Genomic DNA, 72,089 nt, shown 5'->3' with positions numbered 1-72,089 from the left:
ATAAAGGAAACTTACCTTTATAGTGCATTTATCATATGGAAAATATATAGTAATGCGTTCATACAATTTCTTTTAAACTATATTTCGAATGAATATTTTTTTTCTCTTGATTTATCATTGTATTTATGAACTCTGAACGTCTGTCAGTCCTTTTATCTGGGTGTAGTGAGTTACTACAAAAATATTTTCACTGTTGACATAGACTAAGTTCCAGTTCCTGACAAGTGGTGTTGATTTACAGCTCCTGGCCCTTTTGAGACTTAAATTACAAGTAGTAATTATTTATATACTCGGCTACATTAAAAGTTTACTCAAACTCTGCACTATTACTCCTGTATGTACTGAGGTACATGAGGCTGGGGTTGTGGTATACGGGGATATTTTCTATGATCACCTAGCGATCAGAATGCATATATTAACCATATATTCAGTTAGGTATATAGTTAGCACATCCAGTTAACTACATACGCAGCTAATACATCCAGTTAACTACATATGCAGTTAACGTTATGACTATTATCTCGCTATTAAAGGTGTTGTTATTACTGTTATTATTATGAATCACTTTTATTAATGTTATTGCTCTGTCATTCCTTTCTCAGTTGAATATTTCTTTTACACTGTCTCACCTATCATACCACCTATCATACCACCTATCATACCACCTATCATACACCTATCATACCACCTCTTCTTCTTCTTATGACCAGAGCTTTGGTAAGATGGGTAAGGAAGAAGGATGGGTAAGGATAGAAATATTGGAAAAGGGTGGGAGGGGGAAGAGAGGTAGGATATAAAAGGTAAGTGGCCCAACCACTTTGGTGTAATTTAAAAAGTGTATGTGGAATAATAAGATATTCTTGAAGGAGTATAATACTAACCCATCAGAGTCACATAGATATAACAGATATATAAGTACATGACTCTGAACTGGTAGTAATTATACAAGTTGCAATTGCCTTTTTTTTGCGATTGCACAACGGATATTTAAGCGACAATGAAGGTAATTTCCTGGCCAGTTTATAAAGAATTACTTGACAATGGCTTCTTACAGGTTTTGTTCCGCTATAGTAAATTTAGCATAATTTTTACAGTAGATTGTTATATAAGATGTCTCCCTAATTGGGGGCGATGATTTTCTCAGTAAACATAGAAGGGTTCTGGTGTTACCCAATCATCTTCATCTGCAGGGAGGTTGCTCAATATCATTGGTCGATGGTAATCGTCTTTATGGATAAAACGACGGACCCTCTGTGGGAGAGTCATTTTTTGAGTCCTGTGAGGAGGAGTATTGATGATATAATCCGTGGTATTTACAACTTGTTTAGGATGTTCTCTATCTGGCATGTAGAGTTCTTGCATCGTATAGAGTTTTCTTTTTCAGGGTGTCAAGGCGTACATTTAAGGCAGTAATATCTTCTTGTACGTGTAAATCTGCCATTTTAACTCTCTCTCTCCTCCTGGTACCCGTAATAAAGCAGAGAGCTCTATTCTGGACCCGTTGTAACCGTAGCATGTTGGTCTTTGTTGTTAATGTCATTGGGACACATGGGTATTCGATTATAGGTCTTATTATCATTTTATATAGATGTTTTTTGACATGTTGAGGGGCTTGATTGAATCGAAAGAGACTGCTAAGACCGGCTTTGGCTATGTTGATCTTTTTAGTTACATGAGATGTTGAGTGGAGCAGCCTGGCTATTTCATATCCCAAGATCTTGTTAGGGTTTCTAATAGCTACAGGTGTACCTCTGATGGAGATACCCCCTTTATCTTAAATTGTTGATGCAAAACATCCTATCGTGCTAACAAGGACTTTGTCAGGATTAGTCGTAATTCTCCATTTCTTTTCCCAATTAGATGTTTGACTTAGTTCAATATTAATTTTTTCTATGACTCTCTCATACTTGTATTTTCCTGTTACCGGAGTTGATGAGACGACATGAATAACATCTGCAAACTGCGTTATAATGGTATCATTAAACTCTGGTTGAGGAAGGCCATTCACATAAATGTTGAAGAGGATTGGACTAAGACAAGAACCTTGTGGGACACCAGCTGTTGGTATAAAAGGCTCTGTCGACCTGCCATGAAAGGTGGGAATGATTTTTCTTTGAGTTAAGAAATTATATATTAATCTGAGAAAAGTCCAGTTATGGTCTGGTAGGTCAATGAGTTTGTATATAAGACCATCATGCCATAAGCTATCAAAAGCTTTATGAACATCTCTGGTGGCAATTAAGGCAAGATTGCCCTGATGTTTTAGACTTGCTACAGTATCGAAAATAACATTTATTGCATGATGGGTACCTCTATGTGTTCTAAAGCCAAATTGTTTTTCAGTAAAAAGGTGATTAAACTCCATATAGTAGTTCAGTCTGTTGGAAATGATCTTCTCAAGAACTTTTCCAGTGACTTCAAGTAAAGATATAGGTCTATAGTTCCCTGGTTGGTGGATGTCTTTATTGGACTTATCAAGAAAGATCATCCTAGCAGTCTTAAAAACCACTGGAAAATGTCCTGAGGCCAAGATGGCATTAAAGATATTAACCAAAGACTGTTTACAATTTCTGGGTAGGAACTTTGTTTCATTGTTATTCCAGAGAGACCAGGGGCTCTATTTCGCATTCTTCCAATAACCTGACTCATTTCGAGTAATGTAATAGGTCTAGTAAGCGGGTGGGCGTCTTCAAGAGTTGAAGTATCGATGGAAGGTAGTGGTTGTAGATCATCTAAGTTCCCATCTCTCCATTCATTTACCAACTGATAATGATTATTGTTAAATCGACGACTGTTATTGTGGGAGAGAATTTTCTTCCATACATCACCCATCAAATTAGCCTGGTCCTGTGGATCATCAAGTTTAATCTCAACATCTTCATCATCCTCATCAGTGAAGGTCTGAATTAGGTAGTTAGGAGCCTTGTGCTTTGCCCCTAACAGTTGTCGGATCTTACTCCAAAATTTTGCTGGCTCACGTTTATACTGATTAGCTTGAAGAACTAGCAATTTCCATAAGTCACGTTTGTGATAACTAATCATGTTAATTAATTCTTGCCTCAATCTGTGCAATGTAGCTACTGGTGGTTTCGCGTTTGAAGATGCCTTCGACATTCTGCTTGATAATTTCTTAAAGCGTCTCTAATTTCCCTAGTAAGTTTATATTGTTGATAGATCTTTGTGGAAGCTAATTGGCAAGTTGCATTAGTAGCTTTAATTATTCGATTGTGAAGGGACCTGATCGCGTCATCAGTTGTAGTGGAAGGTAGATTTTCCAACGACACGATTTCATCTTCACCCAGAAATGCCCTGAAGGGGTCAAATCCTAGGGTGTTAAGATTGGGTTTAGGAAGAACAGGTATTCTAAATGGAGAAGTTTGTAGTTGTATTATAACAGGGATGTGGTCAGATCCTACATTTCCACCAGGAGAGATACGACAGTGAAAGAGGTCACAGTCTCTCTTTGTCAGGACTATATCTGGTGTTCCTAGGTGAGGTCCTATATACGATTTAAAGAATGGGCCTTGAAATGACTAGTTTCTGGCTGTCATGATATTAAATAGTTATCATACACCTATCATACCACCTATCATACACCTATCATACCACCTATCATACCACCTATCATACCACCTTTCCTTATCATGCACCTCGTATCACTCCTTATCATGCACCTAGCATCACTCCTTATCATGCACCTAGCATCACTCCTTATCATGCACCTAGCATCACTCCTTATCATGCACCTAGCATCACTCCTTATCATGCACCTAGCATCACTCCTTATCATGCACCTAGTATCACTCCTTATCATGCACCTAGCATCACTCCTTATCATGCACCTAGTATCACTCCTTATCATGCACCTAGCATCACTCCTTATCATGCACCTAGTATCACTCCTTATCATGCACCTAGCATCACTCCTTATCATGCACCTAGTATCACTCCTTATCATGCACCTAGCATCACTCCTTATCATGCACCTAGTATCACTCCTTATCATGCACCTAGCATCACTCCTTATCATGCACCTAGCATCACTCCTTATCATGCACCTAGCATCACTCCTTATCATGCACCTAGCATCACTCCTTATCATGCACCTAGCATCACTCCTTATCATGCACCTAGCATCACTCCTTATCATGCACCTAGCATCACTCCTTATCATGCACCTAGCATCACTCCTTATCATGCACCTAGCATCACTCCTTATCATGCACCTAGCATCACTCCTTATCATGCACCTAGCATCACTCCTTATCATGCACCTAGCATCACTCCTTATCATGCACCTAGCATCACTCCTTATCATGCACCTAGCATCACTCCTTATCATGCACCTAGCATCACTCCTTATCATGCACCTAGCATCACTCCTTATCATGCACCTAGCATCACTCCTTATCATGCACCTAGCATCACTCCTTATCATGCACCTAGCATCACTCCTTATCATGCACCTAGCATCACTCCTTATCATGCACCTAGCATCACTCCTTATCATGCACCTAGCATCACTCCTTATCATGCACCTAGCATCACTCCTTATCATGCACCTAGCATCACTCCTTATCATGCACCTAGCATCACTCCTTATCATGCACCTAGCATCACTCCTTATCATGCACCTAGCATCACTCCTTATCATGCACCTAGCATCACTCATCATGCACCTAGCATCACTCCTTATCATGCACCTAGCATCACTCCTTATCATGCACCTAGCATCACTCCTTATCATGCACCTCGTATCACTCCTTATCATGCACCTAGCATCACTCCTTATCATGCACCTAGCATCACTCCTTATCATGCACCTAGCATCACTCCTTATCATGCACCTAGCATCACTCCTTATCATGCACCTAGCATCACTCCTTATCATGCACCTAGCATCACTCCTTATCATGCACCTAGCATCACTCCTTATCATGCACCTAGCATCACTCCTTATCATGCACCTAGCATCACTCCTTATCATGCACCTAGCATCACTCCTTATCATGCACCTAGCATCACTCCTTATCATGCACCTAGCATCACTCCTTATCATGCACCTAGCATCACTCCTTATCATGCACCTAGCATCACTCCTTATCATGCACCTAGCATCACTCCTTATCATGCACCTAGTATCACTCCTTATCATGCACCTAGCATCACTCCTTATCATGCACCTAGCATCACTCCTTATCATGTACCTATCACTCCTTATCATGCATCACACTCCTTATCATGCACCTAGCATCACTCCTTATCATGCACCTCGAATCACTCCTTATCATGCACCTAGCATCACTCCTTATCATGCACCTAGCATCACTCCTTATCATGCACCTAGTATCACTCCTTATCATGCACCTAGCATCACTCCTTATCATGCACCTAGTATCACTCCTTATCATGCACCTAGCATCACTCCTTATCATGCACCTAGTATCACTCCTTATCATGCACCTAGCATCACTCCTTATCATGCACCTAGCATCACTCCTTATCATGCACCTAGCATCACTCCTTATCATGCACCTAGCATCACTCCTTATCATGCACCTAGCATCACTCCTTATCATGCACCTAGCATCACTCCTTATCATGCACCTAGCATCACTCCTTATCATGCACCTAGCATCACTCCTTATCATGCACCTCGTATCACTCCTTATCATGCACCTAGCATCACTCCTTATCATGCACCTAGCATCACTCCTTATCATGCACCTCGTATCACTCCTTATCATGCACCTAGCATCACTCCTTATCATGCACCTAGTATCACTCCTTATCATGCACCTCGTATCACTCCTTATCATGCACCTAGCATCACTCCTTATCATGCACCTAGCATCACTCCTTATCATGCACCTAGCATCACTCCTTATCATGCACCTAGCATCACTCCTTATCATGCACCTAGCATCACTCCTTATCATGCACCTAGTATCACTCCTTATCATGCACCTAGCATCACTCCTTATCATGCACCTAGTATCACTCCTTATCATGCACCTAGCATCACTCCTTATCATGCACCTAGCATCACTCCTTATCATGCACCTAGCATCACTCCTTATCATGCACCTAGCATCACTCCTTATCATGCACCTAGTATCACTCCTTATCATGCACCTAGCATCACTCCTTATCATGCACCTAGCATCACTCCTTATCATGCACCTAGCATCACTCCTTATCATGCACCTAGCATCACTCCTTATCATGCACCTAGTATCACTCCTTATCATGCACCTAGCATCACTCCTTATCATGCACCTAGTATCACTCCTTATCATGCACCTAGTATCACTCCTTATCATGCACCTAGCATCACTCCTTATCATGCACCTAGCATCACTCCTTATCATGCACCTAGCATCACTCCTTATCATGCACCTAGTATCACTCCTTATCATGCACCTAGCATCACTCCTTATCATGCACCTAGCATCACTCCTTATCATGCACCTAGTATCACTCCTTATCATGCACCTAGCATCACTCCTTATCATGCACCTAGCATCACTCCTTATCATGCACCTAGCATCACTCCTTATCATGCACCTAGCATCACTCCTTATCATGCACCTAGCATCACTCCTTATCATGCACCTAGCATCACTCCTTATCATGCACCTAGCATCACTCCTTATCATGCACCTAGTATCACTCCTTATCATGCACCTAGCATCACTCCTTATCATGCACCTAGCATCACTCCTTATCATGCACCTAGCATCACTCCTTATCATGCACCTAGCATCACTCCTTATCATGCACCTAGTATCACTCCTTATCATGCACCTAGCATCACTCACCTAGCATATCATGCACCTAGCATCACTCCTTATCATGCACCTAGCATCACTCCTTATCATGCACCTAGCATCACTCCTTATCATGCACCTAGCATCACTCCTTATCATGCACCTAGCATCACTCCTTATCATGCACCTAGTATCACTCCTTATCATGCACCTAGCATCACTCCTTATCATGCACCTAGTATCACTCCTTATCATGCACCTAGTATCACTCCTTATCATGCACCTAGCATCACTCCTTATCATGCACCTAGCATCACTCCTTATCATGCACCTAGCATCACTCCTTATCATGCACCTAGCATCACTCCTTATCATGCACCTAGCATCACTCCTTATCATGCACCTAGCATCACTCCTTATCATGCACCTAGCATCACTCCTTATCATGCACCTAGCATCACTCCTTATCATGCACCTAGCATCACTCCTTATCATGCACCTAGCATCACTCCTTATCATGCACCTAGCATCACTCCTTATCATGCACCTAGTATCACTCCTTATCATGCACCTAGCATCACTCCTTATCATGCACCTAGCATCACTCCTTATCATGCACCTAGCATCACTCCTTATCATGCACCTAGCATCACTCCTTATCATGCACCTAGCATCACTCCTTATCATGCACCTAGCATCACTCCTTATCATGCACCTAGCATCACTCCTTATCATGCACCTAGTATCACTCCTTATCATGCACCTAGTATCACTCCTTATCATGCACCTAGCATCACTCCTTATCATGCACCTAGTATCACTCCTTATCATGCACCTAGCATCACTCCTTATCATGCACCTAGTATCACTCCTTATCATGCACCTAGCATCACTCCTTATCATGCACCTAGCATCACTCCTTATCATGCACCTAGCATCACTCCTTATCATGCACCTAGCATCACTCCTTATCATGCACCTAGCATCACTCCTTATCATGCACCTAGTATCACTCCTTATCATGCACCTAGCATCACTCCTTATCATGCACCTAGCATCACTCCTTATCATGCACCTAGCATCACTCCTTATCATGCACCTAGCATCACTCCTTATCATGCACCTAGCATCACTCCTTATCATGCACCTAGCATCACTCCTTATCATGCACCTAGCATCACTCCTTATCATGCACCTAGCATCACTCCTTATCATGCACCTAGCATCACTCCTTATCATGCACCTAGCATCACTCCTTATCATGCACCTAGCATCACTCCTTATCATGCACCTAGCATCACTCCTTATCATGCACCTAGCATCACTCCTTATCATGCACCTAGCATCACTCCTTATCATGCACCTAGCATCACTCCTTATCATGCACCTAGCATCACTCCTTATCATGCACCTAGCATCACTCCTTATCATGCACCTAGTATCACTCCTTATCATGCACCTAGTATCACTCCTTATCATGCACCTAGCATCACTCCTTATCATGCACCTAGCATCACTCCTTATCATGCACCTAGCATCACTCCTTATCATGCACCTAGTATCACTCCTTATCATGCACCTAGCATCACTCCTTATCATGCACCTAGCATCACTCCTTATCATGCACCTAGCATCACTCCTTATCATGCACCTAGCATCACTCCTTATCATGCACCTAGCATCACTCCTTATCATGCACCTAGCATCACTCCTTATCATGCACCTAGCATCACTCCTTATCATGCACCTAGCATCACTCCTTATCATGCACCTAGCATCACTCCTTATCATGCACCTAGCATCACTCCTTATCATGCACCTCGTATCACTCCTTATCATGCACCTAGTATCACTCCTTATCATGCACCTAGCATCACTCCTTATCATGCACCTAGCATCACTCCTTATCATGCACCTAGCATCACTCCTTATCATGCACCTAGTATCACTCCTTATCATGCACCTAGCATCACTCCTTATCATGCACCTAGCATCACTCCTTATCATGCACCTAGCATCACTCCTTATCATGCACCTAGCATCACTCCTTATCATGCACCTAGCATCACTCCTTATCATGCACCTAGCATCACTCCTTATCATGCACCTAGTATCACTCCTTATTATGCACCTAGCATCACTCCTTATCATGCACCTAGCATCACTCCTTATCATGCACCTAGCATCACTCCTTATCATGCACCTAGTATCACTCCTTATCATGCACCTAGCATCACTCCTTATCATGCACCTAGCATCACTCCTTATCATGCACCTAGTATCACTCCTTATCATGCACCTAGCATCACTCCTTATCATGCACCTAGTATCACTCCTTATCATGCACCTAGTATCACTCCTTATCATGCACCTAGCATCACTCCTTATCATGCACCTAGTATCACTCCTTATCATGCACCTAGCATCACTCCTTATCATGCACCTAGCATCACTCCTTATCATGCACCTAGCATCACTCCTTATCATGCACCTAGTATCACTCCTTATCATGCACCTAGCATCACTCCTTATCATGCACCTAGCATCACTCCTTATCATGCACCTAGTATCACTCCTTATCATGCACCTAGCATCACTCCTTATCATGCACCTAGTATCACTCCTTATCATGCACCTAGCATCACTCCTTATCATGCACCTAGCATCACTCCTTATCATGCACCTAGCATCACTCCTTATCATGCACCTAGCATCACTCCTTATCATGCACCTAGTATCACTCCTTATCATGCACCTAGCATCACTCCTTATCATGCACCTAGCATCACTCCTTATCATGCACCTAGCATCACTCCTTATGCACCTAGCATCACTCCTTATCATGCACCTAGCATCACTCCTTATCATGCACCTAGCATCACTCCTTATCATGCACCTAGTATCACTCCTTATCATGCACCTAGCATCACTCCTTATCATGCACCTAGCATCACTCATTATCATGCACATCGTATCACTCCTTATCATGCACCTAGCATCACTCCTTATCATGCACCTAGCATCACTCCTTATCATGCACCTAGCATCACTCCTTATCATGCACCTAGCATCACTCCTTATCATGCACCTAGCATCACTCCTTATCATGCACCTAGCATCACTCCTTATCATGCACCTAGCATCACTCCTTATCATGCACCTAGCATCACTCCTTATCATGCACCTAGCATCACTCCTTATCATGCACCTAGCATCACTCCTTATCATGCACCTAGCATCACTCCTTATCATGCACCTAGCATCACTCCTTATCATGCACCTAGCATCACTCCTTATCATGCACCTAGCATCACTCCTTATCATGCACCTAGCATCACTCCTTATCATGCACCTAGTATCACTCCTTATCATGCACCTAGCATCACTCCTTATCATGCACCTAGCATCACTCCTTATCATGCACCTAGCATCACTCCTTATCATGCACCTAGCATCACTCCTTATCATGCACCTAGCATCACTCCTTATCATGCACCTAGCATCACTCCTTATCATGCACCTAGCATCACTCCTTATCATGCACCTAGTATCACAAGTATCATCACATATCACACTTTCGGTTTCCATCTTTCATTGCATAATTTCTGTTTTACTGGTCAGTTGATATTATTGTGAGAAATTACGTGTATGAACTTCACTATTACGTTCATACAAGTAATTTTGGTTAAGATGCAACTTAGGTAAATATTACTTACCAATTTATGTTGTACTTCTGAGATAAATGGGATTTAAGCCACTTTAGGACACAAGGAAAAATTCTCCTTCGATACTCACAACCTCATACCACTTTCACTAACCGGGAACTAAATTTATTTAATACGATTTAATAAAACCAGTAATTCTGGTATAAATTGATTTATTGTGGACGGTATGGGTTTTAAGACTGACAAAAATGTGGTGGGGTCCACAGATTATCATACAATTCATTCAAGGTAAAACTGATTTAACTGGGTTATATTACCACTTACCAGTTATTCCTCTGGAGGCCACTTAATGCAGCTGGATCACCCACAACACCTGCCTTACTATATAGAACCTACACTGGCCAGTTAGATCTACATAAAAAGACGGTTGATACTTCTCTGTGGGATGTGAAGACTACATCCTAATCTTGCCCTATTCCTATGAATTTTTTTAATGTTCTGCCAATTTCTTGTCCCCATTTATTCAGCAGGACCATATCACCATTTTTCTCATTCCAATTTCGGAGGCTTGAATTCAACCCTAATAACGCTTGGAAAACGCCGAGTTTATCAAGTGCCCACACTTATTGAATACAATATGGCATCTCCCCACATTTCACTATTTATTCACTATCTTCCAGTGGTTTCACCAATATTTTCTTTTCAGTTCGCATTATTTTCTGGTCATCTGAAGCCGTTTCACTCCAGTTTATCCTCTATGAAGACCGGTACCATTAGCAGGTTACTGGGAACACCTTTCACCATATTCTCATTATGGCGTCCTCTCTCTCTGCCCTGCCTCTCGTCTCTTGGTTCCCTTTTCACTCGTAAATTAATTTTAAACCAACAACAGCACAATTTACATTTATTCACATCATAGAAAATTTATGCACTATAAATTTAGAAATATATCAAAAATTTTCACAATTATTATTATTATTATTATAAAATTCAGAATTTTTTGTCGTCGATGTAAACATTTTCCCAGTTATAGATATTCCCTTTGATATCTGAGCTTTATTATTTTTATATATCTATTCTTTTCAGAATTTTCAAACGAAAATATTTGAAGAGGGGTACACAATATAACTTTCAAACGTTTTCGTATGTTTACTACGTGGGAATACGAGTCTTTGACACTGATTTACCCATCCAGATATTAAATAAAAAAGTTACCGTAAAACATAAAACAAACAACTCGGGTCTTATTTAGTTTCAAAACACACCTTTAAAAGATTTTCATTTTTTGTTCTTAATTTCCAGCTGAACTACATGATGCTCCACTCCAAGAACTTCAGGTGAGTGACACTGATATATTTTGTACAATGTGTTTACTTAATCTCCAGCTTAAACAGATACCATGGAGTTTCTGACTACTGAAGGGGTGACATTTTAAGTAATTTTGGTATCGGAAGTTCACTATGAATTAATAGGCTAATTTAGTTACCTAGCCTAAACTATAACTTTATTTGCTAAGAATTCTGATTGACCTGAGAGAAGTATTGCACATGAGGTATTGAAGCTGCAGCTCAAGTTCCTTAAGAGAACCAAGAAATGTAATTCAACACTCGAAAGGGTTCAGGAGTTGGACAACAAAACCTTTGAGATGCCCAGCAATATTGCCTAAATATTTTCATGCGTAAAATACTTTAGCTTAATACCATAAAAGACGCATTACCTGGCGATCACTACACTCAGCAGGTGTGAATATAATGGTATACAGTATCATTATTATATTCACACCTGCTGTGCAGTGAAACATGTGCAACAGTTAGGTATCTTAATTCCGAAACTTTTCGCCTACACAGTAGGCTTCTTCAGTCAAATACAGAGGAGAATACCGACAAGTTGATAAGTTAGACACCTGTACAACAGTCAGGTATAGAAACAGAGGAAGCAGCAAAAGCAGTAGAGACGTAGAGACAATGTAATCAATCCATCACCCTCGAAAATGTTACTGTTTACTGGCTGCGATGTGAGATGAGAGGCAGATGGTCTCTGTTTCTCACCTCAAAAGATCTCTTATTATACGTTACTTTTCTCTTGGATTACTGTGGAATAACTCATCTGAGAACTATGTTTTCTATTACATTATTTCACCCACTGCGTGACATTAAATAAAGTTATTTCTTGAAACTCGCGACCAACCTTTTTTTTAAAGCTTTCCAGAATATTTTGGCTCTACGCTATATGCACTATACACTAAGCGCTATATGCTAAACACTGTACAATATTTCTTTACTTTTCTTACAACACTGATATTCATTGCAGTATGTTTACAGAACAGTAGAACACATCATGAGTTCACTTGTGCCCACTATAATGCTCCATGAATTTTGATAACTAACAGTTTATTACGAAGCTCAGCGCGACACGACTAGTGTATACTCTCCTATTTGTGGTTGCAAGGGTCGAGACATGGCTCCTGGTCCCTTCTCTTCACTGATCGCTACTAGGTCCTTTCTCTTCCTGCTCCACAAGCTTTTGATGCTATGTCGTTTTCACACTGGTCGTGGACCGGGCCGCGGGGGCGTTGATCCCCGAAATAACCTCTAGGAATAACCTCCCGGTAGGGCCTCCCTCCTTATCTGTGCATACTCGTTTCTGGATCAACTAATCTCTATTTTCATGGGTCCTTTGTCGTCTGTACTTTTTTGCATTCTCTAGTGCACTTAGTTTTTGCCTCACTACACCTTTGGGTAAACCAAGGACTCGTTCTTGATCGCGAGTTTCAAAAAATAAATTTATTCAATGTCACGCAGTGGGTGAAATAATGTAATAAAGAGAAAACCTCTGAATTATTTTTGTACTCAAAACTTAGCGCTAAACCCACAAGGGTCATACAGCACTGCAGGGTAGGGTTTGCTAAGGGTTTAATCTGCTTGATCTGAGACTAGCGAGGGTGGAGAGTATAACAGAGGTACAGCTAGTTAGGGCAGTGAGAAATGCTAAAGTTTATGTAATAAATCTCTTACTGTCAAAAAATCAAAGAGGGAGTCTGTGTCAAAGGTGGGGCTGTCAGCGATGAGGTAAATTCTGAGTGCTCGCTGGTAAACAGGACGGTCTAATAGAATATGATAAACTGAAATTGTAACCTGACAATTCTCAAAGAGTAGAACCGGGTCCCTCTCCATGAGATATCCATGAGTGAGACTTGTGTGCCCGATGCGAAGACGAAAAAGTGTAGTCCCCTAAACACGACATCAATGATAAGAAGACCAGAATCCTAAACATAGCTTTATAGAATGTCATTTGTTATGAATCAACAAAAAACATTCTTGTTTGAGGCAGTTGTGAAAGTGGCTAGAGATAACAGAAAAATAATCTCGAAATGGAATACCCTTATACGAAACAAGAAGGTCAAATGTACCACTGACCGTGCAAAAGAGTCCGTGGCGCAAAGTTGTATACGAAGAACTAAGGAATAAGACAAATTAAATTTTGATAGCTTGCAAAGCACTAAAGGAGTCTGAGCCTACCACAAATGTTGAGACAGGTCTGGACGCAATACATATAATCGATAAGAGAATTACATACACTTAAGCTGTGAAAATGTTAGCCGTGTCTAATAAATGACCTCGGACAACCCTGTCCAGGAACACTGCTACAAACCCAACACCGTCAGAAGATTTAGAACCATCACTGTAAACTGCAACGACACGAGAATAAGATCAGAGCAAGATGCAAGGGTAGGTATTTCAGCTTTTGCACACATCATTGGGGAAGACCAGACTCAAACTGTCGAAACCTCCCAAGGGAAAAAAGTTAGATGCTTGATGAAGATATTTGGGGGCAATTGAAGAGAAAGCAAGAGTGAGTGAAGACGAAGAGGAAAGGGACGGAGTAAACAGGGGCAGATAACAAATCATGGAAAACTGCTAACATACGTTACCATCCTGTATGTAGAAGGATCGTGAAGGTCATGAGAGTGGACAAAATATCGGAGGCAAAGGGCATCATGCCGATCGTTCAAAGATGAAATATTCGCTCTCAAAATGGGAGGGCATAAATTTAGTCCCTGATAAATGAGATCAAGTTATGAAATAGCTGAGGGAGGGGCCACAGAATATTTCAAGTCTCCATGATCTAGTTTCGATCAAATTAGAGCTGAATGAAGTCAAAGTAGAGTTCGATAATCCTCCCGCCAAGAAAGATGAGCAAGGGTTTTTGAGAGGGTTCAGCCGGTTATGGAGGTAATGTAAGGCTTCCAGGACAGCTGGCGATCAAATAGAAGACAGAAATCTATCTAAATCATGTTCAGGGATCTGGAAACCATACAAATATAGCAGAGTATTAGAGAGAACAGATCATTTAGTAATCTGGTGTGTTTTAATTGCCAGAAAATTTAAATGCATGAGTAGTGGCCCAGTGGGAAACACGGTTGACAGCATTCTGGAAAGAGGCTGCTACTAGGCGACAGATAGCGTTTGTGGAGAAACTTTCTCCAGGAGGTGGGGTATCAGCCCCCTTTAGCCCCTTCAGTCCTGAGGGCCCAGCCTTCTCAGAAGGGGCAAGCATCTTGTTTACTGCTACATCAAGTAATTGATCCCAGATGCAGTATGAGCATGTAACAGGGTCATACGACTTCTTTGCAAGAGACCAGTGTTGCAAGTGTATAGTTTAAATAAGAGACAATCAATCTCTTACCTTAGCAGGACAATTAAATAAATCCTGCACCCACTTTATTACCATGGTAAAGATAGTGTACATTGTTGTCTATGCTTAGACAGCAAGAATCATCAAGCATTCTGCTTTGCTTCCTGGTGGAAGTTTGGCAAGGAGGGGAAATATGTTATGTCAGCTTTTTCCTTTGTGGTTAGGGGCAAATGTTGTGACGTAGGACTCTGTGAGGTTAGATTGCTTTTGACCCTGCTGGGGGACACATTGATGCCGGGATAAACAACAAAGAACACTGATCTGCGAGTTTTTGTGCATAAAAGTATGTCAAAGACCATATCAAGAAACAGAGAACTGTGATCAGCTTCTTTAATGACATTATGGTAAACAAATCTTGAAGAACAGTGTAACGAGTGTTGCGATCCTAACAGTGTAGTGCGACATTCTTCAAAGGACACTTCAGCTTCTATCAAGTCACCGATACCTGTCGAGGGTGTAAACAACACAATAGCTCACGCTACAAGAGCAAGGTAGGTTTCGAACTATCTTGTCATACATGGGACTGTGCAGTTCTTGTGTCACAAGGGGTTTGAAATCATCCTATAGTCGGCAATGAGGTGCGGACTTTCGAGTCCACACACGAGTATTGGATCCACTCAGCAATCAGTTTGAGATATGCTGACATAACACCCCCTAGGGGTAATTCTACTCATCCATAATATTTTTAATTCCAGCCCATGAGGTAGTGCATACGACAGCTTCTCAAGATAACGCCTGCAGGGATGAGTGTGTAGGCGAAAGCTCTCTTTCAAGCTAAGTACCCCTACAGTCCACTATTTAATCTTTGACTTAGCTTGTAGCATTATCCTCAACAGCGCTTACACAAGCAATAGCAAAGTCGTCAACATAGTGATGACTAAGTATTAGATGGAAGAACAGAGGCCAGATCATTAATAGCTAGTAGAAAATGAGTGGTGCTAAGGACACATTCCTTGTCTCTCAGACAAGAAGTTTTTAAGGAAAAGTGGCAGATTGCCCCGGAGGCGTAAGGAATGATCTTGGGTTAGGATGTTAAATCTCCAAGTAGTGTCATATGTTATTTCAAGATCAAAAAAGATAGATATCTAACCGGACTAAGGGGTTTATTCATCGATTTTGCTTACAAAAGCCAAATTGATGAGCAGAAAGAATATTATTATACATTCCATCAACTTGCAAACTGCACTATTATGAGCAATGGGTTGATAGTGAGAGGCATCATGTCCTGAAGTACCTGGTTTAAGAAAAAGCAGAACCACGGTAGTTTTCTATGGACAGGGAAGAACCTCCTGTTACCAAACCAGGTCCGGCTGCCGTAAAAGGCACGTTATAAGACTTCTCTGGTAGAAAGTCTGAAGGTGTTAACACTCTGGCAGAATTGGAGGAATGAAGGGTATAGATGAAGCCGGTAAAAGATGTAGACAAGATTATTTCCAATTGCTTTGGCAACTCCAATAAGGTTTACAATGCTGACACCGGTAACCTTAAAAAAAATGCAGGGGCTGGAGAATACCTACCACTCAATTTCCGTATTTTTTTTTCCAACTGCATTCATAGAGGAAGCAAAAGAGACGGTAGAAACATAATCCCGCCAACAATTGCGTTTTGCTTCATGGATTACACGTTGGACAACAGCCCTCGCACGTTTAATATCACGGAGCCGCTCAGTGGTCCTGGACACCAGGGCACGTATTTTTGAGAGTGCCTACTTGAGGATTGAGGGACTGAATGTGATGCCGCAGTTAAAAATGAGGTCAAAAGTAGTTTTAAAAGCTAATTAGGGATGCGAGTAAAGGTTCCAATTCTCCAGTTCAAACTGCCAATGTGAACTTTGAGGAGGGCGAGATTACGAATGGGAAGTAAGGAGGATAGGAAAATGGTCAGTCATGTAAATCTGGGAGCAGTGACCTGGCAAAATCGAGTGCAGTGGAAGAGCAGCAAAAAGAGAGAGCTATGCAGGTCAGAGTTTGAATACGAGATTCAAAATGGGTGGGAGTAGCCGTATTTAAAGCATGGAGGGGAAGAGAAGTGAGAAGAGCTTCTAAATGATCGTCACGAGTCACAGTGAGATACCCCTTCCCCAAACAGGGGTAATGAGCATATCACCTAATAAGAGAAGAGGTTGAAGTAGGGAAGAAACCAGAAATGCAACAGTACTAGCTCCCATCTTGTTCCTCATCCTCATATCCGACATAGACAAGGATGTCAGCCACAGCACCGTGTCTTCCTTTGCAGATGACACCCGAATCTGCATGACAGTGTCTTCCATTGCAGACACTGCAAGGCTCCAGGCGGACATCAACCAAATCTTTCAGTGGGCTGCAGAAAACAATATGAAGTTCAACGATGAGAAATTTCAATTACTCAGATATGGTAAACATGAGGAAATTAAATCTTCATCAGAGTACAAAACAAATTCTGGCCACGAAATAGAGCGAAACACCAACGTCAAAGACCTGGGAGTGATTATGTCGGAGGATCTCACCTTCAAGGACCATAACATTGTATCAATCGCATCTGCTAGAAAAATGACAGGATGGATAATGAGAACCTTCAAAACTAGGGAGGCCAAGCCCATGATGACACTCTTCAGGTCACTTGTTCTATCTAGGCTGGAATATTGCTGCACTCTAACAGCACCTTTCAAGGCAGGTGAAATTGCCGACCTAGAAAATGTACAGAGAACTTTCACGGCGCGCATAACGGAGATAAAACACCTCAATTACTGGGAGCGCTTGAGGTTTCTAAACCTGTATTCCCTGGAACGCAGGAGGGAGAGATACATGATTATATACACCTGGAAAATCCTAGAGGGACTAGTACTGAACTTGCACACGAAAATCACTCACTACGAAAGCAAAAGACTTGGCAGACGATGCACCATCCCCCCAATGAAAAGCAGGGGTGTCACTAGCACGTTAAGAGACCATACAATAAGTGTCAGGGGCCCGAGACTGTTCAACTGCCTCCCAGCACACATAAGGGGGATTACCAACAGACCCCTGGCAGTCTTCAAGCTGGCACTGGACAAGCACCTAAAGTCAGTTCCTGATCAGCCGGGCTGTGGCTCGTACGTTGGTTTGCGTGCAGCCAGCAGCAACAGCCTGGTTGATCAGGCGCTGATCCACCAGGAGGCCTGGTCACAGACCGGGCCGCGGGGGCGTTGACCCCCGAAACTCTCTCCAGGTAAACTCCAGGTTAGAAATGTATATAGGTTGAGAAGGAGAAAGATAAAATGAACACACTGTATACCACTTGTTCAAGTATATACTGGATGCAATGTAATGCAGCGAAGTATGAAGATCTGAGAGTGTGGTATAAGTGCTCCTTCATTAAAAGTCCCATCGGGAAAATGATCTGATGAATGCAATGAGATACAGACAGAGACGGAATGGATAACAGTGGAGCACAATTTAAGTTCTTGTATATGGACACAAATAGGGAAAAACTGGGAGAACAATACCTGAAGCTCACCCCGATTACCCCGTAGGCCTCGAATATTCCACTTTGTTATGATCTGCTAACAGAAGTATACTGTAACTTAAAGCAGGAGTGTACGTACTAGTAGGATTAGTAAAGTTTACATTTGGAGGTAGCGGAAAAATAGTAAGCAGCGAAGGATTGGAACGCTGTGAAGAAAGGTGTGTAGAAGTTTAGGAAGGTGTGAATGAGGAGGATGGGAGATGGCTCGGTGTCCATCGTTGGTTTTTTATCTCATTATATTTAAAGATGGTTTCAAGCATTTCAGATGACAAGGACGTTGCAGGTAGTACGATATCAGAGATAGAAGATGGTGGGTGAGTAGAGATTGGAGAGACGATGGGAGTTACCAAAGATGATGAGAGGCTAGAAGTAACTTGGAAAGAAACTTAGGAGAGGACAGGAGAGGCAGGAACTTGAGTGGGGACAAGAGAGGAGAGAACTGTATGAGAGGAGAGAATTAATCTATTCACCCGTTACAGATTCAGTAAGAGGTAAAATACAACGATCAGAGATTGGTAAAGGAAAATCTTTGGGAAGGATAAGTGATGGTGGGGTTAAAGGAGATTTGAACTTTGGTGATGTTTTAGGCCTTGGAGAGGTAGGGAAGTGAGGTGGCGGTGTAGTTGTGGGAGGTCGTGTAGACATAGAAACATGCAAGCAAGAAGATAAAGACGTAAGGACAATGGGAGCCGATGAGGTAAGGACCTCGGAGCCCAGGGCTGAAAAAGAGTTAGATGCAGAGGTGACTATATAAGTTGTGACTACAGTGGATATTGTGGAGATAAGCACCACCGAGGTTGGGGGCCGCTTAGTAACTCTAGAAATAAGAAAGCTGCGAAAGTCTCCTTTGGAGGCAGAGATGGGAGATTGCCATGGTGTGTGAGAGACCTTACTTACTCTTTGAGACAGCGAATTTCTCTTTCCTTTAAGAAAACTTAGCATCGGCGAGAATAAGCCGGGTGAGCATCATTACAATTGAGGGAAGACGGGTGGCTACAGTATGTATTGTTATGGTCAGCAGCACCACAAACTGGGCATTCTGCCATTAACCTTCAATATTTCTCTGAGTGGCCGAAGCGCTAGCAATTTGTACATTGTCGTGGTGAAGGAATCAATTCCCGTACTTGTAAACAGTGTTCCACAATATATACAGAGGACGGAAGTTCACGTCAGTCAAAAGTTAACCGAGCTATATTGCAAGGAAAGTGGCTCCGTTCATGGGTAGGTAGTATGTAAGTGTCCCTTTTAAGAATTGGAAGGTCTTGGAGTTCAAGTTGTTTCAAAATGTCAGCATCACATGACTGGAAACCACACTGAACAATGGTATGTGAAACTATGGTACCACTGCAAGAACTGAGAGACGTGTGTTTATGAATGATAGGAGTATCGTCAATGTAGGTAAGACAGGGAAGATAGTGAGCCTGGCCAGCATTTTGTAGAATGACGATGCGTGAACCACTCTTAAGATTATGAAACTAAATATTTTGACCAACATGGTGTACGAGTGCCTTGCTGATACGATGATCAGAGAGACAGTAAGTGGGAGATGTTGGTTGTAGAGTGTCAGTCTTTTCTGGGAAGAGTGAGAGGTAACCGAGACAGTGTCGTCCATTAATGGTCATGATCGTTTAGGTGTGGGACCAGAAGTGGTTCGTCCTGAGATGGCAGGCGATCTGAAAATCATCGTACTATATGGGGAGAAGCCGGAAGCATGGTCAAAGACGTGAGGAGGTCAGATGTATGAAGAGTTAGGCAGAACGATGGTACCAGAGGCGGGCAACGAATTGTTACCTGCAGAAGGTAAGAGTTCCAAAGAATGATCCAATAATGAGGCAGGCTCGTGAGAGCGCCACAAGAGAAAGAGGTCTGGGAGGAGAAATTTCACGAGTACGGGACTCCATGGCAAAAAAAAGGTGGTACATGGAGGGGTAGCTCCTAGGAGGAATGAAAGTGATCGAATATCCCCCTCCACATCCAAGAGGGCCCTCAATGCGGCCAGTAATGCGGATGTGTCGTGGAACCCACGCCCTACCTCACCCACCATTCCTGTAAACCGGTAATCCAGGATAGCAACCTCAACTACCGAGCCATCTTGGCAGACAAAAGAGAGGGCAGTCCGAAGCTTGCCATAAAGCATACCACCTTCTGCCATCACCTTCCAGAACCGACAGATAGCCTCCAGAGAAACCCCCGTCACCCAAAGGACACCCTAAACCGCCCCTCGGGACTCCAGAGAGAGACTCGGGACATTCCTGGATGATCCAGACTCCACGGCAAATAACACTGCCACCAAGGACCTCCACGGAATGGGGCAAACAACGGCACCCTCTTCCCGACCTGGGAGCTAGAATTTCGGAGCGAAGAACCCATAGGCCAAAACAAGTGATTTTGAATCATAAATAAAACTGAAGCTGGCTAAGACTCGATCCCATGTCACTTTATTCAGCCCCATGGGAAACCAACGTTTGCGATGCTTTAATCATTGAACTACCAATCATAAAAACATGAGCCTAGCGGGGCGAGACAAGGTGACGTGGGATCGAGTCTCAACCGGCCTCAGTTTCGTTAATGATTCAAAATCACTTGTTTCGTGATTGCATTAATATAAAGACTGCTCGTGGAGGCTGGTATGCAAACGGGAGTAGACTGAAATTTGCTCTGAGCTTTCTATGACCGCATATGTCCTCGCAACATATATATATATATATATATATATATATATATATATATATATATATATATATATATATATATATATATATATATATATATATATATATATATGTCGTGCCGAATAGGCAGAACTTGCGATCTTGGCTTAAATAGCAACGTTCATCTTGCCATATAGGACAAGCGAAAATTTGTGTATGCAATAATTTCGCCAAAATCATTCTGAACCTAACGAAAAAAAATATACTTCACTGTTTGTTTAGTATTAAATTATTGTAAACAAATCTAAAATATATTTAGTTGGGTTAGGCTAAAATAAATTGTTCTTGTTATAATAAGGTTAGGTAAGTTTTCTAAGATCTTTTGGAGCAAAATTATACTTTTTTACATTAACATTAATGAAAAAAATATATCTTTAAACGTATAAGAGAAAATTTTAGAAAGGACTTAATTTTAAATGAGTTCTTGCTAATTGACCAGTTTTACATATTCGGCACGACATATATATTATTATTGTGCCCAGGAACGAGTGGTATTGATCAATAACAACACTGCGACTAGCTAAGGACTCTAACCCATGCTGCTTTGGCCTGCCTCATGGTGGGCGAAAACTCATGACGCCTTAATCCACTGAATGTTGTACTCGCTACCCAAGGACATACGATGGTGTGGATGACTCTAGGCTAATTTCATTCTAGTCCCTGTTTGGTGTACTAGTGTTACGGGTATGTATATATATGTATGTATATATATATATATATATATATATATATATATATATATATATATATATATATTATTTTATTATCACACTGGCCGATTCCCACCAAGGCAGGGTGGCCCGAAAAAGAAAAACTTTCACCATCATTCACTCCATCACTGTCTTGCCAGAAGGGTGCTTTACACTACAGTTTTTAAACTGCAACATTAACACCCCTCCTTCAGAGTGCAGGCACTGTACTTCCCATCTCCAGGACTCAAGTCCGGCCTGCCGGTTTCCCTGAACCCCTTCATAAATGTTACTTTGCTCACACTCCAACAGCACGTCAAGTATTAAAAACCATTTGTCTCCATTCGCTCCTATCAAACACGCTCACGCATGCCTGCTGGAAGTCCAAGCCCCTCGCACACAAAACCTCCTTTACCCCCTCCCTCCAACCTTTCCTAGGCCGACCCCTACCCCGCCTTCTTTCCACTACAGACTGATACACTCTTGAAGTTATTCTGTTTCGCTCCATTCTCTCCACATGTCCGAACCACCTCAACAACCCTTCCTCAGCCCTCTGGACAACAGTTTTGGTAATCCCGCACCTCCTAACTTCCAAACTACGAATTCTCTGCATTATATTCACACCACACATTGCTCTTAGACATGACATCTCCACTGCCTCCAGCCTTTTCCTCGCTGCAACATTCATCGCCCATGCTTCACACCCATATAAGAGCGTTGGTAAAACTATACTCTCATACATTCCCCTCTTTGCCTCCAAGGACAAAGTTCTTTGTCTCCACAGACTCCTAAGTGCACCACTCACCCTTTTCCCCTCATCAATTCTATGATTCACCTCATCTTTCATAGACCCATCCGCTGACACGTCCACTCCCAAATATCTGAATACATTCACCACCTCCATACTCTCTCCCTCCAATCTGATATCCAATCTTTCATCACCTAACCTTTTTGTTATCCTCATAACCTTACTCTTTCCTGTATTCACTTTCAATTTTCTTCTTTTGCACACCCTACCAAATTCATCCACCAATCTCTGCAACTTCTCTTCAGAATCTCCCAAGAGCACAGTGTCATCAGCAAAGAGCAACTGTGACAACTCCCACTTTATGTGTGATTCTTTATCTTTTAACTCCACGCCTCTTGCCAAGACCCTCGCATTTACTTCTCTTACAACCCCATCTATAAATATATTAAGCAACCACGGTGACATCACACATCCTTGTCTAAGGCCTACTTTTACTGGGAAATAATTTCCCTTTCCTACATACTCTAACTTGAGCCTCACTATCCTCGTAAAAACTCTTCACTGCTTTCAGTAACCTACCTCCTACACAATACACCTGCAACATCTGCCACATTGCCCCCCTATCCACCCTGTCATACGCCTTTTCCAAATCCATAAATGCCACAAAGACCTCTTTAGCCTTATCTAAATACTGTTCACTTATATGTTTCACTGTAAACACCTGGTCCACACACCCCCTACCTTTCCTAAAGCCTCCTTGTTCATCTGCTATCCTATTCTCCGTCTTACTCTTAATTCTTTCAATAATAACTCTACCATACACTTTGCCAGGTATACTCAACAGACTTATCCCCCTATAATTTTTGCACTCTCTTTTATCCCCTTTGCCTTTATACAAAGGAACTATGCATGCTCTCTGCCAATCCCTAGGTACCTTACCCTCTTCCATACATTTATTAAATAATTGCACCAACCACTCCAAAACTATATCCCCACCTGCTTTTAACATTTCTATCTTTATCCCATCAATCCCGGCTGCCTTACCCCCTTTCATTTTACCTATTGCCTCACGAACTTCCCCCACACTCACAACTGCCTCTTCCTCACTCCTACAAGATGTTGTTCCTCTTGACATATAGGACAAGTGAAAATTTGTGTATGCAATAATTTCGCCAAAATCATTCTGAACCTAACGAAAAAAATATATTTCACTGTGTTTGTTTAGTATTAAATTACTGTAAACAAATCTAAAATATATTTTGTTGGGTTAGGCTAAAATAAATTGTTCTTGTTATAATAAGGTTAGGTAAGTTTTATAAGATTCTTTTGGTGCAAAATTAAAAATTTTTACATTAACATTAATGAAAAAATATATCTTTAAACGTACAAGAGAAAATTTTAGAAAGGACTTAATTTTAAATGAGTTCTTGCTAATTGACCAGTTTTACATATTCGGCACGACATATATATATATATATATATATATATATATATATATATATATATATATATATATGCAAAACAACCACTCTGAAAGAATAGAGAAATTCCAAGCGCTTGGAATTTCTCTATTCTTTCAGAGTGGTTGTTTTGCATATTTTGAAATCACCTGTTTACTGTGATCTTATTGCATATATATATATATATATATATATATATATATATATATATATATATATATATATATATATATATATATATATATATATATATATATATATATCGTGCCAAATGGGCAAAATTGGTCAGTTAGCAAGAACTCATTGCAAATTAAGTTCTTTCTAAAATTTTCTCTTACACGTTTAAAGATATATTTTTTCATTTATGTTACGTAAAAAATTAATATTTTTTGGATCAAAAGAACCTTAGAAAACTTACCTAACCTTATAACAAGTGCAATTTAATTTAGCCTAATTCAACTAAATATACTTTAGATAAGTTTACAATAGTTTAATAGTAAACAGTGAAATATATTTTTCTCATTAGGTACAGAATGATTTTTGCGATATTGCATATACAAATTTTCGCTTCCTTATTAGGCAAGAAGAGCGTTGCTATTTAAGCCAAAATCGTAAGTTTTACCTGTTCTGTACGACACAAACTATATAAAAATCCTTATCACCTAGATGAAAATGTCTCCCTTAAGATAAGATAAGATTTCGTTCGGATTTTTAACCCCGGAGGGTTAGCCACCCAGGATAACCCAAGAAAGTCAGTGCGTCATCGAGGACTGTCTAACTTATTTCCATTGGGGTCCTTAATCTTGTCCCCCAGGATGCGACCCACACCAGTCGACTAACACCCAGGTACCTATTTGCTGCTAGGTGAACAGGACAACAGGTGTAAGGAAACGTGTCGAAATGTTTCTACCCGCCGGGAATCGAACCCGGGCCCTCCGTGTGTGAAGCGGGAGCTTTAGCCACCAGGCCACCGGGCCACCTGCTTTCCTTGGGAGCATCGACACTGATCCCACTATTCACGTATGACAATTCTCAAAACATTTCTGGAACTCTTCTTACTTAAGGATGAATAGCGCAGCCTGCAGTTCTGCTTGAATTTTGTCCATGTTGGTAGAGCTCCACCCTTTGAGTGCTTTTTTTTTTGGGGGGGGGGGGGGAAGTCACTGGGGGCTAGATATGGGGAGTAGTGAGGGTGGGGTTTATGACCACCATATTATTTTTGTCCAGAAAACAATAGTCTTTCTGATTTTAAGTCAGCAAGGCAAAAATTTTCACTCATGTCAAAATTTTCAGACATAAAGCTTCGACAGGACCCATAAAAAATTCTCATAGAAATTGCAATGTCGCAGATACTATGATGAAGATCCATGTGAAGAATTTTCCCCATTTTTTCAATGTTGGCATCTATTTTGTGACGTTGATAAAGAAGAGTGTTCATCATCCTCAACTGACGATCATCCTGTTTTGAATAGAAAACAAAGATTCAAAACACTGTGTCTAACCCATTGTTCATCACCAAATGCTCAAGCATTTTGTGACTATCAATAGTTATTTTACAAGAGTGAAACAAAGTTTCTCACACACACACACACACACACACACACACACACACACACACACACACACACACACACACACACACACACACACGCACACGCACACACACGCACACACACGCACACAACGGGAAGAACAGAACGAGCCCCTGGTTTACCCGACGGTGTAAGGAGGCAAAAACAAAGTGCAATAGAGAATGGAAAAAGTACAGAAGGCAGAGAACACACGAAAATAGGGAGATCAGTCGCAGAGCCAGGAATGAGTACGCACAGGTAAGGAGGGAGGCCCAGCGACAGTATGAAAATGACATAGCATCGAGAATCAAGACTGACCCGAAACTGTTGTATAGCCACATCAGGAGGAAGACAACAGTCAAAGACCAGGTGATCAGATTAAGGACAGAAGGTGGAGAACTCACAAGAAATGATCAGGAGGTATGTGAGGAGATGAACAGGAGATTTAAGGAAGTTTTTACAGTAGGGACAGGAAGGGCTGTGGGAAGACAGCACAGAAGGGAACATCAAGAGGGAATATACCAACAAGTGTTGGATGACATACGAACAACTGAGGAGGAGGTGAAGAAGCTCTTAAGTGACCTTGACACCTCAAAGGCGATGGGACCGGACAACATCTCCCCATGGGTCCTTAGAGAAGGAGCAGAGATGCTGTGCGTGCCTCTAACCACAATCTTCAACACATCCCTTGAAAGTGGGCAACTACCTGAGAAATGGAAGACAGCTAATGTAGTCCCCATATTTAAGAAAGGAAACGGAAACGAGGCACTAAACTACAGACCTGTGTCTCTGACATGTATTGTGTGCAAAGTCATGGAGAAGATTATCAGGAGGAGAGTGGTCGAACACCTGGAAAGGAACAAGATTATAAACGAAAACCAGCATGGGTTCATGGAAGGCAAATCTTGTATCACAAACCTCCTGGAGTTTTATGACAAGGTAACAGAAGTAAGACACGAGAGAGAGAGGGGTGGGTAGATTGCGTTTTCCTAGACTGCAGGAAGGCCTTTGACACAGTTCCCCACAAGAGATTAGTGCAGAAGCTGGAGGATCAGGCGCACGTAAAAGGGAGGGCACTGCAATGGATAAGGGAATACCTGACAGGGAGGCAGCAACGAGTCATGGTACGTGAAGAGGTATCACAGTGGGCGCATGTTACGAGCGGGGTCTCACAGGGGTCAGTTCTAGGACCAGTGCTATTTTTGATATATGTGAACGACATGATGGAAGGAATAGACTCTGAAGTGTCCCTGTTCGCAGATGACGTGAAGTTGATGAGAAGAATTAAATCGGACGAGGATGAGGCAGGACTGTAAAGAGACCTGGACAGGCTGGACATGTGGTCCAGCAACTGGCTTCTCGAATTTAATCCAGCCAAATGCAAAGTCATGAAGATTGGGGAGGGGCAAAGAAGACTGCAGACAGAGTATAGGCTAGGTGGACAAAGACTACAGACCTCACTCAGGGAGAAAGACCTTGAGGTGACCATAACACCGAGCACATCACCGGAGGCACACATCAACCAAATAACCGCTGCAGCATACGGGCGCCTGGCAAACCTGAGAATAGCGTTCCGATACCTTAATAAGGAATCGTTCAAGACACTGTACACTGTGTATGTTAGGCCCATACTGGAGTATGCAGCACCAGTCTGGAACCCACACCTGGTCAAGCACGTCAAGAAGTTAGAGAAAGTACAAAGGTTTGCAACAAGGCTAGTCCCAGAGCTCAAGGGAATGTCGTACGAGGAAAGGTTAAGCGAAATCGGACTGACGACACTGGAGGACAGAAGGGTCAGGGGAGACATGATAACGACATACAAGATACTGCGGGGAATATACAAGGTGGACAGAGATAGGATGTTCCAGAGAGGGGACACGGGGACAAGGGGTCACAACTAGAAGCTGAAGACTCAGACGAGTCACAGGGACGTTAGGAAGTATTTCTTCAGTCATAGAGTTGTCAGCAAGTGGAATAGCCTAGCAAGTAAAGTAGTGGAGGCAGGAACCATACATAGTTTTAAGAAGAGGTATGACAAAGCTCAGGAAGCAGAGAGAGAGAGGATCCAGTAGCGATCAGTGAAGAGGCGGGGCCAGGAGCTGAGTCTCGACCCCTGCAACCACAATTAGGTGAGTACACACACACACACGCGCGCACACACACACACACACACACGCGCGTGGGTCCGTGGGGTGCAGACGTGGGTGCACAAGGCTCCGAGAACTCGAGTGTTTTTTAAGGCGTGCAGTAAATGCTAGCAGTAATAGTGGTAGTGACATCGTCAGTGAACAATAATACGAGTGATAACTAAAGTTATTAGTTAAAAATAGTCGAGAGGAAGCTGAAATTATCAATATTTCAAAGCGCCAAGCCGTTGTGAGTCTATAGGCGCTGTTGCCACACAGATTCAAACATACAAAGATCAAAGTGTGTGTGGAAGCGGCTGTTCAAGAATTATCAGCGTTTGGCTAACAAGTGAAATGTGGGGCACCATACAGTGAGAGTGAAAAAGTTAATAAGCAAAAGGGGAAAGGAAAAATAAAATATATAACAAGGGAAGGTGGCAGCAGTAGGCTGCTTAAGCAGTGACGTCACGACAAGTTGTGTGCCATTATACATATAAAGTGAAGTGCATATAATGTGAAGTGTATACTATCATAAGTGAAAAGTGAAATCGCGTGAGGAATGAGGGATGTATGAGCACATGTGGCTATAATCAACACGGGTGAAGGATCTCCAAAATAGGGATTTAAGGACTACGTACGACGACTTCATCATCAGCATCTGGCAACTGTCACGACCGTTGCCAGCGCAAGTATCACTGACATATTTTGTGGTTTGCATGTTGCAGGCTTTGCATCGCTGTTAGATACTGGTCACTCACTCCTGCAAGCTATTACAGTAGTTATTAGTAGTAAGAATACTTAGGAAGCTAGGAAGTCCTCTCTCAACGTGAACAAGGAATAGGATAATAACCAGCAATAATTGATACTTAAATCCAGAGAGGGCAATAAGTGGAGAGAGTAGCATTTCTAGGAAAGACAGTTGGAACAGAGAGGTATAACGGATCTTTAAACCACACCATCTACCCACCCCCCGTAACCATCCCTCTCTCATATACACACACAAGGGCAGACACTCATAGAAGCTTCAGACCCTAGTAGCAATTTCCACTTTATACAACCCAGAATTACTGGTATGTATTAACAGTATCTACCCCTCATACCTCCCCAATACACACGAATACACACGTATACACACACACACACACACACACACACACACACACACACAAACACACACACAAACACACACAAACACACACACAAACACACACACACAAACACACACAAACACACACACACAAACACACACAAACACACACACACAACATACACACACAACATACACACACACACACAACATACACACACACAACATACACACACACACACAACACACACACACACACATACACACACACATTGCCAGACTCACACATACACTCCCCCCCTTCCCCACCGACATCTCACTCCTTCACCTGATCCCTCCCCTCCCTCTTTCACCCTCCCCCTCCCCACCTCTCCCTCCTTCCCCCTCTCCCTCTCCCACTCACCCACTTGCTTCTCCCTCCTTCCCACATAGCCACAGTTCCTCCACTACCTCCCCCCCCCACACTCTGACATACACAATACTAACCTAACACACAGAATTACATAGGTTTCCCACTCTGAGGCAATCAGGATAAAACAAAAATGGGTTGCCAGAGAGCAACAAGAAAAACCAAAGGACAGGAGGAGGAAACTGCAAAGGAAGATTGGGCAGCAGAGCTCACAAAAAGGGAACATGAATAGGAAAAGAAACTAGAAGAACTTAGCATGAGAATGGAAGAGAGGTTAGACATGGAAAGCAGGAAGTGGGAGGTGCAAGTCAAAGCAGCAGAGGCCAGGATACAGAGTTTAGAAGAGGAACTGAAAAATCTGAAACAGCCTAAAGAACTAAAGAACATTTTGGGATTGACAACAGAGACTGCTACCTCAGCCACAAATAAGGGGACTGTAGGGAAAGAAGGAGCAAAACTGCATGTAGAAGCTCAATCAGTGGAGACTGTAGTAAATGAAAGAGCTAAGCTATATGTGGAGGCCCTAAGAGACCACAGAAGAGCCCAGGGAAAGCCGAGAAGGGAAAATGACAGGCCACTGAGCCCAAGTACATTAGCTAGTGAAACTGAAGAAAGGAAAGCTGCAATGGAGGAAATCAAATTGAATGAGGGGGTACACAGGGATATGCAGTGGGAGAATGAAAGGGTGAGGTCAGTCTTTGTGTACGGGCTCCAGGAAGTTGAAGGGGAAACATATGAAGCAAAAAAACAAGGGGAAAAAAGCAATTGAAAGCATCATTAAAGCAATAGGAGAAGACGACATGACCCAGCTGGAAAATTTTCGGAGAATAGGGGGGTTTGTAAAAAAAAGAACCCGGCCAGTGAAAGTGACCTTCAAGGCAGAATCAACTCGGAACAGGATCCTGCAGGAGAAAGCACGATTAAGGGACATGCTGGCATACAGGAAGGTGTATCTCGACCGCGACAGAACACAAGCAGAAAGGCAGAAACAGAGAGAGAGATGGTACAAAGGCGAAAGGAGGAAAGAGAGGGGATGGAGAAGACAGACAGGAGATCCCAGACACAGGAAGATCAAATACAGCCTCCCTCACAACTTCCTATAGAAGCCTCCCAACCAGGTCAACCCCAGTGCAACCAAACACTCTAAACCAAAACACCCATGCCACATCCAATGCCCCCACCCACTGCATTACAAACTCCACCCCGACAGCAACCACCCATAGTTCCTTATCAGGTCTCCCACTTCCCCAACCCCAATACACCTCCCAGACCACAATCTTAGAAAAGAAGTTGAAGGTGTGGTATACAAATGCAGATGGAATAACAAATAAGTATGAGGAGTGGCACGAAAGAATTGAGGAGACATCCCCAGACATAATAGCACTTAGAAACAAAACTCACCAGAATAATAACAGATTCAATCTTTCCACCCGGATATCAAATCCTCAGGAAAGACAGAGGGAGGAGAGGGAGAGGAGGGGTTGCACTGCTCATTAAAAACCAGTGGGGTTTTGAGAAAATAGAAGGAATGGATGGCACGTGCGATAGGGACTACTTAATAGGAACAATCCAGTCTGAGGGACATAAGGTGATAATTGCAGTAATGTACAACCCACCACAGAACTGCAGGAGGCCAAGAGAAGAATACGATGAGAGCAACAGAGCAATGGTCGACACACTAGCCGAGGTGGCCAAGAGAGCACACATGGGGGGAGCAAAGTTACTAGTTATGGGTGATTTCAATCACAAGGAGATTGACTGGGAAAACCTGGAGCCCCATGGGGGTCCCAAAACATGGAGAGCCAAGATGATGGATGTGGTACTGGAAAACCTCATGCATCAACATGTTAGAGACACTACCAGAGAGAGAGGAGAGGATGAACCAGCAAGACTGAACCTTGTATTCACCTTGAGTAGTTCTGACATCGAGGATATCATGTATGAAAGGCCCCTAGGAGCTAGTGATCATGTGGTTCTGTGCTTCGACTACATAGTTGAGTTCCAAGTGGAGAAAGCAGCAGGAATAGGGTGGGAAAAACCAAACTACAAAAGGGGGAACTACTCAGGCATGAGGAACTTCTTTCAAGACATTCAGTGGGAGAGGGAACTGACAGGAAAACCAATACAAGAAATGGACTATGTGGCAACAAAATGCAAAGAGGCAGAGGAGAGGTTTGTTCCTAAGGGAAACAGAAATAATGGGAAGAACATAACGAGTCCTTGGTTCACCCAAAGGTGTAGGGAGGCAAAAACTAGGTGTACTAGAGAATGTAAAAGGTACAGAAGACAGAGAACTCAGGAAAATAAAGAGATTAGCCGAAGAGTCAGAAACGAATATGCACAGATAAGAAGGGAGGCTCAGCGGCAATACGAAAATGACATTGCATCGAAAGTCAAGACTGACCCGAAGCTGTTGTACAGTCACATCAGGAGGAAAACAACAGTCAAGGACCAGGTAATCAGACTGAGGAAGGGTGATGGGGAATTCACGAGAAATGACCGGGAGGTATGTCAGGAGCTCAACACAAGATTTAAAGAAGTATTTACAGTGGAAACCAGTAGGACTCCAGGAAATCAGAGCAGGGGGGTGCACCAGCAAGTGCTGGATGAGGTACATGTAACCAAGGAGGAGGTGAAGAAGCTGCTATGCGAACTTGACACCTCAAAGGCAGTGGGACCAGACAACATCTCTCCGTGGGTCCTTAAAGAGGGAGTAGAGATATTGTGTGTACCGTTAACAAAGATCTTCAACACATTTGAAACTGGGCAACTCCCTGAGGTATCGAAGATTGCAAATGTAGTTCCCAATTTTTAAAAAGGGAGACAGACATGAGGCACTAAACTACAGACCTGTATCACTAACGTGTATAGTATGCAAGGTCATGGAGATCATCATCAGGAGGAGAGAGGTGGAGCACCTGGAAAGAAACAAGTGTATAATTGACAACCAGCATGGTTTCAGGGAGGGAAAATCCTGTGTCACAAACCTACTAGAGTTTTATGACAAGGTGACAGAAGTAAGACGAGAGAGAGAGGGGTGGATCGACTGCATTTTTTTGGACTGCAAGAAGGCCTTCGACACAGTTCCTCACGAAAGGTTACTGCAAAAGCTAGAGGATCAGGCACACATAACAGGAAAGGCACTGCAATGGATCAGAGAATACCTGACAGGGAGGCAACAACGAGTCATTGTACGTGACGAGGTGTCAGAGTGGGCGCCTGTGACAAGCGGGGTTCCACAGGGGTCAGTCCTAGGACCTGTGCTGTTTTTGGTATATGTGAATGACATAACGGAAGGGATAGACTCAGAAGTGTCCTTGTTTGCGGACGATGTGAAGTTAATGAGAAGAATCAAATCGGATGAGGATCAGGCAGGACTACAAAGAGACCTGGACAGGCTACAAGCCTGGTCCAGCAACTGGCTCCTTGAGTTTAACCCTGCCAAATGCAAAGTCATGAAGATTGGGGAAGGGCAAAGAAGACCGCAGACACAATATAGTTTAGACGGCCAAAGTCTGCAAACCTCACTCAAGGAAAAAGATCTGGGGCTGAGTATAACACCGAGCATATCTCCCGAGGCGCACATCAATCAGATAACTGCTGCAGCATACGGGCGCCTGGCAAACCTACGGATAGCTTTCCGATACCTCAGTAAGGATTCGTTCAAGACTCTGTATACCATTTACGTCAGGCCCATACTGGAGTATGCAGCACCAGTTTGGAATCCACACCTAGTCAAGCACGTCAAGAAATTAGAGAAAGTGCAAAGGTTTGCAACAAGACTAGTCCCAGAGCTACGGGAAATGTCCTACGAAGAAAGGTTGAGGGAAATCGGCCTGACGACACTGGAGGCAAGGAGGGTCAGGGGAGACATGATAACGACATATAAAATACTGCGCGGAATAGACGAGGTGGACAAAGACGATGTTCCAGAGATGGGACACAGACACAAGAGGTCACAATTGGAAGTTGAAGACTCAGATGAATCAAAGGGATGTTAGGAAGTATTTCTTCAGTCATAGAGTAGTCAAGCCGTGGAATAGCCTAGAAAGTGAAGTAGTGGAGGCGGGAACCATACATAGTTTTAAGGCGAGGTATGATAAAGCTCATGGAGCAGGGAGAGAGAGGACCTAGTAGCAACCAGTGAAGAGGCGGGGCCAGGAGCTATGAATCGACCCCTGCAACCACAAATAGGTGAGTACACACACACACACACACACACACACACACACACACACACACACACACACACACACACACACACACGCACACACACACGCACACACACACGCACACACACGCACACACACACGCACACACACACGCACACACACACGCACACACACACGCACACACACACGCACACACACACGCACACACACACGCACACACACACGCACACACACACACACACACACACACACACACACACATTGCTTTTCATTTTAATGATTCTATTCTGTTTTTCCAAAAGAAGTATCAATTCACTGACAAAAAATCTCCATCTAACCTCAGCGGAATGACGGACTGAAATTCGCCACACTACTCCACAGAGGCGCGTACCACATGATCTACGCTACCACCGCCATATTTCACCTAGAAATCTCATGAAAATTCGAATCCTGGAACTTTTTGATAACACCTCGTGTATATGATAAAGTGTTCAACACCTCGTGTATATGATAAAGTGTTCAACACCTGTGTATATGATAAAGTGTTCAACGCTACGTCACTTACATGCTTTTCGTAGCCGTCTCACGATAATATGGCTTCCGTACTTGTTTGCAAATATGTACGATGAAAATGGAAATAATTTAAGTAATTTATGTAACTATCAGTTTTATTACACTGATATTTTATTTTTGTGTCAATCAGCGCAAAGTGAAGGCTCGATCCTCCGTTCGTTAGTATTAAGACAAGCTTTTCTCTCGCAGACTTCCTCGACAAAGTTCAATGTATCCTAAACTTGACACACATGCAACACTAATGCAGAATTTTTTGCAACTTGACACACATGCAACACTAATGCAGAATTTTTTGCAACTTGACACACATGCAACACTAATGCAGAATTTTTTGCAGCTAAATAAACATCTTGTTAAAAAAATTCTAAAATATTTCTGCAGTTTTTCAAATGACATTTGTTTCGTTTTTAATTTTTAAATTGATTATTCTTTTTCATTGATAGTAGTAAATTATTTAGTAAAGACGAATGTATTTTATCTTTCAAGGTTCAAGTTACTTGTAAAGTTCACTTATTATATAATCTTCTGAACCATTTCTGCAGTATTGTATGTCATTGATTATTTATTATTGATTTAATGAACTGATTTTCTTTAATCTGATGACGAATTAAACACTTGTGAAACATTTGGGAATCTTCGTTGAATATTATTATAATCAAAAAGTCTTCGTTGAATAAAAACGTTTCGCCAGCTAATGCTTCGTTAGTCCAGTACAGAGGAGACCGATGGACGATGAGGAGGAGGAGTCTGAGATAATCAGTTTCTCATTCTTTCAGTCTTGAGAAAAATGGATTGATGACTCCCAAATGCTGCACAAGTGTCTCATTCTTCAACTTGCCGGTTTTCAAAATCATTTACATCACTTTTTTAATCTTATGATCTCTTCAGGATTCTACTTCTCGCCCTGGTTGTCTGCGTCATCATTGTTATAGTGAAACAAGATTTACACAACAATGTTTCTTTCTTCATGGAACAAGATAGTTACTTCAGTCACAACTATCTGAGATTAAACTTCACACTTACCTTTCTCTCTGTCACAACGACACTTCCACACCTGACAAACAACGAAGAAAAAACGACTAAAAAAATCCCTGAGAGATGCGAGTGTAAAAGTGGCAAGCATTGGGCAGACAATGTCTTAGTACAACAGCTGGACTTGACGTTACCTTGGCTCAACACCACAACAAAAGAACACTTGATTAAACACCACCCGAACTTGCCTGTGAATTTCCTCCACAAGGCGAACAAGGAAGGCCGGTGCAGCCTATTACCTTTACTCAGCAGGTATGTAACTCTCAAGACTAGTTGGAAGAATTGAGACTCCTGTCTGTTTCCTTCACTCTTAGGCAATTTTATTGCCAGTATTTTTGAGTGTTGCCCGAACAATATTCGTAACACTTCTGATTTCATTACCTAGTGACTTTTACCCTCTTGATACGGGATTATCAAAAAGAAGCGCTAAACGATCTATGGTCTAACAGCAATGACTTTATGTGGGAGTGGCATAACATTCTTTGGATATTTGTGTCAGGTTAATGAATTCTTAAAATAAATTTCATACATTTGCGCTTCCAGTTAATTGTCCTTACGTGTTTGCAATAAAAATTGAGTGAACAAAATGGTATAGCTTTTTTGAACAGGAGACTCTATAGGGAGTGTCAAGAGCGAGATAAATTTCTGAAGGGTAAAAAACTACTGCAAATTAAAATCAAAAGATGTTTAAAGGAAAAATCAATAAAGTACAGCCACGTATGAGAGTAGGGAAGTAATGGAAAGAAAAATAATAGGTGGAGATAATCAGTAAGAAGACAGAAACGAATATAATAGGACCACAGAACAGGCAGGATAACTGCCACTTAAACCTTCTAATCACAAGAAAATGAACCTCGAGGTTCATAATAGAGCCTGAAAATATACCTTTTTCGAGGAGTTTTAAATTTATTGAATGTTAATGTTTAGATGTTTCCCGAAAGTGAATACACATCGTAGTTGTCAGAATATTTATAATCACCAAGATTTCTGCGCTATTACGTGAAAAGAAGTTTTCCAATCCTCTAACTTTTAGCCTTTGTGTATTAGACTTAACTGATGGTTCAAATTGTGAAGCAGTTTCATGTAATACCTTGACAGCACTTCTGATCGGCTTCAAACTTGTAACGCTGGTGAATCCTCATCAAAGGAAAATTCAAATTATTACTGAAGCAAATAGATATTATTTGCTCAATATATTTACAACCTGAATGCAGTGAACGATGCTCTGCGTTACACTGAAGTCAAACAATTCCAGGAAAATAAATATTCCCAAATAAGTGTCTCAATTATCAACTTGTTTTCGTAGACGATACTTTTAGACTGTTGTGGTGTAAATTTTTCAACTTTATGGCACAAAATATTGGATTATTGGTTCTTGTGCAATACCTAATGAATGTTTTGATCTGCTTCAAACTTTGACCGTCGGTATTTTGCCGAGAGGAAGGTTCACACTGTTATTTGACTATGTCCCAGTTTTCCAACCTTAATAAATAAAACGGAATATTAGTATCCGTGTGATAAGAATGTCTTTACTGATTAGCTTCAAACCTTCAATAAAGGTATATTTTAGTAAGACGTTTTTGACTTGTTTTCGTCTGTGTAGATGCTAATTTGTTCATCTAAAAAGCTGGAAATGCTGGAATATTGGTTTCCATATGATACTTTGTCTAATACCCCTTGTGCAACTTCAGACCTTCAAAGCTGTTGTATCTTCAGGAAAGTTTAGAATGTTATTGCACTCTAAAGTAACTAAAATAATTATCTGATTGCTCAGAATCGAAGATAATTTAAAATATAATCAAGTAGTCATGTGTAACCGACTTCGGAATTGTCTGCATAAAATCAAGCAGAGGGAACTTTTATTTGTCAATTGAACCTAGTATTAGTTCACCAGGATTAAAAATTTAAACCCGATCAAATAAAGCGTTCTGTAGTTATAAATGAAAGCCTTGGGGATAACTGGTAAACAAGAACACTACGAAACAATGTGACATGTACGGTGTAAAATCGTACAGTATTTAAGAGTTCACTAAACTTGTGAAAAACGCTACAAAAATGTGAGTTTTTCACTATTTCTCTTTTTGTTTTCAATTACCTGGATACTCCAGGTGTCCAGATATAATCTATATCAAATTCTCAACAATCCTAAAAGAGAAAGTAATTGATTTTATATTTTTGTTTTTAGATACAGTAAATATTTCTTATAAAAATTGACAGACTGGCACCAATACACAAAAAATAGCAAAAAAAAAATCTATTAAGATAGAGTGGCAATGGTTTGAAGCCGACCAGAAGAGTAATGCTTTAGTTATTACAGAGAAACCAATTTAATAAAAATTGGCAAATTAAAATTTACACAGCTTAAAGTAAAAACCAAGCTTTAATAATTATGAAAAAAAAAATAGGAATAGAGAAACACTGCAGCAGTCCTACTGGCCCATACTAGGCATGTCCTTCTCAAATCAAGCGCATTAGTTGAAAGTTTGAAGCCTATTAGAAAAAATATTGTACAGGAATTGTTCTTATACCAAAGATTCCCGATTATTGAACAATTTCATTAAATTCTAAAATATGCGCATAAACAATCTAAACTTATTGGGTTTTATTCTTCTTATAGAAAACATCAGCATTAATAATTTGAAGCCGATAAGACGAGTCATTATTTAGCCACTGAATATAACTTATCACTACTTAATAAAACTGGCAAATTGAGTTAGCTAAGTTTCCTCAGGAAACAGGACAAGTTTCCTGACGCGGGTTTTAGTCCTATGATTACCTGCCACTGAAGCTTTTGGTCATCTGACCGAGGCCTTGCACTGGCTTACTGGTCCATCCCTTTAAAAATTAAGGTTATAATAACCACCAATGCTACTTATGACAGGAAGTTCTTACAATTAGTGTGAGCGGGTCTTACAGTTTAAGTTTCACAAACCGCCTTAATGGTTTAGGAGATGCTAGGTATATGCTGCTAAGCTTAACAAATTCCTAGCAAAGCGATTGTGAAGTTGCATCGTGCACTTCTAAAAATTATTATTATTATTAAGCGTAGATTGTTTCCTTCAGTTGTCGACTGAGTGATCCCTGGAGAGCGCCTTATTACTACGCATTGTTGTTCCTTCATGGTGGCTAATACTGGTGTTTTCTCTCTCCTCTTCAGCATTCAGTTAGGTTAGGTTAGGTAAGGTTCGTCAGGAAACAGGACAAATGTTTCCTGACGCGGGTCTTAGTCAGATGATGACCCGCCTTTGGAGCTTTTGGTCATCTGACCGAGGCCTTCCGCTGGCTTACCGGTCCACCCCTTTAAAAATTATGGTCATTTATAACCATTGTTTTTTTTTTCAGCATTCAGTGGGTGAACATACACTGGCAGAAGGTGACATTAAACAACACAGATATTTTGCTCTACTCAGCCATTTACGACCCGTTACCAGGTGAGTTAAAGTACCTCACAGGTCATTTTAGGTGATACAATACATAATGTCAGCTACTGTCTGCTATCAAAGATAAATTATTATTATAATTAAGGGGGAAGCGCTAAACCCGGAGGATTATACAGCGCCTGGGGGGGGGATGTGGAAGGCGTTCAGGCTTAATTCGGGGAACTGGAGCACAGATCCAATTCCCTAAATCAAGAGCCCCTCACCAACATCAAGGAACCTTCCTTGAGGGGTATCAAAGATAAAATGATAGTCCAAACAAGCCCGTGAGTTCACCAAAGGTTAGAGGCCAACTCCCTGACCGGTACCTGGATATACTGTGGTTTATGTATGTTGACACACATCATTTGAAGATGTGTAAGCATATGGAAGCACTCAGATGTTTTTATTTTCAAAATATATTTTAGATAAGTTTACAATAATTCAATAATAAAACACAATGAAATATATTTTTTCGTTAGGTTCAGAATTATTTTTTTTTGCAAAATTACTGCATACACAAATTTTTTCTTGCCTTATTCAGCAAGGAGCGCATTGCTATTTAAGCCCAAATCGCAATTTTTAGCTATTCGGCACGACATATATATATATATATATATATATATATATATATATATATATATATATATATATATATATATATATATATATATATATATATATATATATATGTGCAAGGAATTCGCAAGAGCAGGCGAAATATACACAAACATTGATCTCTGGCTGAAGGAGACTCGAACCTACGAACCTTGGAACAAGGTACGCAGCGCATTACCATTCTCACCACACTGGACCAATACCATGGCGTCCAGCCTTCTCCCTGAAAGCTGGCTGCCTTGGATCAACGTCTAGCACAAACTGGACGCCAAGGTATTGGTCCAGTGTGGTGAGAATGGTAATGCACTGCGTTCCTTGTTCCAAGGTTCGTAGGTTCGAGTCTCCTTCAGCCAGAGATCAGTGTTTGTGTATATTTGACTTAAGAAATCGTAATGACACGATTGCAAATAAACCATACCCCCGGCCGGGATTGAACCCGCGGTCATAGAGTCTCAAAACTCCAGCCCGTCGCGCTAACCACTAGACCAGCTAGCCACAATAAGATTCATCCAACTAGGTATATTTCTACACCATAGGAAGGTTAGCACAGGCACCTCTGTGACCACAAATGCAAGTTTTTACAGACGAATCTCCAGCTAGCGTGGCCGTGACGAACTCTAGCTCAAGTCCCTTCACTGCCGTCAACATGACTTAAGAAATCGTAATGACACGATTGCAAATAAACCATACCCCCGGCCGGGATTGAACCCGCGGTCATAGAGTCTCAAAACTCCAGCCCGTCGCGCTAACCACTAGACCAGCTAGCCACAATAAGATTCATCCAACTAGGTATATTTCTACACCATAGGAAGGTTAGCACAGGCACCTCTGTGACCACAAATGCAAGTTTTTACAGACGAATCTCCAGCTAGCGTGGCCGTGACGAACTCTAGCTCAAGTCCCTTCACTGCCGTCAACATGACTTAAGAAATCGTAATGACACGATTGCAAATAAACCATACCCCCGGCCGGGATTGAACCCGCGGTCATAGAGTCTCAAAACTCCAGCCCGTCGCGCTAACCACTAGACCAGCTAGCCACAATAAGATTCATCCAACTAGGTATATTTCTACACCATAGGAAGGTTAGCACAGGCACCTCTGTGACCACAAATTTAAGTTTTTACAGACGAATCTCCAGCTAGCGTGGCCGTGACGAACTCTAGCTCAAGTCCCTTCACTGCCGTCAACATGACTTAAGAAATCGTAATGACACGATTGCAAATAAACCAGTTTTGAGACTATGACCGCGGGTTCAATCCCGGCCGGGGGTATGGTTTATTTGCAATCGTGTCATTACGATTTCTTAAGTCATGTTGACGGCAGTGAAGGGACTTGAGCTAGAGTTCGTCACGGCCACGCTAGCTGGAGATTCGTCTGTAAAAACTTGCATTTGTGGTCACAGAGGTGCCTGTGCTAACCTTCCTATGGTGTAGAAATATACCTAGTTGGATGAATCTTATTGTGGCTAGCTGGTCTAGTGGTTAGCGCGACGGGCTGGAGTTTTGAGACTATGACCGCGGGTTCAATCCCGGCCGGGGGTATGGTTTATTTGCAATCGTGTCATTACGATTTCTTAAGTCATGTTGACGGCAGTGAAGGGACTTGAGCTAGAGTTCGTCACGGCCACGCTAGCTGGAGATTCGTCTGTAAAAACTTGCATTTGTGGTCACAGAGGTGCCTGTGCTAACCTTCCTATGGTGTAGAAATATACCTAGTTGGATGAATCTTATTGTGGCTAGCTGGTCTAGTGGTTAGCGCGACGGGCTGGAGTTTTGAGACTATGACCGCGGGTTCAATCCCGGCCGGGGGTATGGTTTGTGTATATTTCGCCTGCTCTTGCGAATTCCTTGCACATTATATATATATATATATATATATATAATATATATATATATATATATATATATATATATATATATATATATATATATATATATAATATATATATATATATATATATATATATATATATATATATATATATATATATATATATATATATATATATATATATATATATATATAGGGAGGTACCGCTAGAACTTTACTGGGGACCCTCATCCTCAGAGAAGATAATAAACGTAAATCAGGGAAAACTCAAGGTTCTCCCCGGATTATCAGGGACAAAAGAACGTCAAGTGAAAGTAATTTGATGTTTAGTACTAGAAAATTTAAACCCATGAGCAGTGGCCCAGCTGGAAACATGGTTGACCGCATGCTGGAGAGAAACTGCAATGAGGCGACAGTGAGTGCCTGCACAAGCTATAGCAAAGTCATCAACATAGAATGATGACCAAATATTAGATGGAAGAATAGATGCCAGATCATTTATGGCAAGGAGAAAAACTGTGGGCTCAGGACACATCTCTGGGGGACACCTTCAGCTTGGATAAAGTTCAGGGAAAGCATATTTTTGACCCGAAAATGGACATGTCTCTCAGATGATAAGTTCCTAAGGAAAAATGGTAGATTGCCTCGGAGGCTTGAGGAGTGAGCTTGGTCCAAGTCGTGGCATATGCCTTCTCAAGTTCAAAAAGCAGATGGCGATAACTGAGGGGTTATTGGCAAAGACATTACGAACATACGTATCTAATAGAGCAAGGGGTCAATAGTAGAGTGGCCATATTGATTAGTGATTAGAAAGCCATATTGATTAGTGAAGAGACTATTGTGTCTAAATACCACATCAAACGTCTATTTACCAGGCGTTCTATCACCTTGCAAACTGCACCGGTAAGAGCAATAGGACCATAATGGGAGGCATCATGTCCTGAAGTATATGGAGTACGAAAAGGTAGAACGCTGGCAGATTTCCACTGCTGGGGAAGAACTCCTTGCAACCAAATAAGATTAAGTAGTCGTAAGAGAACAACAAGGGCTGACAGATGTAAATGATGGAGCATATGAATATGAATGCCGTCAGGCCCACCTGCCGATGATCGGCAAGTGGAGGATATTGACTAGTTCCAGAAGTGTAAAAGGCACATTATAAGACTCTTCTCTGCTAGAAGAAAAGGCTAAGGGCTCCAACTCTCCGGCAGACGTGGAGGAAAGAAACGAGGGGCATAGGTGGAGCCCCTGGGAGAAACGGACAAGATGATTACCAATTTCGGTGGCAACGTCAAGAGGGTTTGCTATAGCGACACCAGCAACCCGAAGAACGGTAGCCGGGTCTGGAAAGTATTTGCTTCTCAGTTTCCATACTTTTTCCAGACTGCACTCATAATGTTAGCCAAAGTGATGGTAGAAACATAATCCTGCCAACAAGTGCGTTTAGTTTCACGGATGACACATTGGGCAACCCTCTCGTCCGCTTAAAACCAAGGAGTCGCTCTGTAGTCCTATTGTAACGATATCAGCTCTATGCAGCGCATTTCAAACATAGCGCACCAGCACAAGCAGGAGACAACCAAGGCACACACTTCCGAGAATGTCTGCCCGAGGTTTGGGGAATAGAAAGTGAAGCAACAGTTAAAACTGAGGTCGAAAATAGGTGTAACAGCTCATCAATGGAGGACGAAGGAGGATCCTCACTAAAAGCAGTTTGACGAGAGTACAGGTTCCAATTCGCTATGTCAAATTGCCAGTGTGGGCTTAGAGGAGGCGGAGAATACTAATGCGAAGTAAAGATGATTGGAAAATGATCTCTGTCATGTAAGTCTGGGAGTACAGACCAGGTAAAGTCCAGTGCAGTTGATGAAGAGCAAATTAAGAGATCGATACAAGCGAGAGATATGGGTGGGAGTACCCGTATTTAAAATACAGAGAGGGAGAGAAGTGAGAAGTCTCTCTGAGTGCTGCGAGACTCACAGTGAGACCTCCCTCCTCCCAGAGGATATGGTGAGCATTAAAATCGCCGATTAGCAGAAGTGGTGGCGGTAATGAAGAAACCAGAAATGCAACATCTGGGATAGATAATGCCCGAGAAGGAAAGAAATACAAAGAACAGACTGTATACCACTTATTCAAATAGATGCGTGCTGCAGTATAATGTAGAGAAGAATGAACAAAGAGCTGATCGTATGATACTCCAGTGCGTATAAAAAGTGCACTTTCATTAAAGGTTCCATCGAGAAAGGATCCAATGAGTATAATAAAACACAGCCCAAGACAGGATAGATAACAGCGGAGCATAATTTGGGTTACCGCTAAGGCCTATGATATTCCACTGTAAATAAGCGATGATTTGCAAAGAGAAGGGTACAAGAAATATGAAGTAATAGGTATCTACGGACTAAAAGGTTTAGAAAAATCTGCATGTAGAGGCAGCGGAAAACGAATAAGCAGCAAAAGATTGGAACGCTGAAGAAAGGAGTTGTGCAGATGGAGGAGAAGAATGACGAGTAGCGACGGGAGGTGGATCATTGTCCATCAGTGGTTTAGTCACCTCAGAATATTCGGAGATAGCTTGAAGTGTTTCAAAGTACAAGGACGTTGTATGTGGAGCAAAATTGGAGAATGAAGGAGGGTAAGTAAAGATGAGGACGATGATGGATGATACCAAAGTAAGGGGGGGGGGACGAAAGGTTAGAGTTAACTTGGGAGTGGAGAGGAGAGGAAGCAACCTGGGAGGGGAGAGGAAGAAACTTGAGAAAGGACAGGATAGGAAGGTACTGTATGAGGGAGAGAGGATGAGCCTCCACAGTCGCAACAGAGCTAGTAAGAGGTAAAGAATCAGGTAGAGAGACTGGAAAGGAAAAAAATATCTGGGTAGGATAAGTGAAGGAGGGATTAAAGGAGATTTATATAATGGGTTTTTTTGAACTTTGGAGAAGTAGAGAGGCGAAGGGGAGGAGTTGTTGTGTGAGGTCTTGTAGACACAAACTTGTGAGCAAGAATGCGAAGAGTTGAGAACAGTACGAGAAGACGGGGTAGGGACCTCGGAGTCCAAGACTACAAAGGAGTTGGATACAGAGGTGACTGTAGGTGTGGCCACAGTGGAGAGACATCGGAAGCTGGGACCCCAAAGGCTGGGGGCCTCTTAGTAACTCGAGAACAGGAAATACTGGGATGTTTTCCCTGGAAGCGTAGATGAGAGACTGCCGTGGTATAAGGAAAGCCTTCTGTCTTTTTGAGACAACGGACTTCTCGTTCATATAAGTAAACGTGGCAGCGGCAAGGGTGTAAGATGGGTGAGCTTCATTACAATTAAGGCAAGAGGAAGGTAGACTACAGGATGTACTGGTATGGTCACTGGCACCACAGACTGGGCATTCTGCCATGGACCTGCAATATTTCTCTTGATACCCAAAATGCCAGCAATTTCTACACTGTTGTGGTGTAGGGAACACCTTTCGGACTTGTAAACGTGTCCTACGATATAAACCGAGGACGGAAGCTCATGGCAGTGAAAAGTTAAGCGAGCTACTTTGCAAGGGTTACGTCTCTGCCTGTGGGCAGGTAGGACATGCGTGTCTGCCTTGAGAATTCGGAGGTTTTGGAGCTCAAGCTGTTCGAGAATGTCGCCACCACACATGTCTAGAAATTACGCCGGAACAATGATACGAGGTAGAATGATAGTACCACCACAAAAATTGAGAGAATGTTGTGTTAAATTGTTACAGGAATAGCGTCTATGGTGGCAAGGAGAGAAAGATCGTGAACTTGTCGTGTGTTTTGTACCGTGACGATGCGTGCACCGCTCTTGAGAGCATGAAATGAAATATCTGAACCAACATGGTGGAACACCTTGCTGACACTCTGATCTGAAAGATAGTCAGGAGATGTCGGTTGCAGAGTAAAAAAAACTTAGTTAATTGTGTGCTTTGAAACAGTGTGTGCCAGTCTTTTCTAGGCAGAGTGAGAAGTAAGCAAAACAGTATCATGAGTTAATGGTCTTGGACGTTCAGGTGTGGGACCAGAGGTGGTTTGACTTGAGCTGGGCAGAAGACCCGAAAATCGTCGAACCGTAGAGGGAGAAGCCGGAAGCATGGTCGAAGATGTGCAGAGGTCAGATGTATCAAAGGAATCAGCCAGAACCTCGGTACCTAAAACAGGTGACGAAATGGCACCAGCAGAAAGTACAGGGGCATTAGAAAGGTCCGAAGAATGGTCAAATAACGAGGTAGGGTCGGAACAGGGTTCGATAAGAGAAAGGGGTTTAGGAGGAGAATGTCATGGATTTGGGACTACATGGTTGTTATGTAGCTTTTCTTTTTGTTTTTAGAAAAAAAAGAAAAAAGGAAAGAAAAAAGTCAAAAGATTAAAAAAAAAGGGGGGGGGATATGGAGGGAGAGCTCATAGGAGGAATAAATGGGCCATAAATCCCCTTCGGCACCCAAGAGGACCCTAGCATTGCGAGTAGCGCTAATGCTGTATGAAAACTGTGCCATACCGTACCCTTCATGCCAATAAACCAGCAATCTGGGATAGCAACCTCACATCTAACGAGCCACCTCGGTAGACAAAAAGAGTGGGCGGCCGGATACTTGCTACAAAGCATACCTCCTTCGGCCACCACCTCCCAGAATCCAAAAGGTAGCCTCCAGAGATACACCCGTACCCGAAAGACACTCAAAGCTGCCCCCAGGAGACTGGAGAGGGATCCGGACATCCCAAGGTGATCCAGATTCCACGGCAAACTACACCACCACCAAGGACCTCAACGGAATGGCTGGGACCACAGTACCTTTCCTCCTACCTAGGAACGAGAGTGCCTGAGAGGAGAACCCCAAAGGCTGAAAACAGGAAGAGGATAGGGGAGGGATGGGGAGAGGAAGGAGATCAAAAGGTCCAATTCATCAGACCAGTAGCCTCTTTACCACGACAAGGCCTCCCTTAAAGAGGATCTCTTTTCCCCAAGAGTTCATCATAGCTTCATTTCCTATCAACATTTTCTTTTTCTTACGCATTTTGTAAATGTCAAAATTAAATTTTTTGAGCGATAATTGCATATGAATATAAATAACAATGAAATGTGGGTAGTGTTTTCCTTAGAGTTTCATACCATTTTCCACACTATTCTCGGTCTTACCTGGAGGTTATTCCGGGGATCAACGCCCCCGCGGCCCGGTCCATGACCAGACCTCTTATACGTAACTATATAGTGGCCCAGTGGCCTGGTGGCTAAAGCTCCCGCTTCACACACGGAGGGCCCGGGTTCGATTCCCGGCGGGTAGAAACATTTCGACACGTTTCCTTACACCTGTTGTCCTGTTCACCTAGCAGCAAATAGGTACCTGGGTGTTAGTCGACTGGTGTGGGTCGCATCCTGGGGGACAAGATTAAGGACCCCAATGGAAATAAGTTAGACAGTCCTCGATGACGCACTGACTTTCTTGGGTTATCCTGGGTGGCTAACCCCCTGGGGTTAAAAATCCGAACGAAATCTTATCTTATCTTATCTCAATCGTATCCCATTTGTACATAAGGTATATTCAATGTATCAGAGGTATATTCATTATTCTAAAGGCAAGGTGTAGCTCCTGGTCCCCAAGAGTAAGCAGACGACCTGACCAATTCTGTGGTATTAGGTGCAGCTCCTGGTTCCCATTTTAAAGAGTGTAACCAGCCAAGGATAAGGTAATCTTATGTAAGAATGCAAGCATATTCCAACACAGGTAAGATTTATTGTGGTAACTATGGTAAATAATCTTTTTCCATATTTATGTTTAAACAGATATACAAAAAATTTTAATGACATTACAATTTTACATTTCAAATATTCCAAAGACACCATTAGAAGAATACAATTTTCATTGACAAGGTAAGCATTTATGTATAATTTCAAGATTATATGAAAAGCATTGAAAAGGCAGCTTTACAGGAATACATTTATACGACATTACTAAGACACAAGTTACATTATATGTAAAATCATTTAAAAGTAATCAGATAACACATGAGATTTCAATACACAAAAAGGAAGCATTACACAAGCCGTCCTGCTCCACTTCTGGTTAGTGTGACTTTGTAAATGGTCCAAGTCGGACCGAAACGTCGTCGTAAGCTCCTCTCTTCTATGTGCGGGTTATTTGTGTATCGTTCCAGTCACGGTATTGTGCCTTTTTTTGTTATTATACAAGCTTTTCTAGATAAGTTTAAAGAAAGGTTGACACTACATCTTAAGATACACAAATTTTGTTAAAACAATGTTCTTAACAGATCTCAATACCACTTAGAAGGAACATTTCTCATATCATCAAAGGCAGATCAAGTCTGCACTTCATTCCAGTTCTTCAGATCAGCCTCCCATTACAACATAACACCATGAACAACCTAATTACATTTCCTTGGAACATCCCGATCTTCAATTCCATGAAACAAGATCATTGCCCTCATGTTCACAACGACCAACCTATATCCGTCACAAAAAATTACAAACTGCACACATTAGAATCTCAAATTGCCATAAAACCCAAAATTACAACATGAACACCAAAATTTTCACTGTTTTTACTAACGAACACACCTGCGCCAAATTTACATTCCCAGTCACCATTCACAACCATCAAATTGACACAATCATTTTCAAACACAAAATTTACACAATCACCAGTCTTTACACATTTTCACTAACAAATCGCAATTACAATCAAAATTAAATCATAAATGTATACACAAGACTCCTCACACACTTCACACACACTACCTCAGCACATCACCCAGCACACTTCACCTTAAGGAAGGAGCACGGCATCTGACCCACTAGCACAAGCTAGTCAAATCCAACTCACACCCACTCATGTATTTATCTAACCTATTTTTAAAACTACACAACGTCTTAGCTTCTATGACGGTACTCGGGAGTTTGTTCCACTCATCCACAACTCTATTACCAAACCAGTGCTTTCCTATATCCTTCCTGAATCTGAATTTTTCCAGCTTAAAACCATTGCTGCGAGTCCTGTTTTGGTTAGATATTTTCAGCACGCTATTTACATCTCCTTTATTCATTCTTGTTTTCCATTTATACACCTCGATCATATCCCCCCTAATTCTACGCCTTTCTAGAGAGTGCAGATTCAGGGCCCTCAGTCTATCCTGAAAATTTCTGATACACGAGATCAACATTGTCATCCTCCTTTGTACGTTTTCCAGAGCATTTATATCCATTCTGTAATACGGTGACCAAAACTGCGCAGCATAATCTGAATGAGGCCTAACCAAAGATATATAGAGTTGAAGAACAACCTGAGGATTTCTATTATTTAGGCTTCTTGATATGAAGGCAAGGATTCCGTTAGCTTTATTGCAAACACTAATGCACTGTTGTCTTGGTTTCAGATTACTGCTAACCAGAACTCTTAAATCTTTTTTGGCAATCAGTAATATTAAAATGTACATTATTTAGTTTATATGTGGCGTGTTTATTATCCTTTCCAACATTTAGAAATTTGCATTTGTCTATATTAAACTGCATCTGCCATTTTTCCGACCATTGCATCAGTCTATTCAAATCATCCTGGAGTGCTCTAATGTCCCCATTAGAATGAACTGGACGGCCTGTTTTGATGTCATCAGCAAATTTGCTTATGTCTCTATTTATACCCTCATCTATGTCGTTTATGTAAATTGTGAACAAGGGTCACAACATTGACCCCTTTGGAACACCGCTTGTGACGTACCCCCATTCTGATTTCTTCCCATTTATGCAAACTCTCTGCTGCCCATTTGTCAACCATGCCTCTACCCAGGAAAAAAATTTCTCCTATTCCGTATGCCTTAATTAACACTCGCTCACCAATACCCCAGCAGGACTTTAGAAAATCTAGATTATAATAAAAAAGCACCAAACCACGAGGGCTGTACAGCTAGAAAATCTAGAATATAGCCATCTCATATGATCGTTTATATTTCGTTGAAGCCACAAGCTCTTCGGGCAGAATCTAATACTTATTTCATGACACTGTTACCGACGTGACGTCACATGAGATACACCAGTTACTCCTTAGGATATTCCAACGATGTCTGCCTGGAATTTTGATAATTATTTTTTAAACAACAATATCACACCCGGACTACGCTTATCATAACGTAGGCGTAAATTAATTACTGTTACCTACCAATTACTACAGATGAATTTCTTAAAACACACACACACACACACACACACACACACACACACACACACACACACACATATATATATATGCACCTAGTAGTGATCAGTGAAGAGGCAGGGATAGGAGCTGAGTCTCGACCCCTGCAACTACAGTTAGGCGAGTACACACACACACACAAACACCGATAGAACAGGCCTAGTGTCTAATCGACATGTGCCTAGAACAAAATGGTAACTAAAACAATCTTAGCTTGCTCTGTCACTCATAGTACTTTCTTTCCATCAATACTTCCACAACTTCATTACCTGTCTACCCGGAATTCGTTAATTACCTAAAACCTTCAGATCAAAAAGGTCCCGGCATCAATTACACACCACTGGTGTGAGCACACCAGTTGAGATTATGCTTTCAAAAGATTACGTGAGAGGTACCATGACCGGTGTGCTCACACCAGTGGTGTGTAATTGGTGCCGCGCCTTGACCTGAAGGTGTTAGGTAATTAGTGAATTCAAGGTAGACAGGTAATGAAGTTGTGGAAGTACTGACGGAAAGAAAGTACTATGAGTGACACAGGAAGCTAAGATGGTGTGTGTGTGTGTGTGTGTGTGTGTGTGTGTGTGTGTGTGTGTGTGTGTGTGTGTGTGTGTGTGTGTGTGTGTGTGTGTGTGTGTGTGTGTGTGTGTGTGTGTGTGTGTGTGTGTGTGTGTACTCACCTAATTCACGTAATCTAATTTTGGTTGCAGGGGTAGAGTCATAGCTCCAGGCCCCCCTCTTCACTGATCGTTACTAGGTCCACTCTTTCCCTGCTCCGTGAGTTTCATAATACCTCTTCTTAAAGCTATGTATGGACCTACCTCCACTACATCACTCTTCAAACTTTTCCACTTCCTGACAACTCTATGACTAAAGAAATATTTCCTAACATCCCTGTGACTCATCTGAGACTTCAACTTCCAGCTGAAACCCCTTGTTACTGTGTCCCATCTTTAAAACAACCTGTCTCTGTTCACTTAGTCAATTCCTCTCGTTACCATATCCCCATCCCCTCTCTCTCCTGTCCCCCAGTGTCGTCAGGTCGATTTCCCTTAGCCTCTCCACGTAAGACATACTCCTTAGCTCCAGGACTAGTCTCGATGCAAACCTGTGCACTTTCTCTAATTTCTTGACGTGCTTGACCAGGTGTGGGTTCTACAATGGTGCTGCATACTCCAGTATGGGCCTGACGTACGCTGTGTACAGAGTCCTGAACGATTCTTCTCTGAGGTGTCGGAACGCTATTCTTAGGTTTGCTAGTCGCCCATATGCTGTAGCAGTTATTTGGTTGACGTGCGCTTCAGATGTGCTCGGTATTACACTCACCCCAAGATCCTTTTCCTTGAGTGAGGTTTGCAGTCTTTGGCCCCCTAAACTGTACTCTGCGGTCTTCTTTGCTTTTCCCCGATCTTCATGACTTGGCAATTGGTGGGGGTTAAACTGTAAGAGCCAGTTGCTGGACCAGGCCTGCAGCCTGTCCAGATCCCTTTGTAGTCCTTCCTGATCCTCGTCCAATTGAATTCTCCTCATTAGCTTCACAGTGTCTGCAAACAGGGACACTTCTGAGTCTATCCCTTCCGTTATGTCATTCACACACATCAGAAACAGCACCAGTATTAGGACTGACCCCTGTGGAAACCCTCTCGTCACAGGCGCCCACTCTGACTCCTCGTCACGTACCATGACTCGCAGTTGCCTTCCTGTCAGGCATTCTCCGATCCACTGCAGTGCCTTTCGTGCTATACCTACCTGGTCCTCCAACTTTTGCACTAATCTCTTGTGTGGAGCCGTGTCAAAAGCCTCTTACATTCCATGAAAATGCACTCTACCCACCCTTCTCTCTCTCTCTTGTCTTACTGCCGTCAACTTGTTATAGAGCCCCAGTATGTTTGTGACAGGATTTCCCTTCCCTGAAACCGTGCTGGTTGTCGTGAATTAGCTCATTCCCTTCTAGGTGTTCCACCATTCTTCTCCTGATGATATCCATGACTTGGCATACTATACATGCCAGTGACACTGGTCTATAGTTTAGGCTGATTGTCTCCGTTTTTAAAAATGGGGACTACATTTGCTGTCTTCCACACCTCAGGGGTGGGGACTGTGGATATGGAGTGTAGCTTGGTTCTTGTGGTTTAGTGTGGGGTGGTAAGGAGTTGAGCGGATGATGTGGATGGATCTGTGTGTAATTGTGTTTGCTCTTCTCTTCGAGGATGTGCTTCCCTGTCTGCCGGTGCCTACTCTGTCCCCCACTCATGCTTCTAGAGCATTCTCTGTAAGTAGTTTCCGCTGCAGGATTTTGTTTAGTGTTATTTCTGACTCGAATGTCAATTTGATTGGGTAATTCTTTTCCATCGAAAACCACCAAGATTTCTGAAAATTTGTCAGAGTCATATCCTCTCCTGTTACCATGATGATGCTCTTGATCTCTTTAATTTCCCACTGTCTTCTTTCATCATATGTCTCCCCTTTTGCCTCAGGAAACCCATGAATAATGATTGTCCTCTCCCTTTCCTCATCCCATATTGTTTCCCTCCGTACCTCCAGATGCAATTGAAGTATCTCTTTGGTTGTCTTAATTATCATCTTTCAGACTTTCTGGTGGCCTGGTATCATTTCCCTGAGGCCTCTTCAAGGGGGGCTCCTTGGCGTGGTGAAGAGGCTCTTGGTCTGAGGAATTAGACCTGTCGGTCTTCTTCCTCAGACCGAACCTAATTACCCCCAATCTCCCCTCCCCTATCCCATCCTCCCCATTCTCCTTTCCTCCTCCTCCTCCCCACCCCTCCCTTTTGCCCTTCCTCTTTTTGGCCTTTGGGATTTCTCCCACAGGCGTGCTAGTTCCTAGGTAGGGGAAAGGATACCGGGGTCCATCCCATTCTGTTGAGGTTCTTGGCAGTGGCGTAGTTTGCCGTGGAATCTGGATTGCCTGGGGATGTCCCGATCCCTCTCTGGTATTCCAGAGTAGCTTTGGGTGTCTTTCGGGCGACCGGTGTATCTCTGGACGCCACCTTTCAGATTCCGGGGGTGGTGTCCGAAGGAGGTATGCTTTGTGGCGAATTTCCGGCCGCCCTCTCTTTTGTCCACCGAGGTAGCTCGGCAGATGTGAGGTTGCTATCCCGGATTGCTGGTTTACTGGCATGAAGGGTAGGGTATGGCACAGGTTCCATGTTGCATCTGCGCTACTAGCTGTGCTGAGGTCCTCTTGGGTGCAGAGGGAGATTTCCGGCCCTTTCATTCCTCCTGGGAACTATTCCTCCCCGCTCCCCCCTTTTTTTATTCTTTTTTTTTATTAAAAACAAAAAGCAAAGGAGTAACCTAATCATGGAGAACCCAATCCATGAATCCACTACCCCCGGGCCCCTTCTTGATACCGCACCCCATTCTGACCCTGCCTTGTTTTTAGACCACTCTTCGGACACTCCTGATGCCCCTGTACCTCTTGCTGGTGCTGTTTCCTCACCTGCTTCAGGTACCGGGGCTTCGACTGACTCCTTCGATTTGTCTGAACTCCGCTCTCCTTTGACTATGCTTCCGGCTTCTCCCTCTACGGTACGGCAATTTTCGAATCGCCAGCCCATTTCACGCCGGACCAACTCCGGTCCTACCCCTAAACGCCAACGTCAATCTCCTGATGATGCTCCTTCGTTACCTTCCCATTCTACTCGGAAAAGACCTACATGTCATGCACTCCCTCTCCACGCTCAGTTTCCGACCACACAATGGACTAAATTCTTTACTTTAAGACCGACTTCTTCTTCTGCCTACCTTTCTGACCATAGTATTGGCAAAGCGCTCCTGCATCATGTTGGTAGAGATATTTCATTTCATGCTCTCAAGAGTGGTACGCGCATCATCACTGTCCAGAATGCTACCCAAGCTCATGATCTTTCTCTCCTTTTGCATATAGATACTACTCCTATCACTATTGAAAAACATCTTTCTCTCAATTCTTGTAGTGGTACTGTCATTCTGCCCCATACCATAGTCCAACAGAATTTCCAGTCATGTGGCAATGACATTCTTGAACAGCTGGAACTCCAGGATCTCCCAATCCTCACAGTAGACACTTATGTCCTTCTTGCCCGTGGGCGGAGACGTTACCCTTGCAATGTAGCTCGTTTAAGTTTTGACAGCCGAGAACTCCCGTCCTATGTGTATGTCGCGGGACATCGGTTACAAGTTCGAAAGGTGATACCTACACCGCAACAGTGTAGAAATTGCTGGCGTTTTGGTCACCCAGCGAAATATTGCAGATCTATGGCCGAATGCCCAGTCTGTGGTGCTGACGACCATTCTAATACATCTTGCAGTCAACCTCCATCTTGCCTTAATTGTAATGAAGCTCACCCTTCGTACTCCCACCGTTGCCAGGTCTACTTAAATGAACGTGAAATCCGTTGTCTCAAAGAGGCAGAAGGTCTCCCTTATGCTATGGCAGTTACTCATCTCCACCTCGAAGGGAAACTACCCCGTGTTTCTTATTCTCGTGTTTCAAAACATCCCCCCCACTTCTGGGGTCCCATCTTCTGCAGCCTCCTCTGTTACCCCTCCCATAGCCACTCCGAAATCTAATCCTTTTGCTGTCCTTGGCTCTGACGTCCCGACTACAACTCGGTCTGTTCTCACATCTTCGCGTCCTTCCTCACAAGCCCCAGTATCGACAAGACCTCGTACGACACCTAATACCAATCGCCCCTCTACTTCTCAGAAGTCCAAAAAATCCAATTTGCTCAAATCTTCTTTGCCCCTTCCTTCCCTTCTTCCACCTCCACACTTTACCTTTCCAGTCTCTGGGCCTAGTTCTTCCCCTCTCTCTGGCTCTATTACAAGTGTGGAGATTCACCCTCCTCCTCGTACTATGCCTTCCACCCCCGTCCCCTCCCAAGTTTCTCCCTCTTCTGCCACCTCCCAGGTTTCTGCCTCTTCTGTCCCCCCCCCCACACTTCATCTCCAGTCCCTTACACTCTTTCCTCCCCCTCTACTTTGGTACAGTCCATTACTGTCCCAATCTTTACTCACCCTCCCCCTTCTATCTCCAATATGGTCTCCCATACATCTTTGAATTCAGAAACACTTGAAGCCATTTCAGAATATATTGCAGAGACTAAACCTTCAATGGACACTGATTCCCTTCCTGTTCCTTCTCTTCCCTCTCCTCCATCTTCACAACCCCATTCTTCGCAACGCTCTGTTCCTTCGCTGTTTAAACGTCTTCCAATGCCACCACACGTTGACTTTTCCAACCCGTCTAGTCCATAGGTGCCTTTCCCTATGGATTCCTGGTATTTTCTTCATCGCCAATCATGGCCTATTTACAGTGGAATGTCCGCGGCCTCAGGGGTAATCGGGGTGAGCTTCAGATGTTGCTTTCCAGGTTTTCCCCTGTTGGTGCTTGCATACAAGAACCAAAATTACACTGGGCTGTTTTCCAACCTATCTCAGGCTATAATTTATTGTATTCTTCGGATCCTTTCTCAGATGGGACCTTTAATGAAAGTTCCCTTCTTCTATGCAATGATATTCCGTACTGTCAACTATTTGTCCATACATCGCTGCATTACACTGCAGCCCGTATCCACTTGAATAAGTGGTTTACAATATGTTCTTTATATCTCTCTCCTTCTCGAGCATTTTCTATACCAGACTTTACCTTTCTTGTTTCATCCTTACCACCACCACTTCTGTTACTTGGTGATTTTATCGCCCACCATTTCCTCTGGGGAGGGGGGGTCTCATTGTGACTCACGTGGCATCCAGTTGGAGGCTTTTCTCGCCTCTCACCCCCTCCATGTTTTAAATACGGGTACTCCCACCCATTTTGATCCTCGTACTCATACTCTCTCTTGCATCGATCTATCAGTCTGCTCTTCCTCCACTGCACTAGACTTCACCTGGTCTGTTCTACCGGACTTACATGACAGTGATCATTTTCCAATCATTCTTACTTCTCCTTCCTATTCACCACCTTTCCGTAGCCCTCGCTGGCAATTTGATCGGGCAAATTGGGATCTTTACTCGCAACTCACTGCTTTTAGTGAGGTTCCTTCTTCATCCTCCATTGATGAGCTCCTACACCTCTTCTCGACGTCAGTTTATACCGCAGCTTCTCATTCTATACCCCAAACCTCAGGCAGGCATTCTCAGAAGTGTGTGCCTTGGTGGTCTCCTGCTTGTGCTCGTGCAGTACGTTTGAAACGCGCTGCATGGGGCAGGTACCAGTACAATAGAACCGCTGAGAGGCTTCTTGATTTTAAGCAGAAGCGTGCAATCGCTCGCCTTGTCATCCGTGAAGCTAAATGCACTTGCTGGCGAGACTATGTTTCCACCATCACCTCTGCTTCTTCTATGAGTGCAGACTGGAAAAAAGTGAGGAAATTGAGTGGTAAATACTCTCCTGACCCGGCTCCTGTTCTACGGGTCGCTGGTGTTGATGTAGCAAACCCTCTCGACGTTGCCATTGAACTTGGCTCACATCTGGTCCGTATTTCCCGGGGGCTCCATCTATGCCCCTCGTTTCTCTCTTCAAAGTCTGCCAGAGAGTTAGCACCCTTGGACTTTTCTTCTCTCAGAGAAGAACAGTATAATGTGCCTTTTACACTTCAAGAACTGGAGGCAACGCTCTCAGCTTGCCGATCATCGGCAGCTGGGCCTGACGACATTCATATTCGTATGTTACAACATTTACATCGGTCAGCCCTTGTAGTCCTCTTACACCTCTTCAATCTTATTTGGGCACAAGGAGTTCTTCCCCAGCTGTGGAAATCTGCCATTGTTCTCCCTTTCCGCAAACCGGGTACTACAGGACATGATGCCTCCCACTATCGTCCCATCGCTCTTACTAGTGCAGTTTGCAAAGTGATGGAACGTCTCGTAAATCGACGTTTAATGTGGTATTTAGAGACACACAACAGTCTCTCCACTAGTCAGTATGGCTTTCGTAAGGGCCGTTCTACCATAGACCCCTTACTACGCTTGGATACGTATGTTCGTAATGCCTTTGCGAATAATCACTCAGTTATTGCCATATTTTTTGACCTTGAGAAGGCATATGACACAACTTGGAGGTATAATATTTTGGCCCAGGCCCACTCCTTAGGCCTCCGAGGCAATCTACCATCCTTCCTTAAGAACTTTTTAACTGACAGACATTTCCGTGTTCGAGTCAATAATGTTCTTTCCCCGGACTTCGTCCAAGCTGAAGGTGTCCCTCAGGGATGTGTTCTAAGCACAACACTTTTTCTCCTTGCTATAAATGATTTGACCTCTGTTCTTCCACCCAATATTTGGTCATCACTCTATGTTGATGACTTCGCTATTGCTTGTGCAGGCGCTGACTGTCATCTCATTGCAGTTTCTCTCCAGCATGCGGTCGACCGTGTTTCCACTTGGTCCACCACGCATGGGTTTAAATTTTCAAGTACCAAAACTCACCAAATTACTTTCACTAGACGCTCTGTCATCTCCGATCATCCTTTGTATCTCTATGGCTCCCGTATCCCTGAACATGACACAGTCAGGTTTCTAGGCCTTCTCTTTGACCGTAGGTTATCCTGGAAACCTCACATTACCTCTCTGAAGGCAACTTGTCACAGCCGGCTAAACCTTCTTAAAACCCTTGCTCATCTTTCCTGGGGAGCTGATCGTCGAACTCTGCTTCGCCTACATTCAGTCCTCGTTTTATCGAAACTCGATTATGGTGACCAGATTTATTCAGCGGCCTCTCCTGCTACTCTCTCTAGCCTTAACCCTATCCATCACCAAGGAATACGTTTGTGCCTAGGTGCTTTTCGCTCTTCCCCTGTTGAGAGCCTCTATGCAGAAGCGAATGTTCCATCCTTGTCTGATCGCCGTGATGCCCATTGCCTTCGCTACTATGTACGCTCTCACGATCTCCACAATCCTTCCATTTATAGAATGGCCACCGATATTAGTAGACATTATTTGTTCGCCGCCCCTGTTTGCTCCTTCCCTTTTCTCTTCGCCCACATTCACTCTTGTCTTCCCTTCAGTTACCACCTTTATATGTTCAAGTAGCATCTCACTTTTCCCTACCCCCCTGGGAAGTTCCAGCTGTTCGGGTCTGTTCTTTCTCACTCCCGTGCTCGAAAGCTCAACTGCCTACGGTGGCTTCCCGCTCTCTTTTTCTTGATCACTTCCACTCCCATTCTCATGCCATTGCTGTGTACACAGATGGCTCTAAGTCTTCAGACGGCGTCGGATTCGCAGCAGTGTTTCCGGACAGCATCGTGCGGGGGGCATTTACTATCTTCGGCTAGCATTTTTACTGCTCAATTGTATACCATTCTTGCAGCACTTATTCGTATCGCATCTATGCCTGTGTCATCATTTGTGGTAGTCTCAGACTCCCTTAGTGCTATACGAAAATTTGATACATCTCACCCCCTAGTTCTCTGTATCCAACTTTGGCTATGCTGTATCTCTACGAAGCATAAAGATATTATTTTTTGTTGGGTCCCTGGTCATGTCGACGTACAGGGCATTGAACAGGCAGACACTGCTGCGCGGTCAGCAGTACATGACCTACCAATTTCCTATAGAGGTGTTCCATTTCTAGACTATTTTGCTGCAATAGCTACCCACCTTCACGCCCGTTGGCAACAACGTTGGTCAACTCTGCTTGGTAACAAACTTCATTCTATTAAACCGAGCATAGGTTACTGGCCGTCTTCTTGTCATCAGTGCCGTGGTTGGGAGACCACTCTCTCCCATCTTCGCATTGGCCACACTCGTCTTACTCACGGGTATCTCATGGAGAGGCACCCTGTACCTCTCTGTGAGCAGTGTCAAGTTTCTGTATCGATTAGCCACATTCTGTTAGACTGCCCTCTCTATCAACGAGCACGCAGAATTTACCTCCAACGCCGTCTTCGTTCTACTACTCTCTCTTTACCTTCCCTTCTTGCTGATGGACCCTCCTTTAATCCTGACTCTCTCATTGACTTCTTGACAACGACTGATTTACTCCACAAACTCTGATGATGATACCTTATGCACTCCCCTCAGCCCTTTCTAGCTCAGTCTCTTGCTGCCCTTTACCCTTTCACCATCCACTTCTCCGCTGTTATCCGTAACCTATTACTCATCCACCTCCCTTTTGCCACCTGATGCCCTCGCTTCCTTCCTGCCCTGCAGCGCTGTATAGCCCTTGTGGCTTAGCACTTCTTTTTTATTATAATAAATTTCCCTGAGGGACTTCTTTGCTCTTTCCCTCCTTCTATCCCCTCACTGTCTGCTGCTGTTCCTTTACCCAGTTCCTTGTTCCTATTGGTCCTCGCTTCTAAATTCTGCTTCAAAACCTCTAGTTCCTCCTCCAGTCTCTGCATCTCTACCTTAGCAGCGAGAGCTCGTAACTCCTGCTTATTGCTCTCTGCAGATGTCTTCTCGACCATTGTGTTGCAAAGCTCACTTAGCCTTTAATCCCATTCCTGTTCCATTTTACTCTTGATCCTTTCCCTGTTTGTGAGTTTGTGGCATTCAGTTGTAGTAATTGGTATGTAACTAATTAATTTACGTCTACGATGTGATAAGCGTAGTCCAGGTGTGTTGTGTACACAATAATTATCAAAATTCCAGGAAGGCGTTGTTGAAATACCCTGAGGGGCAACGGGTGTGTGTATCTCACATGTAACGTCAAGACGGTGATAGTGTCTTGAAAGGAAAGTATTACACTCACCCCAAGAGGTCGTGGCTTGAACGAAATATAAGTGAACCTGTGTGGTTATATTCTAGATTTTCTAGAGCCCTGCTGGGATATAGGTGAGCGAGTGTTATGGTAAGGTGTGCAGAGTGATATGCTGGGGTAATGTGTGTGAAGTGTACTCACCTATTTATGGTTGCAGGGGTCGATTCATAGCTCCTGGCCCCGCTTCTTCACTGATTGCTACTAGGTCCTCTCTCTCCCTGCTCCATGAGCATTATCAAACCTCGTCTTAAAACTACGTATGGTTCCCGCCTCCACTACGTCACTTTCTAGGCTATTCCACTTCCTGACAACTCTATGACTGAAGAAATACTTCCTAAAATCCCTTAGACTCATCTGAGTCTTCAACTTCCAATTGTGACCCCTTGTTCCTGTGCCCCATCTCTGGAACATCCTGTCTGTGTCCACCTTGTCTTTTCCGCGCAGTATTTTATGTGTTATCATGTCTCCCCTGACCCTCCTGTCCTCCAGTGTAGTCATGCCAATTTCCCTTAACCTTTCTTTGTAGGACAATCCCCGTAGATCTGGGACTAGTCTTGTTGCAAACCTTTGCACTTTCTCTAATTTCTTGACGTGCTTGACCAGGTGTGGATTCTAAACTGGTGCTGCATACTCCAGTATGGACCTGATGTATATGGTGTGCAGAGTCTTGAACGATTCCTTACTTAGGTATTGGAATGCTATCCTTAGGGTTGCCAGACGCCTGTATGCTGCAGCAGTTACCTGACTGATGCGCGCCTCAGATGTGCTCGGTATTATATTCACCCCCTGATCTTTTTCCTTGAGTGAGGTTTGCAGTCTTTGGCCACCTAGACTATACTCTGTCTGCGGTCTTCTTTGCCCGTCCCCGATCTTCATGACTTTGCATTTGGCAGGGTTAAATTCAAGGAGCCAGTTGCTGGACCAGGCTTGGAGCCTGTCCAAGTCTCTTTGTAGTCTTGCCTGATTCTCGACCGATTTGATTCTCATTAACTTCACATCATCTGCAAACCCTTCCGTTATGCTATTCACATATACCAAAAACAGCACAGGTCCTAGGACTGACCTCTGTGGAACCCCGCTTGTCACAGGCGCCCACTCTGACACCTCGTCACGTACCATGACTCGTTGTTGCCTCCCTGTCAATTCTCTGATCCATTGCGGTGTCTTTCCTGTTATGTGTGCCTGATCCTCTAACTTTTGCATTAACCTCTTATGATGAACTGTGTCGAAGGCCTTCTTGCAGTCCAAGAAAATGCAGTTTATCAACCCCTCTCTCTCTCTCTCTTGTCTTACTTCTGTCACCTTGTCATAAAACTCCAGTACGTTTGTGACAGGATTTTTCTTCCCTGAAACTGTGCTAGTTGTCGTTTATACGCTTGTTTTTTTCCAGGTGCTCCACCACTCTCCTCCTGATCTTTTCCATGACTTTGCATACTATACACGTTAGTGACAAAGGTCTGTAATGCGTGAGGAGCCTTGTGTATAAATTTTTGTAATTTTGGGTGTGCGATTTGTTAGTGAAAATGTGTAAAGATTGGTGATTATATAAATTTTGTATTTGAGAATGGTTATTCAGTGTGTAAATTTGGTTGAGAATGATGACTGGGAATGTAAATTTGGTGTGTGTGTGATTTTTAGTGAAAAACGGTATTCACATTGTTCAAATTATTGAACAGTGAAAACTTTGTTTAGTTGTAATTTATATATAGCGTGTGTATAGTTCGCAATTTTTTGGTAATGGATATAGGTCGGTCGTTGTGAAAATGATTGAGGGCAAGGATCTTCTTCGAAGGAATTGGAGATGGAGACGTTCCAGTGATGTGGAATTAGGTTGTTCATGGTGTTACATAATAATGGGAAGCTGATCTGAGGAACTGAAATGAGGTGCAGACTTGATCTGCCTTTCATGTGAATAATGTTCCCATTCTAAGTGATATCGAGATCTGTGAAGAATATTGTTTTAAAAAAATATGTATATCTTAATGCGTAATGTGCCAACCTTTCTTTAAACTTATTTAGAAAAGTTTGTACAAAGCTCTCTATTATTGAAATCTCCTGTGTTTATATGTTTGAAGTTGTATATAATGTGTTGCTTAACTTTGTATGATTTTGCATACACATGTTATTTGTGTCTTAGTAATGTCTCATCATAAATGCTACCTTTTGAAAGTTTACCATGTAATCTTGCAATTGTTAATAAAAGATTGTAAAATTTTGTGTATACCTTTGGTTAAATATATATATGAAAGAAGATGGTTTACCATAGTTACCACAGTAAAGTTTACCTGTGCTGGAATATGCTTGCCTTCATACATCTTAAGATTGCCTTACCCTTGGTTGGTTACACTCTTTAAAATGGGAACCAGGAACCGTACCTAATACCACAGAAGCGGTCAAGTCGTCTGCTTACCCTTGGAGACTAGGAACTACGCCTTACCCTTAGTAGAATTAACATACTTTTGATACACTGAATATACTTTATGTACAAATGGAATACGGTTGAGTCTCTATATTAGTTATGTACAAGACCAAGAATAGTGTGGAGAATGTGTTAATGACACCATGAGACCACTTCATTGAACTGGCAAAATAAGCCTCTTCTATGGCAGAAATGACATGTATGCCAGGGATGGGGTTCACTTATCTAGGTGTTGGGTGGGAGCACTGGCAACTGCAGTGGAGGGAGCTGTTAGGTCTTTAAACTAGGAATAGTTAGTGGTATGGGTTTTGGCAGGAAAACAGTGAAGTCCCAGTGTAGTAACATTACGAGTTCTAGGGGAACTAGTAATAAGCAGAACGAGGTAGATATTGAAAAGCCAGGGACTTTGGGTGATAAGGACAGTAATAGGTTTAGTAGAAAAACAGAAATGAGCAGGAAGGGTAAAGAGAAAGGAGAGTCTTTCAATGTTTATTATGCTAATTGCCGTAGTGCTAAGAATAAGATGGACGAGTTGAGATTAGTTGCTAGTGCAGGTAACACTGATGTATTTGCCTTAACTGAGACGTGGTTTAATTCAAAAAGTCGGGACATGCCTGCGGAATGTCATATTCAGGGTTTTAAATTGTTCCAAGTAGATAGAAGTATCGGGAAGGGGGGTGGGGTGGCATTGAATGTCCGAGATCGCTTGAACTGTTGCATAAAAACGGGTATTAAGTCTGAAGTAACACATACAGAGTCTGTTTGGATAGAATTTTCAGAGGGGCATGAAAAACTGATTTTAGGAGTGATATACCGTCCCCCAAACTTAGATAGGGACCAAGGGAGACTGCTATGGGAGGAAATTGTTAAGGCCACAAGGCACGATAATGTAGTAATTCTAGAAGACTAACTTTAGTCATATTGATTGGAATTTCTTGACTGGGAATTTAGAATCATACGACTTCTTAGAAGTAGTTCAGGATTGTTTTTTGAAGCAGTTTGTGACAGAACCTACAAGGGGAAATAACCTGCTTGACTTAGTTATGGCAAACAATGAATCCCTTGTTAATAATTTAGAAATTTCAGAGGAACTGGGTGCTAGCGACCACAAATCAATTACATTTAGCATTGAATGGAAGTACGATAGTAGCGATAACTCAGTAACAGTCCCAGATTTTCGCTTAGCAGATTACGATGGGCTTAGAGAACACTTATCATCTGTTGACTGGGGTAACGAAGTGAGCTATCAATATGACAGTTTTCTGAACACTATACATGCTGCTCAAAGAACATTTATCCCATATAAAGAAATTAGATCAAATAGAAATGACCCAAAATGGATGAATAATAGGCTGAAATATCTACTAGGGCATAAGAAAGGAATTTATAGGCGTATCAAAAGAGGTGAGGGTCATCTTATGAATCAGTATATTGACATTAAGAGGGACATTAAAAAGGGGATAAGAAAAGCTAAAAGGGACTATGAAATTAAAGTTGCTAGGGATTCTAAAACTAACCCAAAAAGTTTTTTCCAGGTCTATGGAATAAAAGTTAGAGATAAGATAGGTCCCCTTAAAAATAACTATGGGCACCTTACTGACAAAGAGAATGAAATGTGCTCGATTTTTAATAATTATTTTCTCTCAGTTTTTACACAGGAAGACACTAACAATATTCCAGTAATTAATTTTTATAGTGGGCTAGAAGAAGATAAATTATGTAACATCACAGTCACTAGTGAAATGGTTGTAAAGCAGATAGACAGACTGAAGCAAAATAAGTCGCCGGGTCCTGATGAGGTTTTTTCAAGGGTTCTTAAGGAATGCAAAATGGAAGTCTGTGAACCATTAACTAATATTTTTAATTTATCTCTTCAAACAGGTGTAGTGTCTGATATGTGGAAGATGGCTAATGTAATTCCTATTTTTAAAACAGGGGATAAGTCGTTACCGTCAAATTACCGCCCAATAAGCCTGACCTCAATTGTAGGCAAATTACTAGAGTCAATTATAGCTGAGATAATAAGAAGCCATCTCGATAAGCATAGCTTGATTAATGATACTCAGCATGGATTCACAAGAGGCCGGTCTTGTCTAACTAATTTATTAACCTTCTTCAGTAAAGCTTTTGAGGCTGTTAACCACGATAAAGAATTTGATATTATTTACTTAGATTTTAGTAAGGCTTTTGATAGGGTTCCGCACAAAAGACTGTTAGAGAGAGTGGCAGCTCATGGCATTGGGGGAAAAGTGCTCTCGTGGATCGAGTCATGGCTCACTGACAGGAAGCAGAGTGTGTCCATAAATGGGGTTAAATCCGAGTGGAGATCTGTAACAAGTGGCGTTCCACAGGGGTCAGTCTTGGGCCCGTTGCTGTTTATAATATATATCAATGATCTTGATGAGGGAATTACTAGTGATATGAGCAAATTCGCTGATGACACAAAGATGGGTAGGATAATTGATTCAAACGTAGATGTTATGGAACTTCAGGAGGATTTAAACAAACTCTATTCTTGGTCAGAAAAGTGGCAGATGCAGTTCAATGTAGATAAATGCAAGGTTCTGAAGCTTGGAATGCCCATAACCCTAGTACTTATAAGTTAAATGATGTAGAACTTAGCCATACAGATTGCGAAAAGGACTTGGGGGTTATGGTGAGCAGCAATCTTAAACCAAGACAGCAATGCTTAAGCGTACGTAATAAGGCAAATAGATTACTAGGATTTATATCAAGAAGTGTAAGCAACAGAAGTCCAGAGATCATACTGCAGCTTTATACATCATTAGTAAGGCCTCACCTAGATTATGCAGCTCAGTTCTGGTCTCCATATTACAGAATGGACATAAATTCGTTAGAAAACATTCAGCGTAGGATGACTAAATTAATACATAGCATTAGAAATCTTCCTTATGAAGAAAGATTGAAGACTCTTAAGTTACATTCACTTGTTAGACGAAGAATGAGGGGAGACCTGATCGAAGTGTATAAGTGGAAGATGGGTATTAATAAAGGGGATATTAACAAGGTCTTGAGGATGTCTCTCCAAGAGAGAACCCGCAGTAATGGATTTAAATTAGATAAGTTTAGATTTAGAAAGGACATAGGAAAGTATTGGTTTGGAAATAGGGTAGTTGATGAGTGGAACAGTCTATCTAGTTGGGTTATTGAGGCTGGGACTTTGGGTAGTTTCAAATTTAGGTTGGATAAGTACATGAGTGGGAGGGGTTGGATTTGAGTGGGACTTGCACATCAGAGCTTATTTCTTGGGTGGCATTGAAAATTGGGTTGGGCAAATGTTTTGTTAGTGGGATGAATTGAAAGGACCTGCCTAGTATGGGCCAACAGGCCTCCTGCAGTGTTCCTTTCTTATGTTCTTATGTTAGAATAGGGTGGAGAATGGTATGAAACTCCAAGGAAAATATGACCTACATATTTGTCAAATATTTATACGTAATTATCACTGACAAAATCGAATTTTCATATTTACAAAGCATATGGAAAAAATGTTGATAAGAGGAAATGGAGTGAAAAAAAATTCTTCGGGAAAAGAAACCAAAATTTCATGTGCCGAAATCTTGAAAAAAAATTGCTCCGCCTGTGCGTGTTAAGACACAGAGGCGGCCATGAAGATCATAGCAAGACGTAATAGCCAGTTAGACCCTGAGAGGAGCCATGAAGATTATAGAAAGAGAGTGATAATAGCCAGTTAGACCCTGAGGGGAGCCATGAAGATCATAGCAAGAGAGAGAGAATAGCAAATTAGACCCTGAGGGGAGCCATGAAGATCATAGCAAGACGTAATAGCGAGTTAGACCCTGAGGGGGCCATGAAGATCATAGCAAGACGTAATAGCGAGTTAGACCCTGAGGGGGCCATGAAGATTATAGCAAGACGTAATAGCGAGTTAGACCCTGAGAGGGCCATGAAGATCATAGCAAGAGAGAGATCATAGCGAGTTAAAATACGCTACTTTATATATACATATGTATATATCATGCCGTTTAGGCCGAACTGCCGAGTTTGGGCTATTTGGCAAGATAAGATTTCGTTCGGATTTTTAACCCCGGAGGGTTAACCACCCAGGATAACCCAAGAAAGTCAGTACGTCATCGAGGAGTCTAACTTATTTCCATTGGGGTCCTTAATCTTGTCCCCCAGGATGCGACCCACACCAGTCGACTAACACCCAGGTACCTATTTGCTGCTAGGTGAACAGGACAATAGGTGTAAGGAAACGTGTAGGAATTTCCACCCGCCGGGAATCGAACCCGGGCCCTCCGTGTGTGAAGCGGGAGCTTTAGCCACCAGACCACCGGGCCACCAAGGATGTAATGTGTCACTAACACAATGAAAATTTGTTATAAATCAACGGAAATCGATCTGAGCACAACTAAAAATACATATATCACTGATTTTCAGTAAGAATAAATAAATTCAAATTAACTTATAATATACGTATATAGCAGAATTTGGCTAAAAATTTGATTTAGTTTAAGAGAGGCTTGATGAGTTCCCTAAGTTAATTTTGGTCCAAAACTAAAAATATTTGTATCATTTTCATTGAAAAACTAACATTCAGTAAAAGAATTTTTTGGTAAGGTTTATTTTTTAAGGGGGTTCGCCTATTCTGCAACTTCAGCTTACTAGGTACGACACACACACACACACACACATATATATATACACACACACACACACACACACACACACACACACACACACACACACACACACACACACAAAACAATTACACGGGGACTTGAATGATTGGTCTAGGATTTTCGTGTTACGATCAACACATTATTATCTTGCAGTCTTGCAGAAATGAGGGGAAAATTCATTCTGGGTAACGTTTTTTGATCAAATTGTGTAAAGAAACAGGATACGCTAATTGTCCCAGGCATACCCTTGCCCAGTGACAGACTGAATATTAAAGCATTAGAATAGTAGAGCATTAGGAGGTAATCATGACCTAGTCAGGGTAACATTAGTAACATGACAATTATCAAATATTCAATACAACTTCGATATGCTATAAAAGACTTTACATTCTGAATATAGATATATCTGGCAATTGAATTTGGAAGATGCAATGTATTTAAGAAAATGGGTCATTGGCCAACTCACATAAAATGGAAACATTTGTAGTTTATCCATAGGAAAATGGCCATACTTCATCTATCCTACCAGATTTTGGGCAGACACTGGTCTAACCATATATATATATATATATATATATATATATATATATATATAGGGAGAGAAAGAGAGAGAGAGGGAGAGAAGAGAGAAAGAGAGAGAGAGTGAGAGAGAGAGAGAGAGAGAGAGAGAGAGAGAGAGAGAGAGAGAGAGAGAGAAATACAGTAGGAATCCAGGCAGATTCCTTCAGGGAAACTACTCTCTTCAGAAGGTACACAGAAAGGGTAAACAATGTGCACGAAAATAAAATAAATGGAAAGTACATAATTAACCATGTCGAGCTACGGAGACATTAAACTATTTTTCCTTATGGGAGGAATGAATAATCTTTAAAATTACATAATATAAAATAACGCCATTCAGAGGCTAATGCGTGTCAGCCAGTTACAAGTATATGGATCCAAGATAAATCTCTCATCCTCAAAAACTTGAACAAGCTAATTACATCTCTCATGCACACAATCACACACACATTAAAGTGTATATTATCTGGTGCAGGAGGAAAGCCGTGTGTGAGGTTGCTGGGAGTCACCAGAAGCACCAAGCCTCCCGCTGGTTGGTGTCACCTCTGGTTCAACACACAACAACCACCAGTCGTCACCAGGATCACCAACACTGGTAGGTGGCGCTGTCACTTGCTTCCTGCCGCTATTTAGCGCCAAGGAATTATTGTGGAGATTTATACTTAGTAAAAATAGGCTGTTTACTGGTAAGTGGTGCATCTAAGACCATTGTAGCATTTGCTGTTAGTGGAGTAATGTTGTCCTTTGTTGCCAAATGATAATGATAACGATAATATTTCTATTATAGTTACAAAATATAATTACGTTATAGAAATCCTCGGTAGTGCAGAACATTTAGGGCAGATTTAAAATTAGCTTATAAGTAAAAAACATTTCTGAAGCGAAACTGTAACATACTGAGAGACTAAAAGTCATGTCTATTCACAGTTATCATTGTATCTGAAATATTAATGCCTGTTCTATTATGTCTGAAAAATTTGTGTGAACTATTATGTCTGAAACATTCATGTGATGGACGTTCACATTCCCAGGAAAATGTCATTTGTAGAAATGGCTGATTTTTCCTGCACAATATAGCATGTATGAAAATCTGGGAGAGTTACCTGGAGGTGTGGAAAATTGCATTTACTTGGATGTATAATAATATACATAACAGTAAATGAATAATGATAACTATTATTTATCAGTTAGACAAGTAGGAATTTGGGACACTTAGGTCGCAAAAATGTCCCCCTTCGATACCTACCACTGTCATATCCACAAGTTGCTCTGGGCCTATTAATTAAATGAAATATACATCACCAGGAATGCTGGTAAATATATAAATTTGTGGACTGTATATTAAATTAAAAAATGATTATATATAAATACACATTTATATAACAGAAGGAGAATATATCTTAATCATAACACTCACCAATTTGACTGGAGATTAAGTTGTATCATACTCAGAAAACCTCACTGTCTGTACATGAAAATAACAACTGGCCAGAGTTATAACATAACAGACTTATCTGAGGTTCCTGGAGTTGTCCTGTCCTGTCGCCTGATATCTCAAGTTATGCAGGAATGCACATCCAACAATTTTGCCTCCTATTTGAGAGGTGTCAGCCCAATTTTAACCTCTAGAGCACGAAAATTCCTTCCCATTACACTTACGTTGTATCCAATTCAAATTAACAATGGCGACTGTCCTTCTGCACAGACGCAGGTTCAGTTTCCCATTTTCCATAACCTAATTTTTATTAAATACAATATAGGCCATCTATTTACCTATAAATTACCGTATTTCCGGAAAATATACAGTATTTTCCACAGGAGGGGCGTTTCGGGGGTCATAGCCCCCCTAAGACCGGTCTGTGACCAGGAATAAAATTTTAAATGAATCTTCTACGTACATTACTGCGTTTGTTGTTGCATATTTTACAGCACTTTGTCCCATACTTTCATATTTATTCGAAATAAATTACAAAATCCATTATTTTCAATATATAAATTTATTCCAACATTACTAGTAAAGAAAATCAGAGACAACACTAAAATAAATGGCATTTCTGAGAAGTATGAGAAATATGTGATCAGTAGAGACGTGAGAGAATATAACAGTCGACGCTACATTACGATGCTGAGTTGAGTCTCTCTCCTCAGACTACCTGGACTACCAAGGAGCCGACAGTGGCCGCCAGATGCCCTTTATGTTTACCTGTCCCCTGCCGCCCCAGGTGGCTCACCTTCAACCAGCTGCAGTCTCCCTCGTTTCTCAACCCTGTCAACCTGCCACCACCCTCCTTCAGGTAACCTGCCATCACCCTCCTTCAGGTAATTTATCACCACCCTCATCCAGGTAATTTATCACCACCCTCATCCAGGTAATTTGTCACCACCCTCCTCCAGGTAGCCTGCCACTATCTTCCTCCAAGTAACATGCCATTATCCTCCTCCAGGTAACCTGCCACAACCCTCCTCCAGGTAACCTGCCACCAACCTCCTCCAGGTAGCCTGCCAACACCCTCCTTCAGGTATCCTGCCACCACCCTCTTCCAGGTAACCTGCCATCACCCTCCAGGTAACATGCCACAACCCTCCTCCGGGTAACTTGCCACCACTCTCCTCCAGGAAACCTGCAACAATTCTCCTCCAGGTAACCTGCCACCACCCTCCTCCAGGCAACGTGCCACAACTCTCCTCCAGGTAACCTGCCACAACCCTCCTCTGGGTAACCTGCCACAACCCTCCTCCAGGTAACCTGCCACAACCCACCTCCAGGTAACCTGCCACAACCCTCCTCCAGGTAACCTGCCACAACCCTCCTCCAGGTAACCTGCCACAACCCTCCTCCAGGTAACCTGCCACAACCCTCCTCCAGGTAACCTGCCACAACCCTCCTCCAGGTAACCTGCCACAACCCTCCTCCGGGTAACCTGCCACAACCCTCCTCCGGGTAACCTGCCACAACCCTCCTCCGGGTAACCTGCCACAACCCTCCTCCGGGTAACCTGCCACAACCCTCCTCCGGGTAACCTGCCACAACCCTCCTCCGGGTAACCTGCCACAACCCTCCTCCAGGTAACCTGCCACAACCCTCCCCCAGGTAACCTGCCACAACCCTCCTCCAGGTAACCTGCCACAACCCTCCTCCAGGTAACCTGCCACAACCCTCCTCCAGGTAACCTGCCACAACCCTCCTCCAGGTAACCTGCCACAACCCTCCTCCAGGTAACCTGCCACAACCCTCCTCCGGGTAACCTGCCACAACCCTCCTCCAGGTAACCTGCCACAACCCTTGTTCAGCGTTGAGGTAGCAGGTGCTTCAGATATATTCAGGTCGATACTCGTAAGTGCTTCACTAACATTGGTGATGAGCAAGGTCGTCTGTAGGTGATCAGTGTAAATAATATTGAATGTAGCAGCAGCTGTGATGAGGTAAGTATTGGTTGTGATGAGTAAAGTGTTAGTTGTGATGAGTGAAGTGTTTGTTAAGAGTGAAGTGGTTGTTGTAGTGAGTGAAGTGTTTGTTGTAGTGAGTGAAGTGTTAGTTATGAGTTAAGAGTTATGAGTGAAGTGTTAGTTATGAGTGAAGTGTTAGTTATGAGAGCAGTGTTAGTTATGATAGTGTTAGTTATGAGTGAAGTGTTATAAGTGTTAGTTATGAGTGAAGTGTTAGTTATGAGTGAAGTGTTAGTTATAAGTGAAATGTTAGTTATAAGTGAAGTGTTAGTTATAAGTGAAGTGTTAGTTATGAGTGAAGTGTTATGAGCGAAGTGTTTATGAGTGAAGTGTTAGTTATGAGTGAAGTGTTAGTTATAAGTGAAGTGTTACTTGTAATGAGTGAAGTGTTAGTTATGAGTGAAGTGTTAGTTATGAGTGAAGTGTTAGTTATAAGTGAAGTGTTACTTGTAATGAGTGAAGTGTTAGTTATGAGTGAAGTGTTAGTTATAAGTGAAGTGTTAGTAAGTGAAGTGTTAGTTATGAGTGAAGTGTTACTTGTGATGAGTGAAGTGTTAGTTATAAGTGAAGTGTTACTTGTAATGAGTGAAGTGTTACTTGTGATGAGTAAAGTTTGGGGAAATTCAATTAATTTTTCCACGAGTCTCGCTGATTGAACACATTGAGAAAGCGGTTGAGGAGAGGGAGGGGAGGGAGGAGAGGGGAGGGGAGGGAGGGGAGGGGAGGGGGGGGAGTTATTGGAGGGTCTGTGACATGGGTACACTGGTGGGTCTACAGTTTTAATATAATGATAATAACAATATCTTGATATCTACAAGGTATACAGTCCTAGCTGACGTCAGTGACATACTACTATATAGAAAGCCACTTGTTATGCTTGACACACACGGTGGACCTGATTCAACAGCAGCCAAGTCATTATCAACAATACCTGTGATCACTCCTTTGTAAATCCTATACAGCATTTCTGATCCCAGGACAGATCCTCTGCCACCTTGTCATTCAGAGCAGAAAAATCAGTGAACTGACTGGCTGGAAAGCAACAACTGGCAGCTCAGACAGAGGATCCTTGATTTGCTTGTCAATGGGACCTCTACAATGTTCAGGATCACTTGACTTATTGTCATAGTGGTAGAAAACAGCCCGGAATGGCAGCTCATTTCCATGATGCTGACGTAAAATAATGGAGGTCAGTTTTGTCCCAGGATGCGACCCACACCAGCCGACTAACACCCAGGTACCCATTTTATACTGATGAGTGAACAGGGACAGCAGGTGTCTTGTGGAAACACCTAATGTTTTCCAGCCGCACCGGGGATTCGAACTCCGGACCTCAGTGTGCGAGGTGAGTGCGCTAGCGATCCAACTACGGGTTACCAGACTTACTTTTCCTGTCACCTTAATTTCAAAACTAATTTAGATGCAAGTCTTCAACAGAATAACATCCAGTCTATTTTATAGTTACAACAGGTAAACTAGATTGAGAATCTAAGTTAAAAGCAGCCTTGGATGCTAAATGTATTTAATCATAGGCTTATACATTAGCACCACAGATGCCAAACATTGGACCGTTGGCCTACGGTCGAGCAGTCGCAAACATGTTCTCAAAGGGTTGAGACATGTCCTCTCGCCTCACTAAACCAGGTGTATTATAAGTGACTCATAACGGTGTTCCTGAAGGACTTCTTACCCTACCACAAACAGCAGACACAGTGTTAGGTTCTTGTTATCAGTACATAGAATGCACATTCAGTGAGTATGGTAATGTGGAAATAAACACTTATGTACAGTTCAGGACATTTATTAGAGGTTTCAAAACTTCACCGCAAGTGACTTCAAAACTCTTCAGCCACTTGGGGCGAAACGTTTCCTACAATATGCTGAACTGTGCATACATGACTTTTTCCGCAACTTACCGGTACAATCAGACTATTTCTGTTGTTTGTTAATGTCAACTAATTCTATGTGGAAGGTCACACACCTGATCTGAAACCATCGATAACAGCAAGAATTACACCTACACCTAGTAAGTAA

The 72,089-nt window shown here is 42.4% G+C and overlaps 1 protein-coding gene and 1 long non-coding RNA gene across 2 annotated transcripts in view; both read left to right on the top strand.

The window, feature by feature from the left end:
• Positions 1–38,548: 38,548 nt before the first annotated feature.
• LOC128695974 (uncharacterized) lies at positions 38,549–69,162 on the top strand. The gene is made up of 3 exons (XR_011392984.1): positions 38,549–38,622; positions 67,084–67,203; positions 68,757–69,162. It is a non-coding gene; the product is annotated as an uncharacterized lncRNA (long non-coding RNA).
• Positions 69,163–71,238: 2,076 nt separating this feature from the next.
• LOC128705621 (choline dehydrogenase, mitochondrial) overlaps positions 71,239–72,089 on the top strand; it is a 30,484-nt gene continuing 29,633 nt past the window's right edge. The window contains exon 1 of the mRNA XM_070092827.1: positions 71,239–71,244. Coding sequence (XP_069948928.1) covers positions 71,239–71,244 — 6 coding nt within the window. The remainder of the gene's footprint in view (positions 71,245–72,089) is intronic.

The sequence above is a fragment of the Cherax quadricarinatus genome, chromosome 41, assembly GCF_038502225.1.
Source record: "Cherax quadricarinatus isolate ZL_2023a chromosome 41, ASM3850222v1, whole genome shotgun sequence".
NCBI lineage: Eukaryota > Metazoa > Arthropoda > Malacostraca > Decapoda > Parastacidae > Cherax > Cherax quadricarinatus.
The sequence above is the reverse complement of the archived record's forward strand: the minus strand, read 5'-3'. Positions and strand labels throughout refer to the sequence as shown.